The sequence below is a fragment of the Cantharellus anzutake genome (genome assembly GCF_015039405.1).
Source record: "Cantharellus anzutake strain C23 chromosome Unknown EI90scaffold_75, whole genome shotgun sequence".
NCBI classification, from domain to species: domain Eukaryota; kingdom Fungi; phylum Basidiomycota; class Agaricomycetes; order Cantharellales; family Hydnaceae; genus Cantharellus; species Cantharellus anzutake.
Window position 1 is genome coordinate 63287 of NW_024067025.1, and position 69926 is coordinate 133212.

At 47.9% G+C, this 69926-nt stretch overlaps 8 protein-coding genes and 1 pseudogene across 9 annotated transcripts; 6 read left to right on the forward strand and 3 right to left on the reverse strand.

Annotated features, from left to right (window-relative positions):
• Positions 1-22316: 22316 nt before the first annotated feature.
• On the reverse strand, positions 22317-22390 carry EI90DRAFT_t230 (annotated as a pseudogene). Its single transcript has one exon. The product of its transcript is annotated as a tRNA-OTHER (tRNA).
• A 655-nt stretch (positions 22391-23045) lies between these two features.
• EI90DRAFT_3131322 (uncharacterized protein) lies at positions 23046-24634 on the forward strand (the record flags this gene model as incomplete). The annotated part of the gene is made up of 5 exons (XM_039064380.1): positions 23046-23770; positions 23826-24041; positions 24104-24215; positions 24264-24440; positions 24494-24634. 5 exons carry the CDS (start codon positions 23046-23048, stop codon positions 24632-24634), a joined length of 1371 nt encoding a protein of 456 aa, XP_038910732.1.
• A 3630-nt stretch (positions 24635-28264) lies between these two features.
• Positions 28265-29783, forward strand: EI90DRAFT_3157823 (uncharacterized protein). Its single transcript, XM_039066143.1, has 8 exons — positions 28265-28690; positions 28742-28805; positions 28862-28879; positions 28929-28970; positions 29023-29088; positions 29142-29169; positions 29226-29475; positions 29527-29783. The coding sequence occupies exons 1-8, from the start codon at positions 28509-28511 to the stop codon at positions 29690-29692; spliced, it is 816 nt and encodes a 271-aa protein (XP_038910733.1). The 5' UTR covers positions 28265-28508; the 3' UTR covers positions 29693-29783.
• EI90DRAFT_3157824 (uncharacterized protein) lies at positions 29776-30771 on the reverse strand. The gene is made up of 3 exons (XM_039066144.1): positions 30591-30771; positions 30223-30537; positions 29776-30153 (listed from the first exon to the last, which is right to left on the reverse strand). Exons 2-3 carry the CDS (start codon positions 30342-30344, stop codon positions 29835-29837), a joined length of 441 nt encoding a protein of 146 aa, XP_038910734.1. The 5' UTR covers positions 30345-30537; positions 30591-30771; the 3' UTR covers positions 29776-29834.
• On the forward strand, positions 30537-31034 carry EI90DRAFT_3078486 (uncharacterized protein). Its single transcript, XM_039061777.1, has 2 exons — positions 30537-30795; positions 30973-31034. Exons 1-2 carry the CDS (start codon positions 30567-30569, stop codon positions 30993-30995), a joined length of 252 nt encoding a protein of 83 aa, XP_038910735.1. The 5' UTR covers positions 30537-30566; the 3' UTR covers positions 30996-31034.
• On the forward strand, positions 30976-31642 carry EI90DRAFT_3147056 (uncharacterized protein; the record flags this gene model as incomplete). Its single annotated transcript, XM_039065495.1, has 5 exons — positions 30976-31100; positions 31158-31173; positions 31229-31431; positions 31491-31544; positions 31597-31642. 5 exons carry the CDS (start codon positions 30976-30978, stop codon positions 31640-31642), a joined length of 444 nt encoding a protein of 147 aa, XP_038910736.1.
• A 2027-nt stretch (positions 31643-33669) lies between these two features.
• On the forward strand, positions 33670-35553 carry EI90DRAFT_3131328 (phosphatidylinositol-glycan biosynthesis class S protein-domain-containing protein; the record flags this gene model as incomplete). Its single annotated transcript, XM_039064381.1, has 8 exons — positions 33670-33849; positions 33902-34028; positions 34101-34202; positions 34252-34428; positions 34479-34676; positions 34728-34817; positions 34868-35250; positions 35305-35553. The coding sequence occupies 8 exons, from the start codon at positions 33670-33672 to the stop codon at positions 35551-35553; spliced, it is 1506 nt and encodes a 501-aa protein (XP_038910737.1).
• On the reverse strand, positions 35462-37594 carry EI90DRAFT_2491410 (uncharacterized protein). Its single transcript, XM_039053120.1, has 11 exons — positions 37522-37594; positions 37372-37400; positions 37226-37297; positions 37147-37167; positions 36956-37092; positions 36782-36889; positions 36642-36720; positions 36390-36569; positions 36237-36332; positions 36085-36175; positions 35462-36025 (listed from the first exon to the last, which is right to left on the reverse strand). Exons 1-11 carry the CDS (start codon positions 37559-37561, stop codon positions 35619-35621), a joined length of 1260 nt encoding a protein of 419 aa, XP_038910738.1. The 5' UTR covers positions 37562-37594; the 3' UTR covers positions 35462-35618.
• Positions 37595-62225: 24631 nt separating this feature from the next.
• On the forward strand, positions 62226-63281 carry EI90DRAFT_3020184 (uncharacterized protein; the record flags this gene model as incomplete). Its single annotated transcript, XM_039057480.1, has 6 exons — positions 62226-62327; positions 62362-62415; positions 62573-62670; positions 62692-62743; positions 62796-62899; positions 62951-63281. The coding sequence occupies 6 exons, from the start codon at positions 62226-62228 to the stop codon at positions 63279-63281; spliced, it is 741 nt and encodes a 246-aa protein (XP_038910739.1).
• Positions 63282-69926: the final 6645 nt, after the last annotated feature.

Here is a 69926-nt window from a genome sequence, read left to right on the forward strand (position 1 = left end):
ATGCTTTGAAGGTGCATGAGGACATCAGAGATGAGTGGGAGGGGGTATGAGTTGTTGACTGTTATCTTGTTGAGCTTTTGATAGTCCTGGACCAGGCACAGGGACCTGTCCTTCTTCTTGACAAAGAATACAGGGGCGCCCATTGGCAATTTTGACAGGCATATGCGTCCATTCCACAGGTTCTCGTGTAGGAACTTGTCTGGTTCCTTCTGCTCTGGTCAGGACAGGGGGAAAGTCTTGCCCCTGGGGAGCTTGGCATCTGGGGTTAGGTCGATGGCATGGTCCCAAGGCTTTCGGGGGGGCAGCACATCAAAGGCTTCCTTTGAGAACATGTCCTGGAAGTCTCTGTAGTGCTTGGGTACTAGTTCTTCCAGCATCAATGGCTTTGCCTCTGCATCCTGGGCTTCCTCTGCTAGGCATTGGGATGGCGTCGTTGTCGCCCTCAGATTGTGTCCCCATTCTGGCAGGATTATGGCAGTGTAGATCCCATCCCCTGGTTCTACTTCGGGGGTCTGTTCGACAGCTGTCTGCAGCGATCAGCAGGAGGAGGGGCAACGAGACATGGCAACCTTCTGCTGTGCCCAGTCGACCTCTGGGTTATGATGCAGCAACCATGAATGCTCGATGATGAGGGGCTGCTGCCCCAGGTTAGCCACAGTGGAGTGGGCCCGCTCTGTGTGTTGGCTGAAAGTCAGCAAGGCTTCCAGCTCTTCAGTGATGGCCCCATTTTTGTTGGGTGTCCCATCTACATTGTGCACTGGGATGGGTTGGGGGAGCGGGGTCATCTCGAGCCCATGCTTCCGGACGAAGTCTGGACTCATGAAGTTTCCAGTCGTGCTGGAGTCTCACAGTGCTGACATGGCAACCACGATGAGGGATGGTAATGTGGTCACCTTCACTTTCATGTTGAGGGAGCAGGGGGACTGTTTGGTGAGCATGTAGATGGCGGGTGGGGAGACAGCCACCTCAGATGGTGGGCCAGCAGCTCTCACATCTTTCCTGGTTGAGGATGCGGTTTTCCTCTGTTTCTTGGCAATCACCTGGTGGAATTTGGATGATGGTGCAGATTCGCATGTATCTCGGTATTTACACTGGGTACTATTGCTCATAGGTGGCCAGGACGCATCCCTCACCGGTCGCCTTCCTGAAAATCCTCTGGGGGGTCTGCCTCCTCTCCCTCTTCGTCCCTCTCAGGTGTCCCCATTAGCTGGCTTCTCAGCCCTTCTGCAAGTGCTCAAAGGTCCTCTGGATGCATGCAGCATATTTGGCAAACCTTCGTGTGGGGGCAGTCTCATGTGAGTGCCCAGGGCATTGCAGTTATGGCACAGCCCTTGCCACTAGTCTGCCCTTGAGCAGTCAAGGTCCATTGGCTGGGGGGGTGGGACTGGAGGGCATGGGGCTGTGGTCATGGGGGCCACAGGGGCAGCAGCGAGTTGCAGCGGGGGTCCGGGTGATGGGCATGCAAAGGGTTGGGAGGCTGGTGGTGGCGGTCTCGTGGGGGGAAGGGGTGGTTTGAACAGGGGGAGACGGGGTTGTGTTGCCTGGAAGCACTGCCACTGGTTGTCGAGAAGGGTGGCTTCTCGTTTCCATTCTGCCCAAGCCCTTGGCATGGGGTGCAGGTGATAGATGCTCTCGCAGAGCCGCACATTGATCGCTTGCTCAAAGCAGTCTATCAGTCCTATGTCACCTAGCCGTGAGGGGGGGGCCATGGATCTCGAACTCCTGAATGATCCTATCCACAGAGTCATTACCTTGCCACAGGGTGGCGAGCTTCTGTTGGGCGGTGGCTTTGCGATTGGGGTCTTGGAACATGGCATCGAGCTCTGCCATGAACTCATCCATAGTGATCATGGGGGATCCCGCTGTCAGCAACGCGATTGTGCACTGTCACCCATGCTCCCACAGCTCCTCCTTTCATGTACAATAAGATGACGAGGATTTGGGACAGAGTGTCAGGGAACTCTGCCATGTGGATGTGGAAGTAGATCCCACATTCCACCTTAAAGCAGTCAAGGTCCTCACTCATGCCAGTGAAGGCTGTTAGAACGGGCGGATTCAGATGACTCCGGAGTGGAATCGGAGACTTAGCATGGAGGGACCTTGGCCTCAGCGACTCAAGCGGAGCGCTGTGCCATTGCTGTTTGTCCATTTGGTCCTTAATTTCCAGTAGGCGAGCAGGAAGTCTCTAGGGGGCATTTCAGGTCGATTTCGGACTGAGCCTCCACGAGTATGTACAAGCGCCGATATATATAATGGAGGGGGCGAAAGCACAAGGAAAAAAGGGGGACCGAATCAGAACGAAGGTGTCCGAATGGGAACAAAGGGATGACAGAAGCGGAGCAGTACTGAAGGTCATAAGGCAGAACCTATGATACGTCCAAAAGGAGGTAAGGGAGGCGAGGCCCAGAGGGGCAGGAGGATGAGGGGAAGTGGGGATGGTGACTAACTGGCTAGAATGGGAAGAAGCAGTAGTCCAAATAGGGATGAGGGGAAAACGCGAGAGATACATTACAAGCAGCGAAAGTGCCGGAGATGATCCGCAAAGCTCGGAGGTTGCGGAGCTTATGGAGGCGGGGTTGAAAGTCTGAGGAATATTGGCAATGGTGTTTACGTAGTATGAGGTCACCAATGCAATGGACTAAGACCGAGGTGGAGTCAAAGTCCGAGGTAGGGACTATGATGGAGGCTCGGAGCAAGGTATGAGCGGTGCCCAAGTATGAAGTACGGGTCAGCAGCGGAAGGTTGTAACTTGGCAGGAGGTCGGCGGAAGAGGACCAGAGGGAAGAGAGGGGAAGGAAGAGAGGAGAGGTGTCAGGTCCGAAGGTGGGTATTGGAGCGGACGGGAGTAGAGTAGGAGGACGACGGAAGGATGGAGGTGTTGTGAGGAGGGTGCGGAGGAGTGAGCGGATGAGTAGGAGGAGTAGGAGGGTGGCGAGAGGGGTGGTGTCCGGTCCGAGGTGGTTATCGGAGCGGACGGAGATAGGTAAGGAGAGTGACGGAGGAGTGGGGGTGGCATGGGAGGTGAAGGGTGGTGTGGTGCCAGGACCGAAGGTGAATATCGGAACGGACAGCGGTAGGGTAGGATTCTGGAGGTGGGGAAGGAGGAGGTCCGGAAGTCGGGTCGGGATCGGGTATGCATGGATATGACAAAGGCAGTGGAGGGAGCGACCTTGGGTGCTTTGGGTTTGGGTGCGGGTGTGGGTGTGGGTGTGGATGCAGACAGTGGGTTTTGGATTCTGCTCTCGAGGATGGCTTGCAGTTCCTGGAACCTGGTCAGCAGGTCCTGGTACTGCTCTTCGGTCACCATGCTGGAGGAGGTGGGGGAGGCTAGGTTGAAACCTTCTTCTGCTGTCAGGGATGGTGCAGGAGAGGTGGGGGTAGCGGAGTAGCCCATGGCGCTATTGTCAGGGCAATAGCCCCGAACCCCGAGCCACATGTAATTAGATACATATAGTCACGTGGGTAAGCGGGAACCTCCGGGTAACTGCTTACACACTACCGTAAAATACACACATTTGTATCACTTACGGCTCTGTGTGCTGAGCTACCCCAGAGACCTCACACTTTTTTAAGTGTATGAGGTGTGTTTTACAACACAACCCACAAAAAACTATCCATTCTTAACATCTGACTCGGTAGCGCCTATTGTCACGACCCGGCAATTCCCACGGTCATGTGATCACTCCCCACACCTTCTCCCTCCTCTGCCTCGACCCCGTCAACTCCGCTGCCCACCCGACACTGCCTGAACAAGCCCGTCACCCTTCCCCATCACCGCTACCTGTTTCCACGGCCCGTCACGGGCCTACGAGTCTTTCCTTATTGCGCTTGTTTTTCTTGACAGCCGTGCACAGCCGTCCTTCTCCCACACTTTTTGTTTGTTTTCGCTCCTTCTTAACCCCGCCTGCAATCTCCGTGAGATCTGGTGACTTATTTCTATTCATTCCGTTATACTTAAATACCGGTTGTACACTACCTCGTACTTTAGTTCGAAAATCAACTAGGGTTACCCCCTGCAATCTCTGTCCGACGCAGTCACACCTCCTGTCTTCTGAAATATCGGGGCTGCGTCAAGTACGAGGTGCAATGCTCATGAACGAGTCATTGAAGCCGAAACCCCTTTTCGCCGTGATTGTCATCCCCGCCCTTGACGGGCTGTTACGCCGGAGCAGCGGACCTTAACGGTCGCCAACGGCGAGTCACGGTAACGTTTTCCCATGCCCTGACACCTATGGTGCCTAAACACGCCCGCAAGGGCAAGGTCGCATCTGCAGCGACACTAAAAAGAAACAAGCGGTTTATTAAGAAACCACAATCTCCCATCATGGGAGATTCAAACCAAAAGCTGTTGTCAGACGACAACGAGGATCAACACGATCCGGCAGTAGCAACCACCTCAGGGCTGGCCCCTGAAGGTTTTAGAAACTTACGTGGAGTAAGTGCGGGGCCTAATACCCCTAGAACTCCATGACATACCGATCTAACCCAAGCTGGGGAAGATCCCTCACCTCCTGAGGAGGTGATTGACTTGCGCGATAAACATGTAAGCGCCGAACAATCAGCCCAAAAAGCTGATCGGATAGAGTCGCTGGAAACTCCAGGGCCCAACTATCCCCTGGAGTCCCCCCTCATGTCCCCAAGTCAAGCCCCAAAGGCAGACAAAGGGAAACAAAGGGAAGAGCCCCCGCGTCGGCTATCCGAAAAACTACTGGACTTGTTCCAGGTTCCATCCGAATGGAGGACGGAAAGCGAAGACCAACTTCTTCTCAGGCTGAAAGCCCGAGAAGGCACGAAGATAGGCCCTGAGAGCAGGATCTCCCAGAGTGCGGAAGCTCCAAAAGAACTTCCGCTGTTTACACTCCCACACGCTATGCCAGACAAGGCAAGGTCGCCAACCTCGGAGGAGGTCTCCGAGATAACGAAGAGGAGGCGAACTGAAATGAGGGAGTTTGCTGAGGAAGCCTTACGGAAAAGTAAGGAAAAACCAGCAAACAGACCCCTCTATGAAAGGGAAGCACCCTCCGCAATGGCCTCGCCTGAACAAAGCAAGCATGGAGTGTTCACTCCAAGAACCCCTTCTGGAACCCCCAGAAGCGGTAATGTCAACTGGGGAGAGTCACTGCTCGCCCAACCAAACTTCCTCCTGGAAAACCAGGAATCGCGCATAATAAACGCGATAAACTCGATCCAAAAAAAGATCGAGGAAACGAACCACAATAGTACGGCTCGTCTAGAGATAACTCTAGAAAGGATGGCCAATGCAATCGACACGTTGACTGAAAAAATCAGCGAACAGATGGACTTGCTGAAGGAAATAAACTTCTCATAAAAAAGTGAGGAAACAAATAAACACCCCTGGACCACGGTCCAGGACATAAATAGAACTCGTGAAAAATTCACGAAAAGAACCACCAGTGAAAGCACACTGGAGTATCATCAGCGACTCGACAGAGACGCTAAGGAGATCCTTCTCCCAAGGATAGGAGAAGATGATGCCGAAAGAAGGCATCGTTCAGAGATTAGGAGGAGAATTGGCACGTACCAAAGGTTCGGCCAAACGGCCACTTACGACAGACCTCTCGAACAGAGAGGTAACTCAAACACACTCTCTCAAAACAATGAGAGAATCCAAATACAACTTCAGGCGAATTCGCCTGAAACCAAAGAAACGCTGCGAGGAAGATTTCCCCCAGCAAAAACCCCCCAAAGGAGAGATCTCCATTGGATAGCGACCCCGCGAAGGCAGGGGAGCAAGAGGAGTACCTAGAGAAATGGTGCGAAAAGGCCATAAGAATGGCCGAAGTGAGAATACTCACTCCTTACCCAGAAGGAGTGAAGCCTGAAGCCCTAAAAAATGGGCCGGCATTCCCTGACAAGAAATGGTCAGGGGAGAACGACATGGAATCGTTCTGGCAGTGGTTCACAGAACTAGGATTCCTCGCTTCGCAAGGATGCAAAGGTCCCCAATTCAACGAAGTCCATCTGGACTGCTTGATTCGTGGATTAGGGGGGCCCACATTCGACCTCGGAATAAGACTCCGAGACAAAACTCTCCTCAGAGGAGACAAGGGCATGTTCCTCGAAGTTCTCAACATATTGATGAGAACTTTCATTAAAGCCTCTGCCACGTTGAACGCGACAAAGAAGTACCGCAAAGTCAAATACGAAGCAGAAAAAGGCCTAAAACAGTTCTACCTAGAACTGTCCAAAGCAGCATCCCAGATGGTGACGCCGCCAGACCAGGTGTCCTTTAACGCCAGGTTCCTAAACTACATTCCCCTCGAATGGAAGAGGGAAATGATTGCTCATGATAGAATCAGAGCAGACTTCTCCTCAAATGAGGAGATGTTAAAAGCAATATCTCGTGTAGATGAGATAATCGATGGGCTGAAAATGTCTTCAGCCTACAAATCAGGATACGATACCCGAACAACTACCACGGCAACCACGAGCTGCGGTAGAGCCCTCCCATCAGGAAAGAAGGCTGAAGAGCTGAAACCCAGATGGAAAGAGGATACATCCTCGAAAAACTCGAGGAAAACTGACCAAAAGTCAGTTCCAATTTGCGGCAAATGTGGCAAAATAGGGCAAACGAAAGATTGCCCAAGACACAATGTAACAAGCGATGAAAAACCAAGGTGCATAGCCGCCATGGAGATTGCGATCACAACGGAAGAAGAGTCGAAAGACTCATCAGATGAGAAACCAGAGAACAACTCTGGTAACTCCGAAACATCAAGCTTCGAAGTAGAGGACCCATACGAAGGACCTCAATACTCACCTGACTCAGAGGGTGAGGAAGTCAACGTTGGGACCATAAGGATGGGCCCAATGTCAGTCACCAATCATGACGACATAAATTACAAAATCAAACTGGCTGTAGCACGCCAGTTAGAAAACACAGCAGATGAAAAAGTCACCGAAGCCTTGGTGGAAGCACCAAGAAAAGACGCCTTGGGGAAATACACCAAAGTACCCAAGGAAAACAAGGACAAAGGGAAGAAGGACCAAAAGTCCATCAAAACCCAGTCCCCCTTGTTTGATGTGAAATTCCGCATCTCAAAAGACACGGGAAAATACCCCGCAAACAGACTGCTCTCAACAAAGAGAATGCTGACAGCTCACATAAAAATAGCAGGCATAAAAGCCTACACGCTATTCGATAGTGGAGCCGAAACGGATGCTTTATCGCCTGACTTTGTCCGTGCGGTCCACATCCCAATTCTCCAATTGGAGAACCCAGTCGTCCTTCAAATGGGGACGAAAGGAACAAGATCACAGATCCTGTTTGGAACAAATGTGGACGTTGAGATTAACAGCCACATAGAAAAACACTACTTCAATGTAATTAACATCGATAGATATGATGCCATATTCGGCACCCCCTGGTTAAACAAAAACCAGGTAAGCTTAGACTTCCGGTCCCACAAAGTGGGAATGGTGAACAAGGGCAACATAGATACCCTTGGAGTAAGCGAAGATCATGTGACAAGATCACACGGATGGAAAACTCGAGCAAGAGCTCGAGAACAACCAAAAAAGAAGCCCCCCTGACAGGGAGGCAGGATTGAAACACACCTCAGGGTAATCGAAAGAAAGTACCCTGAAGGTTGGCCCAATCCTAGTCTGGAAGGACTAGAACTTCCAGATGTACCACATCTGGAAGGTCTCTCCATGAACAACCCCGAGTTCGAAATACTCAGGGAGTGGTGGAGAGAGAAATTCGAAACCATAATGGCACCAGCGCCATTAGAAATGCCTCCCTTGAGGGAGGTGAACCATCGAATCCCGTTGAAGGATCCGAACAAGAAATTTCGGGAAAACACCCTGAGATGTCCTGCAGCACTGCAGGAAGCACTAGCGACCAAAATAGATCGCTATGTAAAAGCAGGATGGTGGTATCCTGCGAACAGCGAGCGAGCATGCCTGCTACTGTGTATCTGCAAAGCAGATGGATCTTTGTGCATGGTAATAGACACGAGGAATCATAACTCAAACACAATCCTTGATGTCACACCAATGCCAGACACTGCGACTGATCCAAGAATCAGTCGCCAGAGCAACATACCAATCCAAGATCAATATGTCGGACGTGTACAAACAAATACGTGTGGATCCAGATGACATCCATAGAACGACATTCTCTATGCCCCACGGGACGTACAACTCGAAAACGATGCAGCAAGGAGACTGCAATGCTCCCTGCACCTTCCAGCGCGCACTGACCTGGGAACTATGAGGAGAAGTAGGCAGACGCCTACACATCTGGTTCGACAATATATTCACCAGCACAAGCTTGGTGGAGAACCACAATAAAGCATTATTGTGGTTGTTCACTCGCCTCAAGGGGGTGAAGTTCTACATAAGCTGGAAAAAATTCCAGCCATTTGCCCCAATCCTAGACATTCTAGGAAGCCACATGGACGAACAGGGCATCCACGCTCAAGCGGATAAAATGGAAAAAATCCGCAACTGGCGAGAGCCAGTAGACCACACAGGTGTCCTAAGATTCCCGGGAATGGTAGAATATCTATCAATATTCATGCCAAACATCAGTGGCTACACAGGACCACTGCAAACAATCTGCTCAAACAAGCAGACATTCAGGTGGACACCACTCCACCAGAAATGCTTTGATGAGATTAAATGTCTAGCATGCAGGGCTCCGATCCTGAAGCCCGTCCAGTGGAATCCACCGGAAAGCCTCTTGAAAGAAGAGAGGACCAAACTCCACATCTGGGTCATAACAGACACATGCCCAGTGGGCATGGGCGCATTAATTGGACAAGGCGAAAAGTGGCAGACTTGCTGCCCGGCCGCATTCATGTCCAAAAAGTTCACCAACACACAACGTAGGTACTTCACCTACGAGCTCGAGGCACTGGGTGTCCTCAAAGCACTCAAGAGATGGCAAGATGATCTCATGGGAGGCCGTGAATTCACAGTAATCATGGACCACAAAGCTTTGGAATATTTCAAAGCGAAAAACCACAACTCAGGTAGACACCTGAGATGGCAAGCCTTCTTCGCAAGCTTCAATTGCGAAATAAAATACATGGAAGGCCACAAGAACAAAGTGGCAGATGCACTCTCACAGTACTACAACTCGTCAACAGACGAGGATCTGCATTTCGATGACTACATGTCGGCAGACATCCATCTGGACAAAAATGCAGAAGATACTATCCCCGACAGAATCGAGGAATACGAAAAACTGCTACTAAGCAGTACCCTGAGTAAAAACTCAGAGAGAAAGAGACTCGCAGCAATACGCACGAGAAATACCCTAGAGGAAGCTCTAGGGGGGAGCGCCCAAAATCTGGAAGAAATCATTATCTTCCCTCTCCAGAAAATGTGCAGACTATTTCATGATAGATTCCGTGATTTTATCCCGGTTCACAGGATGGGATCTTCAGCCAGAACACGTTGTTGTTTGAGGGGGAAGGGTATAAGATGCTGAGTCACAAAACAGGATTGGTAGTGTGGGAGTGGGAGCCAAAACATCCAATGGTTGTGCAGTAACAGTTTTCAGATTTGGGAAGAATTCCGCTGGTCACATGTCAGGGGACGACTCCTGGGTCCCCATGACCCTCCCCTATGGTCCACAGCCTCTGGTGTAACCAGCCCTATCCAGGGCACAACCTACTGTGGGTCAGAGATGAGAAGGAAGTTAACTTCTCATCTTCCCACAGTGGCCACAATAGATCGAAAACTTCCGGAGATATCCGGAAGTCACATGAGACCCGAGACCCGGGGCCCAGGGCATCTGGCTGCATGGAGCATCCAGCACAGGGCACATGCAGGAAGTGCAACGGCCAGGTGTGGGCATGGGTGCAGGTGCGAGTGCAGGTGTGGATGCAGGAATGGGCTAGGTCAGGGTGTATGCCCTGACATCGCGCAAGTTTTGGGTGCCACTGGTGGAAGCTTTCTAGCATTTCATTGTAATCATCGGGGATGTTGGAGAGCAATATCCACAATGTTTCCAAAGGAGGCTTGTCTAATTGTTCCACTAATTATTTGAATCAACAGCTGATTTTCCTTACATCCAGGATTTTATTGATCTTAAGTGGGTTTTCACCTGACAGGATGAGACCAGGGTCTGATGCAGGGTGGGCAATGTGGAGGCAGTGTAACCAGGCAAGAGAGCTGCCCAGGCAAGAGAGTAGGGACCTGGGGTAGTGTCTGAGTCGGGTCAGAAGGAGGGAAAGGAAGGATGGTGGCAACAGTGCTGATACTGCGCCATGGTCTGGGTGCTAGAAAACAATCAACAAAATCTCACAAAATAAGTACTCACTCCTGGTCACTCTGGACTATCGTCAGGAGTCAGAGATACTGTATAAACTCGTATGTCGCCCTCTGGCATCACTAAACTTATCAAACAACTTGTTACTTGATGGGGGTGTCCCTTCTCATCGGGGGAGTCCTCTGTACCATACATAAAATGTGCGCTATAAGTGAGGAATTGCAGGGCAAAGGGGAAGAATAGAAATACGCCTCTATGGCGACACAGAATAGCAAAGAAAGGAAATACAAATAAAAGCAATGAAAACAACATCAGAAACAATAAAATGAATGATGGAAATAGTATCCCTCCTAATCGAGCATCCAACAACCTTCTCCCGCTCCCCGAATGGACTCTCCTCGCTCGTAGCTTTCCAATGGTACTAATTTCATCCAAATCCATCCAGTGGTTCTTGAGATATGCCTGGAATTGGGTGGCCACTGGATTGACAGGCATGGGAATCTTGACTGTAGGGCTGGAAATGCATCGGAAAAATCGGGAAAATCGGGAAATGGTAGAAAGGGTATCTGGGACCGTGTATAAAGTGCCTTGGGTACGGGGTGTTTGTCAGGGTGTTAGAATCGCGATTTCTGGGCTTGTTTGTATGGTAGCAGAGATTCCTGCCTACAGCGGTCTTGAAACTCTGCCAGGTCAGTGTAGCACTCAAGCAGGTTGACATTGAAGACTGGGTGTAGGCGAGAAAATGAAGGTGGTAACTTTAAACGGTATGCATTCTTCCCCACTTTGCATTCTATCTTGAAAGGTCCAATTTTCTGATAATCCAATTTTGACAAAGGACGATTGCTTTGAATATTCTACTGAAGCACCATAACTGTCAGGGACTGCGTGTCAGTTCACGACAAAGAGGGCGTTCCCGAGAATCCTAGTCGTTGTTAACGCTGAGGTGCCACCCTCAGCAGAGATAGGAGTTATATACATGGGTACCGCTACCCACTAGAGTGCGGCTACAACGAGATAGAAGATAACCGATAGAATGACGACATGAAAAGATAGCTATTCATTCGGATAATCGTAAGCGAGGTGTGGGAAAGGGGTGACATGTGGACGGAAGATAGGAAGCGGGAGCTAAGCGAGAGCTAAGCGAGATTACCTGCGTTCTTCGGATCACTCCGGATCGTCTTACGGCAACTCCCTTCCGGCATAGGGAGTCAGGGTAGCCGGTTAGGCCGTGCCCTGACAATAACCTCCTCCCCTGGCTTAAAGACAGGTGCAGGAGATCGTTTCTGATCATAGTATCTCCTTGCTGATTCCTGCACTAATTCCAGAGCTCCTCTTGAATTGTTTTCATCTGGGATACAAAATCGCTAGCTGCTGGGTTGCAGATCTGAATCAGAATGGAGGTGAAAGTAGGATGGAATCCATAGTTTGCAAAGAAGGGGGATACTTGGGTTGACTCATGACAGGAATTATTATACTGGAATTCTGCAATTCCAAGAAAATCAACTCAATCATCTTGCTGATATGAGCAATATACCCATAAGAATTGTTCCAGTATTTGGTTGACCCGTTCCATCTGTCCATCTGTTTGTGGATGGTAAGCAGTGGACAAGTTCAAGTGTACTTTCAATTGCGATGTAAGCGCTTTCCAAAACTCAGAGATGAAAACTGGGCCCTGATTGGATACGATTGATGATGGGAATCCATGCAGTTTAAAGATGTTGGAAATGAACAATTGGGAGAGACTGGGTGCATCCAGTGACTTGTGAGTTGGGATGAAGTGCACTTGCTTGGTCAATCAGTCAACTACCACCAGTGTTACAGGAATGGGTTCCGGGGAACCCAACCTGAGCCATTCTGCTCATGGATGGAGGTGGCTGCAAAACCATTGGGGGGAGAGTGGGAGAAGATCCAAGGTGAGGCTTGCTACCGGTAACTTGGCACTCGGAGGAGTGTACTGGTAGCGAGTGTGGTGGGGGCTCCTTGGGGGAGCCAACTAGTGTCCTGCTAGTGGTAACTTGGCACTCCATAGAGCATACCGGCAGTGAGTATGATGGGGACTCCATGGGGGAGCCACCTATGGGTCTGCTATCAGTGAATTGGCACTCACGGGAGCATACTGGTAGCGAGTATGATGGGGGTTCCTTGGGGGAGCCACCTATGGGTCTGCTATTGGTGACTTGGCACTCATGGGAGCGTACCGGTAGCGTGGTTGGTTGGGACTTGACAGTTGTCAGACCAGTACATGTGTTAGAAAAGGCGGATACAGACGACTCCGGAGTGGAATCGGAGACTTAGCTTGGAGGGACCTTGGCCTCAGCGACTCAAGCGGAGCGCTGTGCCATTGCTGTTTGTCCATTTGGTCCTTAATTTCACAGTAGGTGAGCAGGAAGTCTCTAGGGGGCATTTCAGGTCGATTTCAGACTGAACCAAAACGAGTATGTACAAGCGCCGATATATATAATGGAGGGGCAAAAGCACAAGGAAAACAAAGGGTACCGAATCGGAACGAAGACGTCCAAATGGGAACAAAGGGTAGAAGAAGCGGAGTGGTACCGAAGGTCATAAGGTAGGACCTGTGATACGTCCGAAAGGAGGTAGGGAGGGCGAGGCCCAGAGGGGCAGGAGGATGAGGAGAAGTGGGGATGATGACTAACTGGCTAGAATGGGAGGAAGCAGTAGTCCAAATAGGGATGGTGTCATGACCGACAAATCCCGGGGCTCCGTCAGCAGCGAACCAATGCCGATAGGCGAATCCGCCGACCCGAAACCCATCCTAACCAGCCCCCAACCCCATGTCTGGCCCCCTGCCTTACTGCGTGAGACTTGGCCAAGAATCAGAACCTAGACCCTGCCGGTATTCCGACCTTACCTCCAGTTCCTGAGCCCTTGGCACTCCCGGCATTCAGTCACGCCTGCCTTGTCTCCATCTGAACCACACTCATCGCTTCCTGCTATGTGGTCACAGCCATGCCCCGCTTCCGTCCACTCCGCACCCTCTGCCCACTTCGCACCCTCTGCCCATCTCTGCACCTTCTGGCCACTTCTGGTTGCCCTTGACACCTCTGGTCAGGTCAACACTCCCACTCCCCTCTGTACCTCTGTTGGCCTTCATGCTGTCCTTGTGTGACAGTGCTGGCAGATCAACTTCTGTTCGCGGACTTGTGTCGGCACCGCACCGACCCCGCTTATTTGCGGACTTGTATCGGCGCCGCGCGCTGACCTCCACTTTTCCTCTGGCCATTTGTCACTTGGCAGCTTATCATTCATTCCTTGCCGAGTGCCATTTATTGTTTGCTTCCCTGCCAATATCGGCATTTGATCCCCTCTTTATTGGCACTAGGTTATTGATCTCATTCAGTTATTCATCAATAACCCTTGCCACTTATTGTTTAGTGATCTGTTCCTCCTTTCCAGTTCCCGGGCTCTTGTCCTTATTTAGTTTGACAATTCCCGCTTATCTCCGCGCCGGACCGTGCCGGACTGACCGGCCTTTCTATATTCCCTCTTGCCTATTTATATACCTTGTAAATACTTTCGGGGACCCCAGTCTGAAATCAACTAGAGTACCCCCCCTGTCTGGTCTGAGTCCCTCCTTCTGCAAAGGGGGCTTCCCCCCCTCTGAGTCCGTGCTCGCGGAGTCCGCGCTCCTCCTATAGGTCCGCTCCGCCCGCAAGTCTTGTTTGAAGTCCGCTGTAAGTGTCAGTTTGTAAATACGGGATCTCCCCCAAACGTCAAGCTCAGGGCACAGCGCTCCACCTGAGTCGCTGAGGCCGCGATCCCACTCTGCTAACCTTGGACAGCGCTTCCGGACGCGCCGCATATTTCCGCCCGCATATCCGTGCGCGCGCTCCAACAGACCTCTGCCACAATCTCCGACTCCGACAATAATCCAGCCTCTGACACTCCCTTTGTCTCCTTTCAGAGTACCCTTGCTCCTTTTGATTCCGGACCCCTCCTTATATACAATGTACACAGTAACTTGTAACCTCAGTCCGAAATCGACCTGAAATGCCCCCAAGAGACTTTCCCTCTGCTAGATCCGAAATTAGGGACCCCCAGGACAACCAGCAATGGCACAGCACTCCACCTGAGTCGCTGAGGCCGAGGTCCTTCCATGCTAAGTCTCCGATTCCCCTCCGGAGTCATCCGAATCCACCTGTTCTAACACCTGGGATGGTATTGAAAGCTGGGATAGGAGGCTGTTATGGGTATAGAGTCTCCAATGACCATATCCGTCACATTGTCGAAGACCTCCCCTTTCTACCACTCTCTCTCTCTCTCTTTCCCGATACCCTACTATCCTCTCCCATTCCCCCCCCTCATGCAAAGCTTTCCCCATCAGGGTTTTGGTGCTGGCTGAGGTTGTTTGCATTTCACAGGATTTCCCATGACCATTCCATTTGTAGATAGTCATGCTGTCATATCCATCCATGGCCATCGACTTCCACTGCCTCCGATCCTTCTGGACCACCTCCACTCCTTCTTCACTAACCTCAGAGCTCCTATATTCCACAATCACCTCTGCTCCCCTCGATGGTCACCACCCCCTCTTTTCAATATATTACCTATGCCTCCCTAAGTATGGAGCCCCAAAGGCTTCCAGACAGCCCCGGCGTCCACTAGCGCACTCCCGCCTCCGCTGGGCAATTCACTTGCTTGCCCTGCAAGCCCACCTTCGGGTCTATCCCTCCTTTCCGTTTCTGGGTTATTGCCTGCCATTCCACTAACCCTGTAACCCAACTTGCCAGTAATATTCAGTCGGCTTGTCAGAGACCAGATTGAGATGAAGGAATGTCTCCATGGCAGAGGGCTTCAGCCTCAGCGACTTATGCCAGGAGCGCTGTGCCAAGTTACATGTCCATGCCCTAATTTCACTTACTGGCAACGAGAACTAAAGGGGGTCAACTCTAGTCGATTTTATTACTGAGGTGTAACCTATGTACAAGTTGAGTATATATAGTTACAATGAGGGTGGGCCTGTAAATGGTGGGGCCGAGCAAAGCAGAGCTAATGGAGTTAAAACATTAGCCGATTGAATATTACCGACAAGTTGGGTTACGGGGTTAGCAGAATGGTAGGCGATAACCCAGAAACGGAAAGGAGGGATAGGCCCGAAGGTGGGCTTGCAGGGCAAGCGAGTGAATTGCCCAGCGGAGGCGGGAGTGCGCTAGCAGACATCGGAGCTGTCCAGAAGCCTTCGGGGCTCCATACTTAGGGAGGTGTAAGTAATATATTGAAAAGAGGGGGTGGTGACCATCGAGGGAAGCGGAGGTGATTGCAGAATATGGGAGCTCCGAGGTTAGTGAAGAAGGAGCGGAGGTAGTCCGGAGAGTTCGGAGGTAGTGGAAGTCGATGGCTGTGGATGGATATGACATGGCTAATGTTTAACTCCGTTGGCTCCACTCTGCTCAGCTGGGCCATTCACGGGCCCACTCTCGCTGTAATTATATATACTTAACTTGTACATAGGTTACACCTCAGTGATAAAATCGACTAGAGTTGATCCCCCCTTTAGTTCTCGTTGCCAGTAAGTAAATTAGGGCATGGATGTGTAACTTGGCACAGCGCTGAAGGAGAGAATGAAGGAAGGTCAGTTGGGAGGTGCAAACGAGACCACCACCAAACTGTTCCCTGGTTCTTTAGTTAGGATGGGGAAGTGTACTAGTGTTATTTATTGTAAATATAGTACCAATCCGAGTGTTTTGGCTAATTCTATTTTTATGGGTTAGTTTTAAAGTTCCTGGGAATTGACTTACAGATAAACCGAGCCCTGTGGAGCTGTTTCTTTATTGAAATTTCTTAATTTGTCTAGGTGTAATTCTGTGTAGCATTGTTTAATTTGGATTTAATCTTCTACTTGGTGAAGTTTCAAAGATTCTAATCAGTTAATGGATTTGGATTGTGTCTGGAGTGTCCCTTGAGTTTGTTTTATTTTTGTCTTATTTTATTGCTTGTTTTAACAGTAGCAAAATAACTGTTTTGTGTTTACACTTTGAAATCTGGAGTGTTAACCAGCTCTCCTCTTGAAATATCTACTTAATATTTCTCTCCTTTATTGCTGCCTTTTCCTACAGTGGCAATCTTAACTGTATATCACTTTTTCACACTGGAGTGACAACCAGAAATGCTTGAGAAAAATAATACTCTATTTTCTTACTTCTCTAAGGGGGGCGAAAAGTCGCAGAAAGGGTCTCCCTTTTATACTCCTTGGGTCGCCTTCCTTTTTCACGCTCTACCTTCTATTTACAGGATTTATTTACAGTGTATTTTTCTCAAACTGAATAAAAAATGAAATTTTCACGCTATAGTTCTACTGCGCTTTTGCTGCGCTGAACTGCGGTTCTACTGCAGTCAGACTGCGCCTAGAATCCTTATTGTCCTCCCTCGCCTAAGCTATTTTAATGGTTAATTAGAACTTGGCTGCACTGCATTTGCCGCAGTTATGTCAGGGACAGCTCCGAAAGCGGCGAGGTCCCGGCGTGCGGGACTCGGTGGGACGGATGACGGCTATGCGTAGCGGCGATCCCGTCGTGGGGTGAGCATCCCCGACCACTTAGTCTGAAGTGGAAATGTGAGAAGAAGGCTACTTCTTCGGTTCCCACTCCAGCTGTTATTATATACATGCGGGAACGATCACGTGGGGTGCGCCACGTCACCCTTGCACACAGCCATGGCTCTCCGGGTGCTTCCACGGAAGATCCCGAGAGGGCTCGCTGAGGGTGCAAGGCGGGCGCGGCGGCGGTGGCGGGGCGTGTCGGGGCATGCCCTGACAAGTTACCTATTTCAAATTCCCTATATATACCATTAAATTTGCTATGACTCGATGATTCTGAATTCAAACTTCGCATTACTATGCGTACGGCTGTGCTGAGACCTTCAGCTGATTTATTCCATTTTTATTTAGTGACATTTAGTTAAAATGAGACTGAAATGGTAAATGAGTGAATTATTCAGGTTTAAAACTGAAAGAAAAAGTTGCTAGTAATCAAGAATTACTCAAACGAATGTGTTATAGCTCTCCACCTCATTAGAATATCGTTCCCTAAAATTCCCGCCATGGTCCGTCATAGTTTAGTGGTTTTCGTGAATTTCGTTCATATTCCCTGATTCCCCTTTGTATTATCACATCCTAATCCTCCATATGTATTGTTCGTTGTTATAGTAGGTCGTCCTTGAAGATATCATATTTTTATGTATTTTATTTAGGACTCTGGACCTCTTGAAGCTGTTTTCCCGCGCATTTTCAGGTTTCTAACTTCATGTCCCTATATCTCATTCATTTCTGGATGTTTTCTCACGTTCTTGGTATCATAAATTTTCATTTATTCCCACCTTTCCAATGGTACTAAGGTTGTGTCCTATTTCCTGGTATTCGTTGAGTTAGCAAAAGTTCGCGCGCACATTTGGTAATCACGTGCGTCATTCCCATAGTCGTTCGTTATGCGGGCGCCGTTTCCGTTTAATTGTTCGGGATTTATGATATGCACGGGTTTTTATTTCTTTCATATGGGCTTCTGTGATTTATTTCAGATTTTTCCCTCATGATCTAAGGTTGTTTTGCACTTTCTGTGCTTTGTTTTGACCGGGCTCTTCCTTATTTGGACGGAAATTGGTCTTCGCGATCTGCCGAAGTGCGGATCTCGGTTCCGACGGCCAGTTCCCTGCGCATCGCCACCCTCACGTGTCATTACACATGATGCGGATTTCTATATTCCCGTCATGGGTATAACTTCACAATGGCTGGACCGTTTGGGCTGAAAATTTGCATAACTATAGTTCCCCATTTTTAATAATTTCCGTGTAAATTTCGTTGTATGTTTTAATTATGGATCCTACGCAAACATCGTCTTTTCCCTGAGCTCGGACTTTTGATGTCACTATTCCCGTTATTGGATATCTCATTAACGCATGATCCTTTTATTATGAAAATTTGGGAGGATTAAGATTAGATCCCTTCCTTTCTAATGGCCTATCAAGCTTGTCTCGGTCGTTACTGGTTAATTTTCGCGCTTGCCTTTTAGATATTGTCCTCATTTTGCAGGAGTTTTAGTCATATCTCCGTCGTTTATGGGTAGTTTCCCCTGTAATTACTCTCATTGGGTCCGTTTGGGGGACATCTACATTTCCTATTATAAACACGACTTTGAATTTTGCATTAGTTCCTGAGGAATCCTTGTTCTGTGGTACTTCCATCCTTGGCTACGTGTGCGGACGTGGGAAAGTAGTTTCCATGGAGGTTCTCTGATTGTTTTTATAGTCAAATCTTGGTCGATTGTCCTAATTCTTGTTTTAATATTTGCTATAAATTCCCCCGGGAATTCCGTCTTGTTGATGGTAAGCTTGAAGTATTTTTGCTATTTTTCTTTCTTTCGATTTATCGCGTATAGTCATAATAATTCGTAAAAATTCGTAAAAATTCGTAAAAATTCGTGTCCTTCAGTTTTCTTATATCTACTTGTCGTATGAGGTTTTGTGATCTATCTGGCATATTTCCATAATGGGTTTCCATAGTGTGACCGTTATTTCTCCTACAGCGCTCCTGGCTTGAGTCGCTGAGGCCGAAGCCCTCCACCATGGAGACAAATCCTTTGTCTCAATCTGGTCTCTGACACATGCATCATGTACAGAAACCACCAGAGGCAGTTCCTGCTAACTACCACGACTTGCTACAAACTACCTTGTGCATTGTCTCTTGTAACAACCCCTTCTGTGACTCAGTTGAACACGTGTGTGTGTGTGTACAACCTTCAATATGCCCTATATGCCTGGTTATGTCGAGTCTTCTGGTGGTTCTCACCACATGGACTTGAAGTTGTGAGTCGAAGCCTCACAACTTGTATATCATTCACTGGAACCCGTATCCTACAGGACATCATCACCTAGCTCTCGCTCCAGCATTCAACGGACAACATCACATTATGGTATTCGGGATCGTGACTGCTCTGAGACTCATATTCCCATGATGCCGGCATGCTTGTTGCATGAGTGCCAAGTAGCTGCCCATCAACCATCTGGTCCCTCCCCTGTCAGTCATCGTACCTCACCGCCAACGGTACGTTCCCTTTGGGAACACCAAGTCACTGAAGGCCCCACTAGCCATTCCTTACTGGGCTCTCATGATTATAACCCACTACTGGTACGTTCGTACTACAAACACCAAGTAACCGATAGCAACAATATGGGATCTTCACACAACATACAAGTTGCAACTGTGCAGGTACGCTCCCCTGAGGAGTGCCAAGTACCCATGGCCAACCTATCTATCCTGGCATCCCCAACTACTTGTAATCAAACCCTTAATACCTCATTCCATTGTGAACCATGATCAATGCGGATTCGATCATCTACTCTCATACATGACTGGGACCTCCCATTGATTACACATCCCATTAAGGTACAAACAAGATCTTGCGATCGTCTTCCAGCTACAAGAATGGTTTGAGAAGGGAGAAATTCTCCCCATCCTCATAACAGAGGCATTCTAAGATTCGTCCTCAATTTCCATAGGAGCTGGCCCAGAGTTGGGGTTGCTTTTGGGTTCAGATGTGATGGTTGCTTCATGATCTGGCCAATTCAACGCATTGGGTGTCTTCTTTCAGGCAATCATCTTGAAGAGCCACATGTTGATCTCCATTGATTTAGCTATGAGAGCCTCCAGCATATTAGGAACATCCACTATAAGGCATCCTTGAATTGTGCTTGGAGCCCATCAAAGTAGATCGACCTGATATCATAATCTGAGTGTTGGCAGTCAACCAGGATGCATTTTCAGTGGCCTTCTTGATAACCATGTGACAGAGAGAATGAAGCTTTCAATGGGCTGTTTCAACATAGTCAACATTGCTGAAGTGCTTCTCAAATGTGGCCTTGAGATTCACATAAGACTGCAACAGAGCCGGATTGGAGCGAGTGACCCCCATAAACCACTTAGACATGGTCTCACTCTTCAGCCAGGCCCCAAAAAATGTGGTTCTCATGAAATCACTGTTGAATTGGTTTGGGAAAAGCATGAATCAGGACTCAATCTCAGCAATATAAGCTCGGACACCAGAGGGTTTGCCTGTGAAGGCCATAGGGTCGGGAAACTTTGCAGTAGGATTAGCTGTCACTGTGATTATGGAAGCAGGGGCCAGAGCAGGAGCGGGATTGGGAGCAGCAGCAACATTCTGAAGATGGATCTGAAATGTTTCCATTAGAACTTGTTGGTGTTGCTGTTGAGCTTGAATTGCAGTCATCAGGTCCTGGTGCTGAATCACCTGTTGCTGCAGGAGATTCAATAGAACTCCTGGATTGAATGTGGCCAGGTCCTCAGGAGGGGCACTAGGGCCAGGGGTTGACATTGACACATCAGAAAAAGACATGGAGTATCCAGGAGTTGCGTGTTAGTGGAGCTGATCAAACTGTTATGTGCCTTGCAGAGTTTAAGACTAGGATGGAAGGGAAAGACAAGGTCACGAGATCATGAGGAAACAAGACAAGGGAGGCAAGGGCTAGACACTGAGATCGATTGAGGTGAGTAACCAGTGTTGATCAGCTGAAGGGACCACCTTCAGTGATCAACTATCTATATACACACATGGACAACAACTTGGACTAGACCGATGACAATCTGGACTGGTTCTCTGGACTGTTCCGAGACTGGATGGGTGCTAACTAAGTTGAGCCCACAATGAGTCCATAATTCTGTTGGTGTTACATCTTAACTGTAACACTAAGGACAGGGTCTGGCACTGAACATCACACACACCCAGTCCTGAGGCTGGGTGTCAGAGCACAGCCCCTGACCCCACACACCCTCAGGTACCCTTCCCCTATGTTCTCCTATTTTTCCCTTCACTATTCCACAATCCCGCATGCATGCAGACCCGTGGGAACATTCTGGGCAAGTTACTCACCCAGAAACCATCACAGCCACAACCGTGGGGTGCCAATTATGGAAAGTTGGCAAAGAGCCGAAAACTGTATAGTGTCAGGGATGCATCTGGGGTAGAGGAGGCCTGGGTGAGATGCCCGACACTAGAAGTCTCACAGGGTGTGGAGCGGGCATGCATACTGGCAGGCCTGGCTCAGGAGACAGTCCCTGGCCACTCAGACTGAAATGGAAAAGGGTGAGAAGAAGGCTACTTCTTCGGTTCCCACTTCAGGTATGTTTATATACATGCGGCTTGGGTCACATGATGGGTGCCATGTCATCCTCGCATACAGCTGCAGTCACCCAGGTGTCCCTGTGGGGCATCCCAAGGGCATCCACTGTGAATGTGCGAGCTGGACATAGTGGGGGGTCGCCCAAAGCACCCAGGCTGGGCGTGTCGTGAGCACGCTGCGGGTGGGTCAATGGTACATTGATACAGAGAAAGGTCATCCATGTAGAATAAAGAGAAAATAAAGAGAAAGTGAAATAAATGAAGAGGAAGTGAAATGGGGAAAGAAAGAAAGAGGAAGGGGGGAGGAGGTAGGAGAGGACTGGGTGGTGGGGTACCAGGTGAAGTGGGGCCGGGTGGGGCCGGGTCAGGCAGGTGTGCCCTGACATATAGTTCCCAGCTCCCATTTGTAGCGGCTTCACAGGAGGTTGAGAAGGTTACCCTTCTTCTCAACTCATTTCCTGTGAAGGCTGGGGCTAGCCCCCTCAGTGAGTTTGAGGATCTCGGACTGGGACTAGATACCCCAGCGACTAGGAGGATCCCCCTGGGCTCATCGTGGAATGAGGGCTGGGCCCTGACACCGGGCTGTCCCTGAGTGAGGACCGAGCCCTGACAACTTGCTGAAACACAATGTGGCCGGAAGCAGAAGGTTGTTCAAGTGGACTTTCTGTGTACTTGCACTTGTAGCAGCATACCAAGCAAGGAGGAGGCTGCTAATGGTGGTGCAATCAATTGTGATTATGCAGATTGTGAAACAGGCTGGGTACATGTAAGGAAGGGGTCCTACTATTTTATTCATTTGTTATTTTCTTGTTGTAACCATGTATTTACATATGTGTGGCCCAGAGTCGAGTGAAGTCCCCACTCTTCTCCTCACCCACATCAAAATACCAAGTTGTTGGAAGTTTGGGTGGTCACGAGACCTAAAAGTTTGGACATTCTGGGAATCAAACCACAGAACTCTGCATTGGTCCAAGCTGGTGTGTTGCCATTACACCAAACACCCCTTCTAGGCCAAGGTGGTTTCCAACACAAGTTCTGTATAACTTAGTTCTCGACTGCCTGGGGATTGAAGAGGCACCAAGGCTGGAACTACACCAGCCTTTCAGTACACAATGATCCATGTCTATTCCCACAATTAGCTAATATAAGTGTCACCATTACAGTATCATCTTGACTGTGTTAACCTCAGACAAACACAGATGAAGTGGACTTGTGAGATTTGCCAGAAGCGGAAGCGAGACAAGAATAACCAACTGAAATGTCATTATAAAATATATCTCATGCTTGTATTTAGGGGTGCTGAAGTTCACAGAGAACCGGTTCTGAACCAGTTCGAACTGGGAACCAAACCGCAGCAGAACCGAACCACGGTTTGGTTCTGATTTGGTTCTATGATGGTTCGGTTCTGGTTCTGAATGTTGGGGGATATTGTGAACCAGTTCTGAACCAAACTGAACCACAGAACCATCAAAGGATTTAGCTATTGAAATGTAATGTTAAGCATGCATTCATACAATTTTTTCATGGAAATTTTACAAAATCAATGCATTCAGGGTTGGCTGAGAAATTGAAAAACAAAAATCTATACACCCTCCCTTCAGCAAATGGAAACTCTCTGTGGCAACGAAAGTGAGTGGCATACAGACCCTGAAAATCCTATGCTGGGTAAAGATGGTAAACTGTGTGATGCTGCTGATAAACCGGACCAGTTTGTCTACAGTCCTTCAGTCCTCCTGCCGAACCATATCTCCAATTCTGAGGGCTATGACCCAGATGATGACTTGCCTGCTTCTTTTCGGATGGCTGAGAGACCCAAACGGATTATCAAGCATATCACTCGGGAAAATCCAATTGAAGTGTTCGAACAGCAAAAACTTGCTGCAAAGGGAAAAAATCAGCTTGGTGAAGCATGGAGCAGAGACCTGGCCATCAATGCTTCTCTGCAAACCCTGCCAAAGAATAGGGCTCAGGTGAACAAGCCTAGCAACCTGAAACGGCATGTGAAGATGGCTGGGATCATCAATGTTCCAACATCCTCCCAGGAATCTTCAGCATCAGACAGAGAGTCAGCTGGGAATAATTTGGGGAAGCGGGGCAGGTCTGGCCAGGGGAAGAAAGCGTTGAAGCGAACTCAAACTAGTATTGCAGTGCCTGAGGCTCCGACACTTGTATCTGGGTCCAAAAATGAGACAGGTGGAGACGGGGATGAGGAGTCTGTACCTGGGGCTAATGAGGATCCAGAAGCATTTGTGTGTGAAGATGCATGCACTGCTGAAGTGGTTAAGCTGTCTCAGAAAGCACGAGGGATGCAAGATCTTGAAACAGTATTCACGGAAGTTATTCACAATGGGCAGAAAAGCTATCGCGTGTGCCAAGTGTGCAAGTAAGTTTCAATATATTCATTATTCTGTTAAACAATGAACATACATGTGCTATAGATCTGCTTATGACAAAGGGAACCAGTCAAAACTGTTGATGCCACACTTTGCTGCCAGTTCTGGCTCAAGTACACTTCGCAAGCACATCAGCCGTAGTGGGGGAGAGCACTGGGAGCTCTACCTGAAGCAATGTAATGCCCTTGGAATCCCACCTGATGATAGAGCTATGCCTGGCACTGTACAAGAAGAGCAAAAAGCAGCTTTCACGGCAAACAAGTATGCCACACAGATTGAATTGAATTCATTTCAGGTTCAACCTTCATGTATTGCCTTCACAGGAACAACCAAAAACGAATCACCCATTTCTATCATCTAGCTGAGGATGAAGAATCATGGTCTGTGGAAGGTCTATTGTGTAGAATTGAAAATCTAACCATTGAACATGACCTTGTGGGTTACTCTTTGATCACTCTGCCTCAGCTAACTTTCACCATGCAGGGCTTTGATTTTGTCAACTCAAACTCATTCTGTGACCTAATGAAGTTTCAATCCTGCACAGGCCTTGGTGGTTCCCCACGCTACAAGGAAAAGGACCTTCCTCACTGCACAAAATTGACCGAACTCATCATTGCATGGTCAGAAATGGTCATGGAGAACTTGAAAAAACAACTTGAGGTATTTCTCACCCCACTTTGGCCACTAGAAAATACTACATGATTTGATCATAGGAGGCACCTGGCCTTGTTCACTTTTCCTTTGATGCTGTAGGAGTGCATAATGGGTGTGCTCAAATTCATGGAACCTTACACAGCAAATACATCAAAATTGGGCTCCCACCCTTGTACATTATTAGGAAAAAGAAAGAATGATAGAGGGGAGTAATAAGAAAGAAGAAAGAGGGTTTTCGTACGAACCGAAAGAGCCTTTCCGCGAAGGAATTGGTTGAGATTTGGTGGAGAAATTCAACCTGAGATGTCCTCATGAACAAAGTCCGTGCACTTGACCACAACCATGAGAACAAGGTCAAAAGCTGACGGAAGAGGACGATCTTGGGGTCATTTAATCGAGAAAAATGCCCAAATACCCAGCGTTGAATTTCACCCTAATCGGTTCAGTGGTTGTGGAGATATTCTGATTATCAGGCATGATGGGAGTCACGGGACAATATGGACTATGTGGATGCTCACATGCGAGCTAGTCTCAGTGAAATTCCAGAAGAATATGGGCTAGTTAAATGATACAAATGCTAAAGAAGACATTGGAGGAGTCTTGGAATTATGGCATATTATTTGGCCCAAGTTTCCCTGTGCACAGATAATCAAGATATATATTCTGTTTCTGAGAATTCCTGTTCTCAGTCAAATCCCCACTAAATTTCACAAAATTGGTATCGTTAGAAAGCTATGGATGAGGAGAGTCGAGTGGGATAAAGGGACGGAGGTTTGACGCAGTGTTTGGAGTGGTATGAGGAAGTTTGTGTTTTTCTTTTCAATTTTCATTGTTGTTTGGAATTTTATTCTAAGCCAACAGCACCCAAACCTTACTGCTGTTGATTGGTGGAGGCTTAGCTCAGCCAAACCCATATATTTCGGACTCTTTTCACAGATTGTATGTTTGCTGAATGGGTATATGTACATAGCGATTGAAACAGACTAAAGATTTCCCCCCCTCCTGCTACTTTTGAAGTCCATGTACTTGAGTGCTGTGAGTGTCCACACGATTGGTAAAGGCCTATTGTGACCTTTAGGGAAATCCACCATGGAAAGAAGATAAACAGGAGTTACCAGAGTTATATTATTCCCGAAATCCCCTCCCCCCCCTCCCTCTGTTGATATATGGACCTGTTCTAACTGCAACACCCCTTTCAGCCCCCTTTCTCTTTCTTCCCTAGCCTTTGGGGAGTGAGTTGGAGTGCTACCTTCTGTTTCCTGGAGAGTGTAGCAGATTCTCGCTTGCAATGCATGGACCTCCGCAACAATGAGAGGTTTCCTCAGGGTAACATGCCACTTCTTGGACAACAAATGGCACATTCACTCTGAGCTCATGTCTTTTTGTGAACTTGATGGGCCTCACACAGGCGATAATATTGCCAAGACATTATTATGAGAGACCACTGAAATGATCCCAACAATGAAGGTGAGTTTTGACTGACTGTTCCCACATCAATAATTCAATCTCATTCCTCCACAGATCAGGTACATCGCTTCTGACAATGCATCAACAAACGATGCAGCAATGTGTGTGATGAGTGAAATCCTCAGCGAGGAACATAACACAAGATGGGATGCTTCCTGTTACCGTGTTAGGTTTTCAATTTCCAGTGGTGCGCAAAGTTTCTTCACTTAGGTCACATATTTTCCAGATGCATGGGTCATATTGTCAACCTTGCACAACAGGCATTTATTTGTGCTCTTATGGGCAATGCTAACAATCCTATAGAACCTCAGGAGGCCGATGCTGGGAACAATGATGAAACCGACCTTTCTGGCCTCGAGATGCTATCTACCAAAGGCACCATAATTGGGCCATTGTTAGTCTGTGTTCGAACTCTAATTGTCTGTGTGAGTTATGTTCTCACTTCACTAATAAAATCTTTATTCTGAACTGGATCATGACATAGATCCGAAAGCCCCCTGGTGCGAAGCATTATCTAAGAGAATGTTGTGTCAAAGTATCTATCAAACCACTAGAACTTGTGATGTATGGAAACACACGCTGGGGTTCATGGCTATTGCTTCTGAAACGATTTATTGGATTGCACTGGTATGATGATACTACTATGTGATTTTGTCTCATATCTCACTTTCCAATGCATAGGCTATTATGCATTTTCTCAAGCATGCCGATCACAAAGACTCTGTTCCAAAAGCAAAGGGTCACACACCCAAGTATAGCACATGGACATTTAGCGACAATGACTGGGTTACTATGGAACTTGTTGTAGATGCACCCGAGGTAAGCTTTATTTCCTATCATTTCACAGCATACTGGTAACAATCTTCACATGCAAGGTTGCAGCTCATGCACAGCAGTCGTTCTCTGGAACCATGCCTGCTCTCAGTGTATGAGGGAATTATACAAGTTGGGAGGGAATGCGAAAAGGGCCTAGATACACGAATATCTATGATGCCCTTGATGCTGGTATTGCCCTTCTGGGGAAGTATTACGATGAGATGGATGCATCACCTCTTGCAGTTCTCAGCACAGGTATCTTTCCAAACTCTTGAATAGGATTGTATCGATGACTCATTCATCTAGTTCTTGATCCAATGACAAAGGATTCATATATCAAGCATTATTTTGTGCGTCAATACCAGGAGGCTGCAATACGGACTGTGCGCAACATTGTATGTTCCACTAAGATCCCCTAAATTTGATTGTTGCTGACTGCTACAAGTTTCTTGAGTACCATTCAGCACATGCAACCCGGTCTTAGGCTGCTACCTCAATTGCAACTGGAACAAATGGAGGCGATACTATTCAGATGATAGTGCCAATTGCTTCCTCAACTGATGAAGTATATGGCCTTTCACACCATCTTGCAGCCAGTCAAGCTCGATGTGCCCAAGAAATCTCAAGTGATGATCCTTGTGCGGAACTCGAACGTTATCTTATCAAACCACTTGCATTTCCAGGAACCGACATTCTCAACTTCAGGATGGTAAGCCACATTGCCAGCACTCATTTTGATCTCAACTGCAACCTGGACTTATCCTTTCCAACTTCCAGAAAAAAGGCGCCGCATATCTGGTTTTAATGTCAATTGCTCAGGACTTACTTTCGGTTCCAGCCTCATCCATTCCGTGTGAAAGGGCATTTTCTGCTGCGAAACACACTGACAACGACAATCGGAATCACCTCACTCCTGAGCACCTTGGTGCTATCCAAATTGCCAAGGCTGATATACAGTGTCGTTATTGTGAGGAAAGGGAAGCAAAGAAGACCTCAGAGGCAGTGAAGACCCAAGAGTGGTGTGAATATGGCCGCATGTCTGCAGAGAGATTGAGAGTGGGAATCAACCTAGATTCTTAATGTTTGGTTGAAATTTCGTGTTCCAAGTATTATTAGTGCACTTCGTAGTGTAATTACAATAATTAACTTGGACAGTAATACAAGGCTTGCTTGAACCGTTCCAAAACCGAACCAAACCGTTCCAGAACCGAGTTGTGGTTCAGTTTGGTTCATATACTGGTTCGGTTCTGGTTTGACATCATCGCCCAAACACAGAACCGGTTCAGTTCTGGTTCTCAAAAAATTGCCCCAGAACCGAACCAAACCAAACCACAGCACCCCTACTTTTATTTACGTTCTGGTGATCTGGGAGACCCAGAAACGGCGTTAAACATGCAGGCAGAATCCAATTAATCAAGGTGACATGCAGGTTGACACCGAATGTGCGGACCCCTACCTTCTGCTCCGGGAATTGCCGACCACCCCTTCTTCCCATTGCGACTTTGTCGCCTAGCCCACGTGATTTTTCCCGCGGGTTCGCGCACATAGGGAAATGTGAGTGATGGCAGGGAAGGTAGAGGGGACAGGGACAGGGTTGGGTGGTCCACGTGCTATGCCCTGACAACCAGCCCCGGAACTTGGCCCGAATCTTGAAAATTCTCATCACGTGTATTCATCACCTCACAAGCCAAATATCGCGAGGTTCAGATTTTATCTTTTAACGTTCTCGGGCCTCTATCTAGCTTCGCATAGCGCGTTTTTCTCAGCATCACAGATAGCCACTGCGCGGTTATGCATAATTCAAGGAGACGACCTGCAGCCCGACAAACCGTCATTCCTCATGGGCCTCGGTCGACAATACCACCATCATGGAGAGATCAGCAACGAGAAAAAGAGACTATGAAACGCCGAGATGCCGCTAACCAAGCTCGTCAGGAGGCCAAAGATAATGCACTAAAAGTACACTTGCAACCGTAAGTTCACCATGCATGGGGCGCTGCATCGAATCCAACTTCTTTTCTCAGTGTTCCAGGTTCCGCGATACTCATTGAAGGACTTCCGTTTGATGCATTACCTGGAGAACTTGAGGTTTGTCGTCGACGTCAGAATACAGGTTCTACTAGCTAAGCGGCGAACTTTTGTAGGAGCTTTTTGCAACGACGGCAAGCAACCTTCTTTCGAGCACTTGGGAGGTATCTGATTCAACTACAGGTTGGATATGTAGTGGACGCGTATCTTCTGTATAATGACAAAGTATGCTTTTCCATATCCCGATCCAAGAATTGGCGCCAACCAATTGCGACAGGGCTATCCCAAGGGGAAGGGATATGTCCAGTTCAGTCATCCTTCTGACGCAGCTTTAGCACGAAGGGTGAGGATTGCTCTCGCCAATGTTGCATCACTGATCAATCCCCTATCCCTTAGAAATACCATGGTCGAGTCATTGATGGACGTGAGTGCCAATGTTGGTGTGATTTCAATGCTGGACGCGTAGCGAGTTCACTCCAGGCTCTCCGATTCGCGTGAGACTCGTTATCGACACTGAAGAGCCAGAGTTTCCTCGCGGTGGCCTGAATGGAGCCACCCAGCCGCGTAGCTTAGCCGGCCGTATCCATCCTCAACCAACACAAAATGTCAACGCCCCTCCGCCTCTTCGCCTCTCCCAACGTTTGGGCCCCCCTGTGGCCTCGCCTCTCCCAATTCAACGCCTTCCCCCAACGCCTTCGGCCGTGGCTTTAACACTTCGATCCAACACTACGTGAGTTACAACACTCGATATTAAATGTTTGCTCATGCATGGTCCCACCAGCTACATCAACCAACCACTTCGAGCCCGCGTGAAGAAAGGTCCCAGACGTACGGCAAAACGGGCCCAGAGACTCGCATTGGCGCGTGACCGTCCAGCGGTTGCTGCCGATCTTGATGCCGATTTGGATAAATACATGAGTATGACTCAGACTGGACTTCTGCGATGATGATCGGACAACGGATCTCAATCTTTTTGTGCATATCTTTATCATTTCTTGTTGCAACATAGCTTTGTCAATGCATTAGATGTCGCTGAGGTCCATTGTGTCGAGCATCGATGCGGATTAATACTGCAACCTTTGGTTCAAATTACAATAAGTGAGGGAGTGAATATTCTTCTGCTTGTCCATGAGCCACCGAAATCCCAATGCCTCTTGAGCCAAGGGTCTCGCCATATGGACCCAACCCAACACCAAGACGAGCACCAACTTCATCTATTTCCTTCATCTCAAACTCTTTGTTGAACTTCTGCTGTAAGTCAGTGATGATGGCAATGACTTGCCGGCATGCCTCCTGAAGCTTGAGAGGGGGGTATGCAGCCATTAGTTTGGATTCGGAGGACGAAGCGAGGTTCCAGCAGGTGGGGGACTTTGTAGCCTGCGAAGAGAACGCTGGGTCCTCTGAGACACTGTCTGTATCAAAAGACGTGGAAAGCAGAACATGCGCCAGAAGGAAGGGATGCAGGCGAGCGGGTTACGAGCGTATCATATTCGCCATCGTGTGATCTTGTTTGTTGATTCTGAACGTCGCCGCATGGGAAATTTTCGTGTCCTCCTGAATTTCTGATCTTGCCCATAGCAGCGGGGTACGTCCACTCATCAAAATCGTAATGATCTCCACAACTTCCCATCCCCTAACGCATCAAGTTGGAATATTCATACCTACAGTCAAATATGTCAGATGCAACGTAGATCAAGAATACTCAATTGCCCGTTGAGCTCGGAGGATTGACAGATTACTCTTTCCTCTACACACAGAGTCACTAACCACTCCCAATACGCAATTGGCGACTCTGAAAATTTATCATCATTTTCCCTTTACATGCTTTCTTTTACGTCAGCTCACCTGTCCCTTCTCTTTTATTTTCCTTCCACCATTTTCCGCTCCCACTCGGCAACTGCGGAAGCTTACCAAGCACTTGACCCGTTCCTGAAAAATAATCGGGGACCACCAAAACTGAGGCGGTTAAATACTTCAGGGGAAGGAAAGGTCAACTTACTCGGAAGCAAAAGTATCAATTCAGTTTTGAACCTTCACCCAGGTCTACAAGGTACTGAAATCTCGTTGGATCACTAGGCCATTCTGCCTTCCTGCTGCACTTCCATGCTCTGTGATGCTCCTCAAGGGGGTGGTGTTTGAAATTCGCATGGTCTCAGCCTTGATTTTGATGGATGCACACAAGTACATTTGGATGTATTTGGGCTGACTGCTTTTCCCTGAAGAACAGACAATGCCGACCCGGTTCTCTAAGACCCGTAAGCACCGCGGACATGTTTCCGCTGGTTATGGACGTGTAGGGAAGCACCGTAAGCACCCGGGTGGTCGCGGTCTTGCTGGTGGTCAACACCACCACCGGTGAGTGCTCCCGTTGCACACCAACTCCTTGTTCAGTTTCCTCACCCTCGACTCTAGGACAAACATGGATAAGGTGCGGTTGGGGGATTTGGCGAATGAGAATTCCACTCCTCATTTCACAAACTTAGTACCATCCGGGTTATTTTGGTAAAGTCGGTATGCGCTATTTCCACTTGAAGCGCAACCCGTATTGGTCCCCGACTATCAATGTGGACAAGCTATGGTCCCTCGTTCCTGAAGAGGAGAAGGCAGGGCTCAGCTCAGAAAGCGAGGTTGTGCCTGTCATCGATATTCTCGCCCATGGGTATAGTAAACTTTTGGGTAAAGGATTGTGCGTACATTTATCCATAGTTGCATTGATATTGATCACTAATGTCATTATTCTTTCAGTCTGCCAAAAATGCCTCTGATCGTAAAGACTCGGTCGGTTTCTTCCAAAGCAGAGTGCGTCCGATCCCATCTTTTGAACTGCCGTCATCGTCTAATTCCCCAATAGGAGAAAGATAAGAAGAGCTGGTGGTGTTGTCAAGCTTATAGCATAATCTCGAAGGCAACCTGAGGTATCACAGGTGACCCAGGAAAGTAGGCGAACTGGATGGTGCTAAGCGGGAGGGTACATTCGCAGTATTCAAACGTACGCCGCACGGCACCTGTAGTGAGGTCATTAAACCACTGTAGAGAAGCCAAGATACCAACGTGCTTGAGGATGTGATCGTCATGAGTGAATGGAACCGGAGGTACGTGTTGCAACGAGAGCATAGCGACGCTGTCGGTGCGCACAGGCATCCATTTTCATCAAACGACGTCTCACCAGGGGTGTCAAGAGATATGCGTCCCAACCTTCGCCTCCAAATCTAAGTAGATTCCTACTGCTTTATATATCACGTCCTCGCGCTAATGAAGCCAAACTGCCCGCTTTTGTGGATTCCGCAATGCTCCCTTGTTTCATTTTTTGGAAGCTGATGGCAATGACGGAGGGTGTCTGAGCCTGGGATAGCGGCTTCTGTGACATTTTCCAACCAAGAGTGAGGAGATTTTTCGACTCCGTTTTTGGAGCCTGCGGTAAGGGGAGTCGAGATGTTGTCGGTGCAACGCCAGCATCGCACTCCGCACATATGTCGCTATCACCTGTCGTGATGGCTGGAGTCCGGTGGTGTCACGAGCTGAGATGGCATTGAGAATTCAGGATAACGTACAGGCTGGGGGTTAAGGAGATTGCCATTTTATTATAATTATATGAGTGATATCTTTTTACAGGTGAAGTAGAAACGGGAGGCTTTACAGGTTTGTATCTCCTCGGCATGGTGTAGTTGCTTTGGAAAGCCAAGAACAGGGCAGGCCCCTCAACAAGGGTGCGCGGGTCGCGCTGCTGATCTGTAAATGAAATGCGCGCTCAGCTGAATAGCCATGTGGATGGTGGCGGGGGTACACGTCGGGTCAAATTCTGTCCGATTGCACCGTCTGGGATTGACCAGCACCGACTGAGGAGTTCGCGGTTACTCAGACCCAATGTGAATGTGATCCCACTAATCCGAGGGGGTAGCGTGGAAATCGGGGTGCAGAGGGTTGCGACAACTGCCAACAATCCCGCCGGCTGAGGCCATTCGATGGAAGTAGACGAACACAGAGTTTTGATTACTATTCTGGGGATGTCCCACAACAGAGAGCAAGATCTAAGTCTCCGTGCGCGAGTGAGGAGCAGGGTAGGTAGGTATGTGTTCGCCGTTCAGAGGAAATGTGGGGATGAAGTGGCTCGTACTGGTTATGCCTGTGAAAGGTGCCATACGGAATCGGAGTGGGAGATCGGCCTTTGTAGCGCGTTGCCTGGACGAAGGAAACGACAACGAGACGCCAGCGGTGCAAGGGTACAGCCTCCAGCCTCCTTAGTCGGATATCTCTACGAAAAGGCTATGGAACTGCATGGGACGTCGAAAGCAATCACCGTTCCACACAGATGACGTATTTCCCGGAGGCTCGATTGGCTGAAGAGTGTCCTTTAACCGCGACGCACTAAGCGCCTCCGGTCGTGTTCAGTTAGCTGCGACGAGGGGATTCTTCAGCAATATCTGTCGAATACAGGGTGTGATGTGAGAGGTGTCGATACAGGCAGAAGGTTCGACGAGAGTGCCCTTACCAGCGAGAGGCCTGTCAAGAACCCCAACGATAACCGACAGGGATGAATGAGTTTGTGCGTGATGGCCTTGAGGTGGGATCAGATGCGATTTTCACATGACGTGAACCACGGATTTTGTGCCCCCCCCGGATATGGCCCCTATTGAAATGGATAGGACGCCGAGCCCAAACCAGTGATCAAAGCCTATCTACAGTGCAACATACGGTCAGATCGGGGGTTGGACGATGTTTTTGTATTACAATTCAGTTTCGAAGTTGAGTTTATATACGTAACATGTGACTTTTGTATTGGACTGTGCCTCTGAAACTGAATTGTAATACAAAAACAACTTGGTCGAGATTGTGCGTCCACGTAGCGGTGAGTCGTACTGTTACGGACGGTTGAATCACGTGGTGCCCGTGCCCACCTCTCACGTTACCTTGCCTCGTTCGCCAGATGGATGAAGATGAGGCTGCCAACAAGCTCCTAGAAGAGCAGCAAACACCTACGCGTCGAATTGTAATTCTTTCCTACTGGATCATCATCTTTGTCAGCGTACCTTTATGGTGGTATACGACTCGCATTGAGCGCTTACCGCTTGCGGAGAGCCAGGTGCACGACGAAACGGCAAGGAAGGTAGGCATTTTCAATTCTTTCAACCTGTTGTGTGCTAAATATCCTTTGTCAGATTGTGTTCCCAGTTTCTGCTTGCTCCAAAGGGCCGCCTCAAGCGCGCCCCGTAATGGCCCAATTGGCCGATTTGCTTGAGAGAGAACCATTCCCAGACAGCGTCAACTTCACGTGGCTCACCGAATGTCCCAAACACCTGCCTCTAGGGGAGAAAGCTTTTTCTGTCACTTGATGGTGTGACTCACGCTGCGATGTAGATGATGCTACCCATTATACTCTCTCCATTCTTCCCTCGCATGCGGGGGGACCAGAAATATTTGTGCGTGGACGTGAACTGACTTCGAAAGTTCCCTTAGACGGTAATCTACTTCGCACTGCGGGGTTACATGGATTAATGACTATTTAAAGTGCCATCACAATCAACCGACGCCGTTATTCGTGCACTTAAGTCCCTCATCAATCCTCTTTCACCGCCAGTCAAGGCACAATATTCGCCAACATATCGCCTCGCATTCTCGCTTTTAAATGAGGACTCGTCCCTCGGAGGTTTTGCTATGGCATGGGACATTGAGGCTGCGATTACCCGTGAGTCCCTCCAGAACGGATTTTGATTTTGAGTCAATTGGTATTCCTAGGGCACCTGCGCCGCTCATTAAGGGAGCTTTCTATGATTTACAAGTTCACCATCGAGAGTCAAGTTCAGTATCACGCTCCATTGGCCTTCGAGCCCCATATTGTGACCACCATGATGGATGATAACGCGTCTGCTCCAAGTTATCATCTGGATCAGGACCATATCAAGACATTTGTGAACTCCGAAGAATGGACACTCGGTAGGATGCTTCAAAGGGGTTGTTCATCACTGACACATGCTGTTGTTGCAGCCTCGACCATCAACAATGACGTTGTTCTGCATTTCCTACTCTTCATACCCTCTGTAGGGCACAGACCAATGAAGGTCATCAAAACCAACGGTAAGTGTACTAGTATCCCAGAATTCAGATGCGACAACGGACGAAAACAGGCACACCGTCCAGCGCGAACGCTTTCGTGATCCCACAGTGGGGCGGGATTGTCATAATGAACCCCCCCGCCACTCTCCAAAACTCGACGGGTTACATTTTATCCGTTGAGGATTTATTGCAGCCATTTACGCTCTTCAGGTCTCAGCTTTATGCGCTTCTTGGCGTCCCTGAACTCCCTCCTGTGTTGAACTCTGCGGATGATCCCTTCACCCTAAGTCAATGGCAGATTGATTATTTGGTTCGGACCCGGGCACTCGAGAATGTCAAGCACAGCCAAGAGGCTTTGGAAAGTATCGTAAAGCTTGTTCACCAAATACAGGGTATGCCAGTGAAAGCAGACGTTCAGAAATATGTCATGAATTCCTTAGATTACCTCGAAAAGGTAAGGTGCAGGTGCAGCATCCAGCGGTTGTTCAATATTGATAGCCTCGCATAGGCGCACTCATCATCGTCGGCCCTGTCGATATTGCAAAACTCTATTCAAGCACTTACCCTCTCTTCTCGTGCATTCTTCAACCCAGGAATGCTTGCCATGCTCTATTTTCCTCCCGAGCACAAGTACGCCGTGTACACACCACTCTTCGCCCCAATATCTGCCCCGATTCTGGTGGCGACGATCAAAGAACTGATATCTGTGTCGAGAGCTCCCAGGGGCATCGAACCAGGAAGGAAGGCTCTAAAGTGAAGGGGAAGTCGGTGGGCGGCAGTTATTCATTATTAATTATATACATGCAATACCAAGAAATTTGTTTAATTCACATCAAGCCTGTCGTTTGCACTGTTTCTAAGATCGGATGAGGCAGACATCGATCTTGTCCTTTGGTTCATTGGCGATGAGCGTCCAAGGCTGCCAGCATAAACTCCAGTGGAATTCAGAGAGCTCGTTCGCATATGTTTCCTCTGCCCGCGGATCGCATTAGGATCGATGTTGACTAGTCCTGCAATGCGTGCGATAACTAAAAGTATGTCCACTACCGACACGACCCCGTACAACGGTGAAGCCGGACCCGTAGTAGGCGAAAATCCAGATGGAGTCGGAGGTGATGATTCAACGGAATATGGCGAGGGAAGCATGAAAGATCCTGAGCGAGGCTGCACGGGGTTGAGAGTAGGTGAGGAGGACGGTGTAGCCGTAATAAATGCTCGATGGGCGTTAGCTGCGGAGAAACGGATTCAGTCATTCGAAATATCAAAAGGATACCAAGAGCACACGAACTAGCCAAGAGCAAATCAATGGTATGTTTGAAGGAGCTCAGAGGAGTCACGCTATACACTGGATATAGATCCTCGCCGTCAGTGAAGCCGTGCTGAAACTTTGACCTCAAAATGATTATCACCAGATTATCTAGAGGGGAGATCATAGCTGACCTTGATCATTGAAATAAACTGATTAAGAGGAAGCGTTAGAACAGCACGGTCTTCAGAAGTAGCCACTAGCTTTCCGATATCGGTGACGGACACGGCCTGAAATTCCATATCAGTTGGCTTTAATGGCTTTATCGGTGTAGGATAACGGTGTACCGAGAGTAAGTTTTGGGTGTCAACGACGGCGACACTGCTGACATTCTCTTCACACATAAGTCGCATTGCATCCAAGACGGAAGCTTCACTCGACAGTGATACAACGTGTTTGTTAACACCTATCTCAAGCTCGCATAGAGGCAATGCCAGTGTAGATTCTACGTCCGAAAACTTGTTTTCCTGTGGTGTCATGTATGGTGGGAATTGGAATCCAGGATGAAGAACGAACAGGCGGGCAAGATGGGTGCTCACATCATCTGCAAGCCATCGAACGAATCGTCGATCGGACAAGACACCCTTGACGGTGCCATCCATCTTTCTAATCACAATGCTAAAGTAGTGATCAAAATCGGTTGTTAACAGCGAAATCGCGGAGGGTCCCAGGTATTCACCAATGTCTCCCTTGGGAGAAAGCCTGGAGCAGAGAAATAACAGTTGATTGGTCCTCCTGGAGCAATAGTAGGTCATTCTTCTCAGAAAGGTTGAAAGCATCTTTAACGCTGTAGATCCGAAAGGTCACGAAAATACCAGAAAGTTTTCAGGGCATAGAGCAAGGCAAGACTCACAAAACATCGGATCCTTCTTTAACAGCAGTTATAATCGTTCGCAGCTGGCCTGCATGTTGGGAGTCTTGCGCTAATTCTTCATTTGAGGGTACATACGCTCCTATAGCCAGAAGAAGGAACACGTTCACATCGGCGAACTAGAGCGAAATGTAAAATCGATTGGTGGGAGTTCATCCTGGACCATCACTCACATCGAATAGTCCAAGGTACTCCTGTTCATGTTTACAGCAAAAGGATGTCCGAATATGAATTGCTGTGAGTCTTACTCACTTCATGAGGCTTGCCATCGGGGGTGGTCTTGGTGACAAGCAAACATGAGACTTCGTCACTGGAAACTAGCCTCTGTCGAATATTTTCCGGGGAGCGATTCTCATGAGTCCGTCACGTAGGTTCGTTGGGAAAAGCGCATATCTCACTTCACAAGCAGTCTCGACCCTTTCATCACCTGATATCCTCACTATCGTTTCATCAAGTGCGCCTAAAAACCCGATATCGCCACATTTGAGTGGGCAAGAAAACAATACCAGGTGGCGACAAACCATCAGGAATCAGTCTTTCCCACTCACTTCCAATCTTGTCTCCTCTCCCATTGCCCGGGGAGGACATCTTAAGACTGTTGGAGTAACAACGACCCGTGACTTACCAACCAACACCACATGATCCCTCTTACATCCGTATTCACCTCGTGACACAATGTATATAATTGTATATACTGTTTTTGCTCTACTTTCCTTTTCCCCTCAGTTCTTCATTTACGGAGACTGAGGTTAGTATCATTGGTTTTAGTTAGTTGTTACATTACTTACTCTGTACTCTTCTGTACTATAGCTCCCGCATTAGGTTAGTACTCAACGTAGTAATTCAGTTCTTCATTTACAGAGACTGAGTTCCCACATTAGCCCTCCTATTAAAGACTTGGGCTGTTGGTAGTGACTGTTCTGTTTTATTCTGGATATCTAACCTGCAAACTTCAGGGGCTGTTCGTGAGAGTGCCAATGGCGGGGGATCTCAGGGAAAATAAATGCAAATAAAGCAGAAAATAACAAAACAAGTCAGATCTGGAAGTACTTGTCCTCCTTCGTCCGAATGAAACCCACTTTGTACTATGGGGCTGGCATGCCCACTGTAAATGGGGGTCGGCAATTCAGGTTGATGACTATTTGCCCACCCTTGGCTGTGCTGTCTATTGTGAATAAAGCTGGGAACGGCGGGACATTTGACTCTTATAGAACTCAAGTGATTGCAAAATAGTGTTCTTGGTGACCCATACCAGTGCACCTTGAGTGTTTTTTCATTTTGAATATGCTTCTTTGTTGAGATATGGTGAGAAATCACAGGGAAAAACATGAAAGATGCCATTAATTTTAAAAACGAAACCTATGAATACCTAGATATATCCAATACAATAAATATTCAATTCATCTGTAAAGTCAAGACACTATGAGATGAAGGAGAAATTTGGGCAGTGGGATTTGTGGTTATTGAGTGCATGCAGCAGTTGTGTCAGGGCACACCCGCCTGACCCGCCTCCACCCGGGCCCACCTCACCTGGTTCCCCTTCTCCCACCCTGCACCCCTCCTTCATACCCCTTCCCCCTCTATCCCTCTCCCACTTCCCCTTCTATTTCCATTTCCATTTCTATTTCTATTTCTACTTCACACGGACGACCTTTCCCTTATATCCATGTATTATTGACCCGCCTGCGACGCACACACGACGTGCCTAGCCCCGGACGACCCCGGACGGCTCTAGGGAGCAACCTAGTGCGCGCGCGTGCAGCATACACCCTCGGGATCCCCCACGGGGACACCCGGGTGACTGCGGCTGTATGCGGGGTGACGTGGCGGACCTCATGTGACCCAAGCCGCATGTATATAAACACACCTGGGGTGGGAACCGAAGAAGTAACCTTCTTCTCAACATTCCCACTTCAGGTAAGTAGCATAGTTCCCCTTTTAATAATAACTCAACATTCCCACTTCAGTCTAAGTGGCCAGGGATCGCCGTCCCGCATCGGGGCTGCCAGTACGCACACCCGATCCATCCCCCGTGAGGTCCTCAGCACCGGACGCTACGCCCGGACCGCCTCGACCGCGGACGCGACCCTGACAAGTTGCCGAAGCCCAAATTCATGTGACTGATGAGGGATCCTATTGTAGCATGGCTTCACAGTGGAACTGGGTCAAAAGGAATGGCCATTCTTGTAATCAAAAAGTTGCATCAATTCCCACTACTCTGTAGCAGGTCTTGTAAATTTTTCGACCTTGATTGATGACAAGGTCCTCTATTATTGCTAATTCAGGATAACTGTCATATCCCGGAATCCCGACCCCACACCCTCCCACCCACACACCTTCCTACATCAGCAAACCACCAAAGTTGATAGAAATGATAGGAATCATTTTTATCGTGATATCATTCTAGAATGCCCCCTGATTACAAGAGGCCATATGGAGTCAATTTCAACTTAAAATTCAGGGGTGATTGCAGTGATATTTCGGATTTCACGATCTCTATGTACTGTGCATAAATACATAATACAAAATGTAAACAAAGTTGAAGGGGCAAGGCCCCAGTTCATTGAAGGATTCCGGGTGTGTACTGTTAGAACTGGGCAAGGGCGGACGATTCCGGAGGGGAACCGGAGACTTAGCAAGGAGGGACCTTGGCCTCAGCGACTCAAGCGGAGCGCTGTGCCATTGCTGTTTGTCCATTTGGTCCTTAATTTCATAGGAGGTGAGCAGGAAGTCTCTAGGGGGCATTTCAGGTCGATTTTAGACTAAGGTCTAAAACGAGTATGTACAGGCGCCGATATATATAATGGGAGGGCGAAAGCACAAGGAAACAAAGGGGGTCCAAATCGGAACGAAGGCGTCCGAACGGGAACAAAGGGAAGACCAAAGCGGAGCAGTACCAAAGGTCATAAGGCAGAACCTGTGGTACGTCCGAAAGGAGGTAAGGAGGGTGAGGCCCAGAGGGGCAGGAGGATGAGGGGAAGTGGGGATGATGACTAACTGGCTAGAATGGGAAGAAGCAGCAGTCCAAATAGGGATGAGGGGAAAACGTGAGGGATACATTACAAGCAGCGAAAGTGCCGAAGGTGATCCATGGAGCTCGGAGGTGCAGAGCTTATGGAGGTTACAGAGGTGGGGTTGAAAGTCCGAGGGATATTGGCAATGGTGTTTACGTAGTATGAGGTCACCAATGCAATGGACTAAGGCTGAGGTGGAGTCAAAGTCCGAGGTAGGAGCTATGATGGAGGCTTGGAGCAAAGGTATGAGCGGTGTCCGAGTACGAAGTATGGGACAGCGGCGGAAGGTCATAACTTGGTGGGGGGTCGATGGAAGAGGGCCAGAGGGGAGAGAGAGGAAGGAGGAAGGAGGAAAGGTGTAGAGGAGAGGAAAGGTGTAGAAGAGAGGAAAGGTGTGGAGGAGAGGAAAGGTGTGGAGGAGAGGAAAGGTGTGGAGGAGAGGAAAGGTGTCAGGTCCGAGGGTGAGTATCGGAGCGGACGGGAGAAGAGTAGGAGGGTGACGGAAGGGTGGAGGTGTTGTGGGAGGTGAGAGGAGGTGTGGTGCTGTCAGAGACCAGATTCGAGACGAAGGAATGTCTCTGTAGCGGAGGGCTTCGGCCTCAGCGACTTCTGCCAAGAGCGCTGTGCCTAGTGACACGTCCATGCCCTAACTTACTGACTGGCAATTAGAACCTAGGGGGGGTAACTCTAGTTGATTTTTCTACTGGGGTGTAACCTATGTACAAGTGGGATATATATATGGTTACAGCGGAGACGGGCCCGCAATTGGCGGAGCCGAATGGAGCGGAGCTAACAGGGTTTAAACCTTAGCCAACTGAATATTACTGACGAGTCGGGTCGCGGGGTTAGCGGAAAGGCAGGCGATAACCCAGAAACGGAAAGGAGGGATAGGCCCGAAGGTGGGCTCTGCAGGGCAGGCGAGTGTATTGCCCAGCGGAGGCGGGGGTGCGCTAGCGGACGTCGGAGCTGTCCAGAAGTCTTCGGGGCTCCGTACTTAGGGAGGCGTAGGTAATAAATTGAAATGAGGGGGTGGTGACCATCGAGGGGTACCGGGAGGATTGCGGAATACGGGAGCTCCGAGGTTAGTGAGGGAGGAGCGGAGTTAGACTGGAGGGATCGGAGGAACCGGAAGTCGATGGCCGGGGATGGATATGACAGGTGCCAGGACCAAAGGTGAATATTGGAACGGACAGCGATAGGGTAGGACTCTGGAGGTGGTGAAGAAGGAGGTCCGGGAGTCGGGTCGGGATCAGATATGCATGGATATGACAGTGTGTGTCAGACATGGGGGGCTTGGGGAATGGTTGGATTCAGGAGTTGTGGGATGGGTGATTCTGCAAGTTATCAGGTCCCTTAGGTGATGAGGGATTAGTGCGTGAACATGTACTAATGGGTAGTGTCATATCCATCCACGGCCATCGACTTCCACTACCTCCGAACTCTCCAGACTACCTCTACTCCTTCACTAACCTCAGAGCTCCCATATTCTGCAATCACCTCCACTTCCCTTGATGGTCACCACCCCCTCTTTTCAATATATTACCTATGTGTTAGATACTGATCTGGGGTCGGGCACCGAAGGTTGCCGATGCGGACCGCTAAGGGCCGCGATGGCCGCGATGCCTCAGACAAGGCCCGAGGGTAGGGCATTTGGCCTCAGCAACTCTAAAGGGAGTGCTGTGCCCCCTAGTTGTCTCTTGGCCCTCATTTCGAACTTACTGGGGCTGCCTTGTTGGGGTCAGGGCTTGGGGTCGTGGTCAAGTTGATATTAGAGCTAAGGTACTTTAATGTAGTATACAGGATATATATATGAAGGTAGAATGAATAGAAGCGGACCCGGGCCGAAGGCCGAAGGGTCCGGAAGCAAATAGGAACAAAGAGCGGGGTTGGCCACACCACGGCCGGCAATGACCGAGGGTCAAAACAAACAATAACAGATAAATAAACGAAGGGGTGTAGGGCCGCGATAGCGGCGATGGTATCATAGCGGAGTAGGCGATGTCGCGGAGTCACGCTAGGTCGGTACCAGAGGCGGACTCGGGGCAGGGAGGTCGGTGTGGCTGTGGGGGAGTCGGCCAAGTGTAGGGGAGCCTAGGGGCAAGTGGGGGAGTGAGCAGGGAGGCCCTCAGGGAGGATAGGGCTGAGGTCGGGGCTCGCGCTCGCGCTTGCACAGCGGGAATAGGCTCGGGCAGCATCGGGACGGGCGGCTAACGGGCCGGGATGCATGGTCGTGACACTATGCCTCCCTAAGTACGGAGCCCCAAAGGCTTCCGGACAGCTCTGACATCCACTAGCACACTCCTGCCTCCACTGGGCAATTCACTTGCTTGCCCTGCAAGCCCACCTTTGGGCCTATCCCTCCTTTCTGTTTCTGGGTTATCATCTACCATTCTGCTAACCCCGTAACCCGACTTGTCAGTAATATTCAATCGGCTAATGTTTAACTCCATTAGCTCTGCTCCGCTCGGCCCTGCCATTTACGGGCCCACCCTCGTTGTAACTATATATACTCAACTTGTACATAGGTTACACCTCAGTAATAAAATCGACTAGAGTTGACCCCCTTTAGTTCTCGTTGCCAGTAAGTGAAATTAGGGCATGGACATGTAACTTGGCACAGCGCTCCTGGCATAAGTCACTGAGGCCGAAGCCCTCCGCCACGGAGACATTCCCTCATCTTGATCTGGTCTCTGACAGGTAGCACTCACCAGACATGGCTGAGCAGCTTGTACAACCTGTAATTATGCATAGAGTGCTATGAGTAACTTTGAAAATATGTACTATGAAAGAAATATAAGTGTTAGATACTGATCCGGGGTCGGGCACCGAAGGTCGCCGATGCGGACCGCTAAGGGCCGCGATGGCCGCGATGCCTCAGCAACTCTAAAGGGAGTGCTGTGCCCCCTAGTTGTCTCTTGGCCCTCATTTCGAACTTACTGGGGCTGCCTTGTTGGGGTCAGGGCTTGGGGTCGTGGTCAAGTCGATATTAGAGCTAAGGTACTATAATGTAGTATACAGGATATATATATGAAGGTGAAATGAATAGAAGCGGACCCGGGCCGAAGGCCGAAGGGTCCGGAAGCAAATAGGAACAAAGAGCGGGGTTGGCCGCACCGCGGCTGGCAATGACCGAGGGTCAAAACAAACAATAACAGATAAATAAACGAAGGGGTGTAGGGCCGCGATAGCGGCGATGGTATCATAGCGGAGTAGGCGATGTCGCGGAGTCACGCTAGGTCGGTACCAGAGGCGGACTCGGGGCAGGGAGGTCGGTGTGGCTGTGGGGGAGTCGGCCAGGTGCAGGGGAGCCTAGGGGCAAGTGGGGAAGTGAGCAGGGGGTCCTCAGGGAGGATAGGGCTGAGGTCGGGGCTTGCGCTCACGCTCGCATAGCGGTAACGGGCTCGGGCGGCATCGGGACGGGCGGCTAACGGGCCGGAATGCACGGCCGTGACAATAAGGGACCTACCTGGAAAACTACAAGTGATGCATAAGAGCCACATCACTGTCACCGAGTGAAAAAAATGTTAAGTCCACAAAGCTATTCATTTGGAGCCAACCTGTGAAGTTGATCGGATGCAAATAGGCATATTTCCTAACCTAGTTGAAGCCATGGTTTCACATATCATGCGTGGGAAGGAAAGTACATAATTGTACATTGAGATTGTTGTGATTGAGCTGCTTGAGTCTCAATCAACACATAGATTACATTGGTATGACAAATAGAAGTGATTAAAGTGCTTCTTATCACTTTTATCAACTTCGGGGGCACAAATTAGTCACCTTCCATTTATAGTACGACTGTTGTCTTCTTCCATTCAGTCGGCTAACCTCCTCTTACCTATTTCTTGTTCCCATTCATCCTCCAGCCTTCTACTCTGCCCTCCTCGACCTGACACCCCAGTTCCCCATTAAGGATATCGTTCGGGACCTTTCGGTATCATTCGGCATTTGTCAGTATCACTCGGACTTTGACTAAAGTCCTTCCCTTCCTCCTTCTATATATACCTGTAGATTAGAACTCTTTGTACCTCAGTTCTAATCTCGACCAAAAGTTACCCCAAGTCCCTCTATGAGTGAATCCTGACCTCTTCCTACAAGATACCTCAGACACATGAAATATAAGGACTAACTGAGACGTAATGGAGGCACAGTGCTCCCTCCGAGTCGCTGAGGCCACATCCTTCTTAGAGCCTCTTGTACCACCTGTTAGAACGGGCAGATTCGGACGACTCCGGAGTGGAATCGGAGACTTAGCGTGGAAGGACCTTGGCCTCAGCGACTCATGCGGAGCGCTGTGCCATTGCTGGTTGTCCTAGTCCCTAATTTCGGATCTAGCAGAGGGGAAGTCTCTTGGGGGAATTCAAGTCGATTTCGGACTGAGGTTACAAGTTACTAGGTACATTGTATATAAGGAGGGGTCCGGAATCAAAAGGAACAAGGGTAGGATGAAAGGAGACAAAGGGAGATGGAAAGAGGAACAACACCGAGGGTCAAGTGGAGGTCGGGATTGCATGGATATGACACCACCCAGCAGACCTGGGCTTCCTGGAGAAGCTTCAGTTCACTACCAGAGCTCTCGGATCCCCTCTAGTTGAGCCCCACCTGCATTCGGACTCACGCACTTTCCCCTTGTTCGTGGTTTTTGACAATAACCCAGGATCCTCCCAACAATTTGTTGGAATATCAACACTCATTGACAACAGCTGAGCTGCAGAGTTTTTACTTTAACTTAATATCGTCATGGCTAACAACAACTATATCCTTTTTGTTTCAGAGTCGCAATACCATGCACTCCCAATTTTTCTTTGTCTATCACCAGTTGTCACTGGCAATTGTGTTAAGAAATATTGGTGCCAGTCATATAAGTTACACTGGATGCCATAATTTCTCTCCCTCCCTCAGTTCTCCATTACGAGACTGAGGTGATACTATTTACATCCTATCTGTGTTTGCACATAACTGTCACGACCCGGCGTTCCCCGGGGCCAGACGACCTCCTCCCTAACCCTCTCCCACGCCCGAACACTCCCCGCACACTCCGCTCGCCGCCCGTCGCCATCTAACCACTTCCCACCACCTCCCCACACCCCCTCTCTTGATTGTCGTTGAACGACCTAGCGGCGCAGAGCGCCGCGACCTGTTGTCCCATGTTACGCCGCACCTTGTTACCTCGCGGCGAAGGTCACGCTTGACCTTCGTTGTCTTGAACACGTGCTCTTTGTTTGTTTTCCTCCTTCTTTTCTCCGCCCGCAATCTCCGCGAGATCTGGCGACTTATTTCCTATTCAGTTTCCTAGCACTTATATACAGCTTGTAACTAGTGCTTGTACTGTAGTTCGAAATCAACTAGAATTACCCTCTAGAGCTTACCTCTGTCCCCGCGAGACCTCTGACCTTCTAAGTATCGGGACCGCGTCGAGAACGAGGCGCAACGCTCCTCCTAGAGTCGTTGAAGCCGAAATCCCGGCTCACTCGCCTAAGTAGCCTCGGCCTCGAGATCGGTGGGGTTTATCCCTCGCTAAAGCTCGGTCGGGTGTAGGACGCCTTTACCACTAGCGGGCAACGCTCGGTCGCCTACGGCTACCCTCGGCGAACCTTCGCACGGTTCTGACAATAACTCATTGTACTTTTATGTTACAGTTATGTGCGATAGGTGAAATATCTTAATACATTAGTTCTCCATTACGAGACTGAGTTACACGCAATAGCTCCTATTTCATTACAATTTCACTTATACTGCACCACTCTCATGCCGCTTCCCCCCTTCCTCTTTGTACTATTGTTCCACTTCACTGCTTCTCTCATGCTTTCTGGACCTTCCAGTTCCTCCACTGACATCACCAGTGAGTACCCACCTATGTTTACTATCCTGAAGCAAATGAACTCTTTGAGTTTTTTTACTAAGTAAAATTTATATTACAAGGAGGGGCCACCAACAGTGGGATAGTAAACACAAACAGAATAGTAAAAGCAAGTGACCTTTTTGGGGGCACCCAACCTCAGAGCTGGGTGTGTAATCAATTCAATCCAAAATCTTCATGCCACATGCAACGAACTTATGGTGGTTATAGTCACCTTGGACAACCACTATGTGGGCCTTTATAGGGGGACTGTAAGGGATTAACCTTACTTCACTATAAGATTATAGTGATATTTATATTCATTATGTTGTGTCACTATAATTCCCATTATAGTGATGCTGTTATTTCTTTATTTATTTGTGCCAAGATATGTAATTTACATATATATATACCTTGGAGTAGTTGTAAAGGCCTGGCAGCCTTTTACCTCTACCCCATTGAATATACAGCCCATCAAAGCTTATATTGAGATGGACCTACTGAGGCCTGATGTTATAGAGTGCATAATTGTCTGGAAGTGGAGAAGGGACTCAGTAAGGAGGGACCTTGGCCTCAGTGACTCAAGTGGAGTGCTGTGCCACTGGCTTGTTGTCTAAGGTGGTCCTTAATTTCAGGTTGGCAGGGGGAGTCTCTTGGGGGGACAATCCAGTCGATTCTGGTTCTCTAGTTGTCAATTTCAGACTAGGGGTACAGGAAGCTATGTACAGAGTGTGTATATAATAATACAGGAGTGGAGTCAGAGGACGAATAGAACCCAAAGGGAACAAAGGGAACTGGAAGGAGACAAAGGGGGACTGGATGAGGGAACAACCCCAAGGGTCAAGGGTTGGAACTCTATGGTGCTTCCCAAAAGGGCAAGGCCAAGAGGGGAAGGAGTGGAGTGGGTTGTGGGGAATGACAGCTGACTAATATGGAAAGGAAGCAGCCATCTAAATAAGGAAGAGGCAACAAGAGGATTAAATGACACCATACAGTAGAGACTGCAGGGTCCGGAGTTGGAAGTCAAAGTCTGGAATATTGGCTAGACATAATAAATGAAATGCAATAAGGAATACAAGGAGATAAGATGGAGGAGGAGGTCAAAGTCTGGGGGCAGAGATGTGACTGGAGTTCCAGAGGTGGAGGTGTGATGGGGTTCCGGTACAGGAGTCTGGAGCCGGAGGTGTGGAGCATCACAAACTCTGGTCTGGAAGGTACAAGGTTGGGATTGGACCTGGAGTAAACTGGAGTCAGACCAGAGGTAGTGTTGGACGTTGTGTTGGAGCCAGAGGTAGAGTGGGCTCTCCACAACCAACAGGGGGAGGAGGTGGTGGAGGATGTGGAGTTCTGGAGGAGGAGGAGGAGGTCCAGAATCAGGAGCAGAGGTCCGGAGTTGTATGGATATGACACCTGAGGCAAACAGGGGAATGGAACGTTACCGTCCCCAAACAAGTAAGCAAACCCTACACTTTTTTAAGCTAGTTTCCTTTTTACAATTTCAGCACTGCAACACTGGTGCCAAAACCCCATTTGGCAACCCACATGTTGTTGTGCACATTCAATCAAGGTTCACACTGGAACCTTTGATCCTACTTTGACACCACTCCATCTGGAAGTGGTGATCTGGGCCTGCAAGGGCCCAGCGATGTGCCTCACATGCATCATACTGTCTCAGGAGAGGCCCAACCCATTGCAGCATCTCAACCCCACTTGGCATCTGTCCTACTGCCACCCTCGCATTCACCATCATGGACCCACTCTCTCTCTTCCAAGAGTGCACAACCATTATGTGAATGTGTCAACTGGAACCCTACTGTGTCCCACATGCATTGTCTACCCTGACAATGCACATCAGTGATCATGCACATGTTGTCTAGCCTGACAATGCATGTTGGCAATGTTTGCACTTAGTTCTCATGCACAAATTGTGTGTGCACCATTGCAAGAGGGCTAGTGGCTCTCTATGCTGACTAAGCTCGCGGGGCCAAACTCTCCAAAACTCCTTCTCTCTTGACTTGACTTTGCTATGCTCTCGATCCTTGAACTCCATGTGGGTACTCCAGGATTTCTGCAAGGTCCGGGCTCAGCATCCACTACTCACTTGTTGTGAGCTAGACAGCTGCCCTTATTCCTGCTGTTGGAATTCCACTCACTCACTCCAACTCTAGTGCATCCTAGCACCTTAGAGAATTTTGGGGAGGGGAGAACTTTCCAGAATCCAGTATGTACAGGATATAAGGAACAATTATTTTTAGAACTAATAGATGGGAAATATTGGTGCCATATGGCACCTGCATACCTTATTAGGTGAAATAATAAGAAAGGGTAACAGTAACAATAAAAGAAAATCAATCAATATCTGGAATGATGGAAAAAATATAAAATATAAGAAAATAAGCGATATCTCAACAGATTTATGGAATTAAGAGCCTAAATTGGAAATTCAGCCGGAGATAACTCTCATGCAGCCGATAAACATTTTTACCAATTTATTAGACGTTGTGGGAACGAGTGAGGCTGGAATTCTGGGTTGCTGCTTGAGATTCCCACACCTGCACATACTCGTGACCTGCCATGCCTAACTTCTCCAACACGGAACTCTGTCAATTCTCCACCGATTAGGACGTTCTTGATATCGTCGGAATCGTACGAATTAGCCCTATTTCTAGGTACCAAATTCGTATCGAGTTGTCGCATGAATGACAGGGGTTTTCTAAATGGTGGAAGCTGTCAGAGACCAGATACGGGATGAAGGAGACGTCCCCATGGCGGAGGGCTTTGGCCTCAGCGACTAGACCAGGAGCACTGTGCCTAGTTACATGTCTGTGCCCTAATTTACTAACTGGCAACGAGAACTAGAAGAGGGAAACTCTAGTCGATTTTATCACTAGGGTGTAACCTATCTACAAGTTATGTATATATAGTTACATAGGGGGTGGACCTGTGGATGGTGGGACCAAGCGGAGTGGAGCTAACAGAGTTACATGTTAGCCAACTGAATATTACTGACAAGTCAGGTTATGGGTTTAGCAGAATGATGGGCTATAACCCAGAAATGGAAAGGAGGGATTGGCCCAAAGGTAGACTTGCAGGGCAAGCACCTAAATTGCCCAGCAGAGGCGGGGGTGTGCTAGCAGATGTCAGAGCTGTCCAGAGGCCTTCGGGGCTCTCTACTTAGGTAATATATTGGATTGAGGGGGTGGTGACCATCGAGGGAGTCAGAGGTGGTTGCGGAATTTGGAGGCTCCAAGGTTAGTGACGAAGGACCAGAGGTAGTGGAGGGTGATGGCCATGGATGGATATGACATATATCCACAGTGGATGAGGCTGGAGATGAGAGCTTCTCAAAATCATGGGCTAGTTTGCTTGCACTGACAGTTGAATTTGAGATCAATTCGACTGAATGCTTTGGAAGAGTGTGCCACATTCCATCCAAATCATCAAACCAAGGGAACTTTGCATGCATATCTTCTAATATTTAGTAATGTTAGTACTTGAATATGCAAGCAGCAGGTCTGCTTACCCATTGTATTTGCACAGATTTCTTCAAGTTCTTCATCAGTCTTAATACCTTGGCCTGTTTCCTTCAGCAACTTAAGGAACTTGTTATACTGTGTTGCAAGCCTGTTTGTTGAACAGAGGAGAGGATGGGCAGTTGTATCTATGGCATGAAAAAAAAAAAACACGACACACCAACTGATCTGCCCTTGAATAGCGGTGGTGTAGTGGGCTAAGTCCTTGAAGTAAAAAAGACGCTCAGGCTCATCCTCCTGGTCCAAAATAGACCTTGCAATCATGGCCCAGTAATCCTGCTTATCTCCTGTGGAGACCTAAGATACAAACTAAGTGAGAATACGCATGTTGGAGTGGAAGAAAAAGTCAAACTCTTAACCGGCCCTCTGCCTTGGCTGTCTGAGATGAATCACCACATAATTTGAGATGCACAGATGGATTTTCAAGCAGGAAGGACACCAGTCGGTCCATCCATGCAGGGTTGGCAAGCCACTGGGTGTGGCATGTAGTCATAGTCTCTTGAAGCAGGTGTACTGCGATTAGTGCACTTATTGGGTGCAGGTGCTAATGAAGGGGCTGCATGCTTGCATTGCATAGCAGCTACCAAATTAAGGAGCAGGGACAAAAATCCTGTTGGACTAGGTAGTGGAAGATAGTGAAGCAGAGAGAATTGAATTCAAGGAACTGTATAGTTACATGGAATATAGACAGCTTGACATGGGGTCACTCAACTTAAGGCCCAGTTATGAAAGAGAGGGACTCGTGGTTTTGGCACTGTTGCAGCCTTGGATCCGCAAGACAAAAGTCACACTTGTGACTGACTTTTGGTCGACTTTTCGTACTGTGAGTGTCCCTATTGTTATTTTCTGCTGTTCTAATTTTTCCTGATTCTTCTTGGTCTCACTCCCAGCTGCTCCTGGATACTCCTGGATACTCCTGGAAGCTCCTGGGAGGGTCCAGGAGCAGCTAATGGAAAATACTTTCTGAGACCCAAGAAATAATGAGAACTGAATTGATGGGAAAGTCTGAAAATTGAATAGGAAAGTGAGGGGAAGCCTTTATTTTCTGCTGTTCTGATTTTTCCTGATTCTTCTTGGTCTCATTCCCAGCTGCTTCTCAATACTCCTGGAAGCCCCTGAAAGCTCCTGGGAGGGTCCAGGAGCAGCTGGGAGTGAGACCAAGAACAATCAGGAAAAATCAGAACAGCAGAAAATAACAATGCTACAAGGTTTCCCCTCACTTTCCTATTCAATTTTCAGACTTTCCCATCAATTCAGTTCTCATTATTTCGTAGGTCTCAGAAAGTATTTTCCATCATTTCTTCCTCAATTTTGCAAATAATTATATGTCCTGAAAGTACTTCAAAGGCACTACAGTTCCTGATTTTTTTTTTGATTTTTTCCCTAATTTTTTTCTTCAGCTTTTTAGGAACCAAAATTTTCCTCCCACTGCTCCTGTCACATTGCATACTCCTGACCCCTCCCAAGAGAACACTATTGGCTCCACAAGTGCCCAATCTGCTGTTTTGTCTCCCACATGCTCCAGCCACTCTTGACGCTCCAGAGCATAACTGTCATATCCATACAATCCTGACCTCCACTCCGGGCTCCTGGAACTCTGAAACTGACTCCAGAGCACCACTTCCCTTTGATCACCTCCTCCTTGCTGACTCCCAAGAGGTTATCTCACCTCCAGCTCTGACACCACCTTCGGTCCGACTCCAGACCATTCTGGGTCCCACCTCAACCTTGACACCTTCCAGACAAGTATGCAACCATGCTCCCAACTCCAGACCTCCACTCTGGAATCCCATTTGCATCTCCATCTTGGAACTCTGGTCTTAGCTCCGACCTCCAACTTTGACCCCACCTCCACTTATACCAATTGTATTGGTTAGCCAATTCCCTGTACCAATATTCCAGAGTTTTACTTCTGAGTTCAGACTTTCCAGACTTACTTCAGACCTTACAACTATTGCATTGTCCCATTCAATTCCGCTATTCTCCCTCATTCTTATTTGGGCTGCTGCTTCCTTCTATTCAGTCAGCTAGCCATTCCCAACTCCCATCCTCCTTCCTTCCCCCTTGGGCCTTGGCCCTTCACTCCTCCTTTGGGAAACACCATTGAGTCAAACCCTTGACCCTTGGTGTTGTTCCTCCTTCCAGCTCCCTTTGGCTCCTTTCAGACTACCCTTGCTCCTTTTGATTCCGGACCCCTCCTTTATATACAATGTACCTAGTAACTTGTAACCTCAGTCCAAAATCAACTTGATTTCACCCTAGGAGACTTCCCCCCTGCTAGATCTGAAATTAGGGACCCCCAGGACAACCAGCAATGGCACAGCGCTCCACCTGAGTTGCTGAGGCCAAGGTGTTGTAGTCCATCTACCTCTTGTTCTCATTTTATATGTCACATGACTGCAGAGATGAACTTTATCTGTTTCTACTATTGTATAAACATTATAGTTCATCTCAGAGGTGCCTGTCAGGGCACACCCACCTGACCCAGCCCCACCTGACCTGGTCCCCTGCTACCCACTCCTCCCCTACCTCCTCCTTCTTTTCTCTTTCTCTCTTTCCCCCTTTCCCTCTTTCTTTCTTTCTTCTCTTTTCTCTCTTCTTTCTTCTTTCCTTATTACATGGACAACTTCCCTTCTATCAGTGTACTATTGACCTGGCTGCAGTACGACATGCCTGGACCCAGACATGCCAGGCAACCTCCCACACACTGGGTGCTCCTGGGATCTCTTGTGGAGATACCTGGATGGATATGGCTGTGTGCGTTGTAGGAGAAATAACGGTCACACTATGGAAACCCATTATGGAAATATGCCAGATAAATCACAAAACCCCATACAACAAAAAATAGAAGAACCTGAATTTTAACTAAATTTTACGAATTATTACGACTACATATGATAAAATGGAAGAAAGAAAATTAGCAAAAATACTTCAAGCTTAGCATCAACAAGACGGAACTCTCGGTTGAATTTATAGCAAATATTAAACCAAGAATTAGGACAATCGACCAAGATTTGACTATAAAAACACCCAGAGAACCTCCATGGAAACTACTTTCCCACGTCTGTACATGTAGCTGAGGATGGAAGTACCGCGGGATGAGGATTCCTTAGGAACTAATGCAAAATTCAAAGTCGTGTTTATAATAGGAAATGTAGATGTCCCCCAAATGGACCCAATGAAAGTAATTACAGGGAAAACTACCCATAAATGACAGAGATATGACTAGAACTCCCGGAAAACAAGGACAACGTTAAAAGGCAAGCAGGAAGAACAACCAGTAACGACTGAGATGAGCTTGATGGCCCATTAGAAAGGAAGGGATCTAATCTTGATCCACCCAAATTTTCATAATAAAAGGATCACTCATTAATGAGATATCCAATAACGGGAATAGCGACATCAAAAGTCCGGGCTCAGGGAAAAGACGATGTTTACATAGGATCCATAATTAAAACATACAACGAAATTTACACGGAAATTATGAAAAATAGGGAACTATAGTTATGCAAATTTTCAGCCCAAACGGTCCTGTCAGAGACCAGGTTGAGACGAGGGAGTGTCTCTGTGACAGAGGGCTTCGGCCTCAGTGACTTGTGCCAGGAGCGCTGTGCCAAGTAACATGTCCGTGCCCTAACTTACTAAACTGGCAACCAGAACTGAAAGGGGTAAACTCTAGTCGATTTTATTACTGAGGTGTACCTATGTACAAGTGGAGTATATATATGGTTACAATGAGAGCGGTGTAGGAATATAAAAGTTACAACACTAAAACAACCAGAAACCATCACAAAAAATTGGATAAAAATCATACAACCTCCACGGACCAGAAATAAAAATAGGAATAAAATCATAACTCAACAAAATGAATTGAGAAGAACAGAGTCGATGGATTGAGTATCTACGTGAACTTTCAAGTCTAGGGATTAAAAGATGGTTCAGAAAATGAAGAAAAACAGCAAATAAACTTACATGAAAACAAAAACAAGGTTTCCTGTATCAAATAAAATATTAGAAATTCGTGGTAACGTGGGAAAATAGTTTTACGAACGTACGAAACGAATGACAAAGAGAAATCGGAAGAAAATTAAGGAATTCACATAATGAAAAATGGTCGGGTACAAGGAAAAGATGAAAGAATTGGAAATATCTATACGAGGAAAATAGGAGAAAATATGAATCTTTGTCGGTCTTAAAGAGTTGAAGTATAGGTCTGTGTTCGAAAAGATTTCATGTTAAAATCTGAAGAATTGAGGGAGAAATGGATTTAACAAGATTAAAACACACTTTCAGAGAAGACTGGCTCAAACATCCTGAGTTTGTGGTTAAAACGGACGAGCTAGAAATGCGAAACTAAAGAGTTCGAGTCCAGGAACGAGGCATAATTTATCCAGAATTAATTGTAAGTAAATGGATGAGCTAATGCCAAAGCAATCTGGAGAACCTCAAAATTAAATCTTGAAAAATTCATATCTTCATAAATAATCCTCGTAGTTTACTGTTGTTTATACCGACGGAAAGCTACACCCTTAAGCTAACAAATAACCCCATGACATGTGACTTAGAATAAAGTGAGTAAACAAGGGTAAACAAGGTCATGATGGGTGTTAGGCAATGCAATTGGCTAATTCCCACACCAAAACTTCCAGAAAGTTCTAGAAGCAGAATGGGATGCTGATCGCTTACATAAGAGGATTGCTAAGCTCAATATAAGATTACTCAGCAATGTAAATAGTAAAGTGACATGTGAAAACAGAGCCCTTAGGAAAGGTATAAAAGACCGCATTTTCTGGTCTGACCCCTCTTCCTTCTTTACTCCTCTCCCCTACGTGCTCTGGCTCATAGGTCATAAGGCGTCCTAATAAAAATTAAGTTTTATTAGTATAAGTGTGCAGTTCAGATCACATCTGAGTAAAAGTGATCAACCCTCAGTAAAAAGTTAAGAAGAAGTTAAGAAATAGTGACGTTGAGTCAAGTCGGTTGGAGTCGCTCCGAGTTAAAAGTGACAAGACAGAGGTGAAACGACTAAAAATAGTAGGTCTATAGCGTGATTTTCGTGTGGAACAATCAGGTAGACAAGTGAATTGAACCCTGAGAGTTACATACACACACAAACAATTAGTAACACATACAAATATCAATACACAAAGCAACCAAAACGCTACAGTGGTTGAGTTAAAGTACCAATACTAACATATAAGTATCAGAAGAAAGAACAGCCTTTTATAGGATTTCTGTTCTCCTCCTTCAGCGGGCCCGCAAATGGCGGAGCCGAGCAGAGCGGAGCTAACAGGGTTAGACATTAGCCGATTGAATATTACTGACAAGTCGGGTTATGGGGTTAATGGAATGGTAGGTGATAACCCAGAAACTGTCAGGGCCTGGCCTCAGACTCGGAGGCTCCCTGACCTCAACCCCCATCTGGCCTGTCCTCACACTATGCGGGGCATGAGATGAGAAGAAGGGTAAAGGTCTCATCTCCCCGCATGGTTGCTATATAAAGGAATGGGTCACATGCCCACAACTATACAGCTCCTAGAGTTGTGTAGTGTGACCCGGAGGGAACATCCAGGTGGCAGTGCCCAGTAAGCGTGGGAACGTTCTGGGCGAGCTGCTCACCCAGAACTGTGGCTGTGACCCGTGGGAACATTCTGGGCGAGCTGCTTGCTCAGAAAGTTCCCACGCTATCCCGTGCGCACGTGTACACAACACACAAAGGCAACAACAAGGCAACAGTCAAAGAATAAAAGGGGGTAAAGTAGGTGGGGAGTCCGGGGCACCCTAAGGCAGGGTGCTGAACCCTGACAGAAACAGAAAGGAGGGATGGGCCCGAAGGTGAGCTTGCAGGGCAAGCGAGTGTATTGCCCAGCAGAGGCGGGAGTGTGCTAGCAGACATCGGAGCTGTCCGGAAGCCTTCGGGGCTCCGTACTTAGGGAGGCGTAGGTAATAAATTGAAAAGAGGGGGTGGTGACCATCGAGAGGTACCGAGGTGATTACGGAATACGGGAGCTCCAAGGTTAGTGAAGAAGGAGTGGAGGTAGACCGGAGGGATCGGAGGGAGTGGAAGTCGATGGCTGGGGATGGATATGACAGGTCCAGCCGTTGTGAAGTTATACCAATGACAGGAATAAAGAAATCCGCATCATGTTTAATGACATGTGAGGGTGGCAATGCAAAGGGAACCGGCCATCGGAACCGAGATCTGCACTTCGGCAGATCGTGAAGACCAATTTCCATCCAAATAAGGAAGAGCCTGGTCAAAACAACGCATGGAAAGTGCAAAACAACCTTAGATCATGAGGGAAAAATCTGAAATAAATCACGGAAGCCTGTATTAAGGATACAAACACCCGCGCATACCATAAATCCTGAACAATTAAACAGAAACGGCGCCTGCATACAAACGACTACAGGAATGATGCATGTGATTACTGAATGTGCATGCGAACTTTTGCTAACTCGACGAATACCAAGAAATAGAACACAACTTTAGTACCATTGGAAAGGTGGGAATAAATGAAAATTTATGATACCAAGAACGTGAAAAACCATCCAGAAATGAATGAGATATAGGGACATGAAGTTAGAAACCTGAAAACACGTGGGAAGACAGCTTCAAGAGGTCCAGAGCCCCAAATAAAATACATAAAAATATGATATCTTCGAGGACGACCTACTATAACAACGAACAATACATTTGAAGGACTAGGATGCAATAATACAAAGGGGAATCAGGGGAGAAGGATGAAATCCACGAAAACCACTAAACTACGACGGACCATGGCAGGAATTTTAGGGAACGATATACCAATGAAGTGGAGAGCTATAATACATTCGTTTGAGCAATTTTTGACTACTAGCAACTTTTTCTTTTGGTTCTAAACCTGAATAATTCACTCATTTATCATTTCAAGTCTCATTTCAACTAAATGTTACTGGATAAAAATAGAATAAATCAGCTGAAGGTCTCAGCGCAGCCGTACGCATAGTAATGCGAAGTTTGAATTCAGAATGACCGAGTCATAGCGAACTTAATGGTAAATATGAGGAATTTGAAATAGAAAACTGCGACAAATGCAGTGCAGTCAAGCTCTAATTAACCATTAAAATAGCTTAGGCGAGGAAGGACAATAAGGATTCTAGGTGCAGTCTGACCGCAGTAGAGCTGCAGTTCAGCGCAGCTGAGCGCAGTAGAACTATAGCGTGAAATTTTCATTTTTTTATTCAGTTTGAGGAAAATACACTGTAAATAAATCCTGTAAATATGAGGTAGAGCGTGAAAAAGGAAGGCAACCCAAGGAGTATAAAAGGGAGACTCTTTCTGCGACTTTTTGCCCCCCTCAGAGAAGTAAGAAAATAGAGTATTATTTTTCTCAAGCATTTCTGGTTGTCACTCCAGCGCAAAAAAGTGATATACAGTTAAGATTGCCACTGTAGTAAAAGGCAGCAATTAAGGAGAGAAATATTAAGTAGATATTTCAAGAGGAGAGCTGGTTAACACTCCAGATTTCAAAGTGTAAACACAAAACAGTTATTTTGCTACTGTTAAAACAAGCAATAAAATAAGACAAAAATAAAACAAACTCAAGGGACACTCCAGACACAATCTAAATCATTAACTGAGTAGGATATTTGAAACTTCACCAAGTAGAAGATTTAATTCAAGTTAAAATCCAAATTAAACAATTCTACAAAGAATTACACCCAGACAAATTGAGAAATTACAATAGAGGAACAGCTCTGCAGGGCTTGGTTTATCTGTAAGTCAATTCTCAGAAACTTTTAGACTAACCCATAAAATAGAATTAGCCAAAACACTCAGATTGGTACTATAATTACAACAAATATCACTAGTACACTTCCCCATCCTAAAGGGAACAGCTTGGTGGTGGTCTTGTTTGAACCTCCCAACTGACCTTCCTTCGTTCTCTCCTTCAGCGTAGATGACATGGCCTTAACCACATGTATATAAACACAGGTGGGAACTGAGAAGCAACCTTCTTCTCACACTTCCCACTTTAGCCTAAGTGGCCAGGGACACCTGTTTGCACCGGGCCCATTGTTATGCATGCCTGCATCACACCCTACCAGGCCCTCAGCCCTGGGAGACATACCTGGATGCTCTTGACCCTGGGTCGGTCCCTGACAGCAGAAGAAGGTTTCAACCCCATTTCCCCCACCTCCCCTGCCATGGTGATGCAAGAACAGTATGATGACCTGCTGGCCCGGTTCCAGGAACTACAGGCCAGCCCACGCACACACCTGCACACATGCCCAGACCACCCAAGGTCGCCCCCCCCCCCCCCCCACCCCCTTCTTGGGAGTCAGTGAGGACCTCGACCACTTCAAGGCTGAATGTGGGATCTACCTCTATGTCCACCCAGCTGAGTTCCCCAGCACTGTCATATCCGTACAATCCTGACCTCCGCTCCAGGCTCCCGGAACTCCGAACCTGACTTCCAGAGTCCTACTTCCCTCCTCCTTGCTGACTTCCAAGAGGTTATCCCACCTCCGGCTCCAACACCACCTTCGGTCCGACTCCGGAACATTCCGGGTTCGACTTCAACCTTGACACCTTCCAGACGAGCATGCAACACCTATGTTCCCAACTCCGGACCTCCACTCTGGAACCCCATTGGTGTCTCCATCTCCGGAACCTCTGGTCTTAGCTCCGACCTCGGACTTTGACCCCACCTCCGCTTATACCCATTGTATTGGTTAGCTCATTCTATTTAAATTACGTTTGCCAATATTCCGGAGTTTAACTTCCGAGTTCGGACTTTCCGGACTTACCTTGGACCTTGCAACTATTGCATTGTCCTATTCAATTCCACTATTCTCCCTCATTCCTATTTGGGCTGCTGCTTCCTTTCTATTCAGTCAGCTGGCCATTCCCCACTCCCATCCTCCTTCCTTCCTCCTTGGGCCTTGGCCCTTCATTCCTCCTTTGGGAAACACCATTGAGTCAAACACTTGACCCTCAGTGTTGTTCCTCTTTCCATCTCCCTTTGTCTCCTTTTGTCCTACCCTTGTTCCTTTTGATTCCGGACCCCTCCTTATATACAATGTACCTAGTAACTTGTAACCTCAGTCCGAAATCGACCTGAAATGCCCCCAAGAGACTTTCCCTCTGCTAGATCTGAAATTAGGGACCCCCAGGACAACCAGCAATGGCACAGCACTCCGCCTGAGTCACTGAGGCCGAGGTCCTTCCACGCTAAGTCTCCGATTCCACTCCGGAGTCGTCCGAATCCACCCGTTCTAATAAAGTCCTTCCATGCTCTGAGCATGACTTAGCCTTCATGTGATGAACAAAAGTCTGATAAACAAAATTTGGACTTGTTTTTGAGGGCATGAAGACTAGAGTGTCCTTTGCAGTGCACTCAAGATGTTTCCCCATGCTGTCTAGAGGGGGGAGAAATGAATGCAAGTGCACGCAAACACACAAGGTTTTTTAGAGGGAATTCCACAGTACCATTGGGTTTGCCACCTTGCACTCAAAAGTTGCCGTTTCTGGCAGAGAATGAGTGCTTTTAGATCACTTTCAATGAAATCAAATGGCTGATTTTTTTGGAATCAGCTGTTGGATGGCAGCACATATAGTGCCAAAAGGCACTAGCATGTGACCCCTTCTGGGAATTGCCGGAAGGTTTGGTCTGACTGAGTCATGTGACTTGTTCCCATAAGTCACACTTTCTTCTTTCTTCAGACTTACATATCTGCAAAGGCCACAAACTATATTTATTAGTTTCCCCTTTCCCTCAGTTCTTGCACATATAGTGAGACTGAGGTTAGTTATTTTCCTTTATTTCCTTATATCTTCTTACTCATTTTACCTTACAGTTAGTTGCTTTAGGTAATATCATCAGTTCTCCCACATATTGTGAGACTGGTTTAGTTATCTGGTGGTTATTCTGTTAATATCCAGAATTCACACACTAGAGTGTCATTGTTATATTTCTGGAGAAGACTAGCAATGTCATCTGAGCCACTTAGTGCCAACTATTCGGCCAGTCATTGGGTGATGGGAGCATATAGCGGACAGCCCTCACTTAGGCTAGCATCCCTGTTCTGGCTTCTTAGACTGAAGCAGGAATGAGAAGAAGGTTCTTCTTCAGTTCTGCTCCGGCTCAGCTTATATAGTGGGAACAGGTCATGTGAAGGTGCCACATCAGCTTTGGATAGGGCCATGCTATCATGGGTGGCTCCATGGGTGATCCCAAGTGCTGAGGGAAAGAGGTACAAGTAGAGATGTGCAGCGCATCTGGCGGCACCGCACCATGTGGGGTACTTGGCATCGGATGTGTCCATGCTACAAGTGTAAGAAAGGAAGTCGTCTGTATAAGGAGAGAGAAGAAGAAGGAAGAGAAAAGAGTAAGGAAGAGAAGAAGGAAAGGAGGAAGGAGGGAAAACGGGAGGGAGCAGTGCAGAGTGGAGCAGCATGCCCTGACAGTCATGCAACCTGCTCTTCCTGCCCTGCTGTCATGAACGTCTTTCCTTAGAGGATAGGTCGATTGCTATCCAGGCGACGCTGTCGGGTGGAGCTCGGTGTTCCAGGTCATCCGATGGTGGGTCGGAGACAGACTGGAGGTGGGGCAGAGCTCCGAGGGTGACAGGGTGTTGAAGGGACTCAGCTTCAGCGACTCGGAATGGAGCACTGTGCCCGGTACGTTCTCATTGTCCCCATTTGTCAGGGGAGCTGGCGATGGAGGAACCGAGGCTGCAGCAGAAGGGGGCCAGAGGCCCCCCCTCACTACTTAATGGAGGAGGCGCCAGCAAGGGTCAATCATTCGTCATGCGATTCATTGGGTGTTATACCAAGGTGTCTCTGGGAGCGCCTGTTACTCAGTTCTTAGGAGCAGCAGACAAGTGGGATGCAATAGACATCCTGGAAGAGGTTTTGGAGGGCTGAAGACTGTTTATATTATAACTGGGGGAACTATTTACTAGAGGGGTACGCGTGTACATATAGTAGAAATAATTGGATCCAAAGGTAAACAAAGGTTACCAAGGGGAAGGGGAAGTAAATAGAAAAGGAATCCACAAGACAAATAGGGAATAGGTGAAAAGCCCGAATTATGTCTGAGGTTTGTGGAGTGAGAGAATTAAAAGCCAACTGAATGGCAAGGTCTGGAGGCATCTATGAACAAGCAGGGAACACAGAGAAAGATGTCCAGAAAGGTCCGGAGCCCGGAAGTTGTAGTCCGGAAGATTGGGGTTGTAGAAAATATCAAATGATAAAACAATAGGATTATCAAGACTGGAGATAATATTGGAATGCGGAGGTACCGGAGGTGAGGAGGTACCGGAGGTACTGGAGGTGCAGAGACTGGAGGTTGGAAGGAGGGTGGATCGGCAAGTTGAGATTCACCAACAACAAGCAAGCCCAACTCCTTTGAACAAGGTGTCCGAGGAGGTGGAGGTATGGTGGTGGAGGTCTGGAGGTGATGCAGATGTAGGTGGGTGGCAGAGCGGGAGAGAGTCAGAGGAGGAGGTAGTCCTAGGGTCGTTGGCATCGACTGGAGGCAGCGGAGAGAGATTGGGAGGGCTGGTGGAGGTCATAGGAGTCATGTATGGATAGAGCGGAGGGAGGTGGAAGATCCAGGATATGACACCTGCAGTGGGAGAGTGTGTGGATTGCCCAACTTGCAATGTGAAACAGTGCATTGGAGCCATCCAGATAAATGTCGATGGCAAGCCCCACTGCACCAGATGCATGGCCAAGCACAGTCTAGACCAGCTAGCAATGCCATATTATTGCCAACGCTGCCAGAAAATGAGAGGCCAGCAGCCCCTGGTGGGTTATGTATGTTTTGCTTTAGATCACATGTGCTAATGAACTTGACGAGGTCAAGTATTTTGGACCGTGCCCCTTATCATACCACAGAGCACAGCGCTCATGGTTTTTGTCATGTCCATCCATGGCCATCGTCTTCCACTACCTCCGATCCTCCCAGACTACCTCCACTCCTTCTTCACTAACCTCGGACCCCCATATTCTGCATTCACCTCCGACTCCCTCGATGGTCACCACCCCCTCTTTTCAATATATTACCTATGCCTCCCTAAGTATGGAGCCCCGAAGGCCTCTGGACAGCTCCAACATCTGCTGGCACACTCCCGCCCCCGCTGGGCAATTCACTTGCTTGCCCTGCAAGTCTACCTTCAGGCCTATCCCTCCTTTCCATTTCTGGGTTATAGCCTGCCACTCCGCTAACCCCATAACCCGACTTGTTGGTAATATTCAGTCAGCTAATGTTTAACTCCATTAGCTCCGCTCCGCTTGGCCCTGCCATTCATGGGCCTGCCCTCGCTGTAACTATATATACTTAACTTGTACATAGGTTACACCCTAGTGATAAAATCGACTAGAGTTGATCCCCCTTTTTAGTTCTTGTTGCCAGTAAGTAAATTAGGGCACGGACGTGTAACTTGGCACAGCGCTCCTGGTTTGAGTCGCTGAGGCCGAAGCCCTCCGCCATGGAGACAACTCCTTCGTCTCGTTCTGGTCTTTAACAGTTTCCCTTTACTCTTGCCAACTGGGAAACTGTCAGGATCCAGACCCCAGCTGGGAGTGGCCAGAGGACAAGGCCAGGTGTGGAAGCTGGGGTGCTCTCCCCAGCTGCTAACTCCTCAAAGTCGCTGAGGGGACTAGCCTCAGCCTTCACAGGGAATGAGCTGCTATTCATTGAAAAGTGGGTAAGTACACTTGCCTTCACAAGGAATGAGCTGAGAAGAAGGGTGAGCTTCTCAGCCCCCTGTGAGGCCAACACAAAAGGAGCCTAGGAACTATAGTTCCCACTTGCTGCCACTTCCCACAACGGGTGTGACCTGTGGGAAAGTTCTGGGCAAGCTGCTTGCCCAGAATGTTCCCACAGGTCACGTGTCCTGGGCGAGTTACTCTCCCAGAAAGTTCCTGCAGCTGTGGCTGTGCATTTCTGGGCGAGTCGCCCAGAACATTCCCATGGGTCTGTGTGCATGCATCATTGTGTGAAACAGTAGGGGGAAGAATGGGGGGAATGGGGAAATGTTGGGAGAGGGGAAGGGTGTCTGAGGGTGAGTGGGGTTGAGGGCTGTGCCCTGACAGAAACTGGGATCCACTCCTCAATTATATACTCTCTGCCCTCATGCACCTTTTCCACAGTTGTCCCAACAGTCTCTTGGTGCATACCCAGTCTAATACGTTGCATCCATGCTTGACTCAAGATCCCAGATCAAAAACTTGAACGAATCAGATGGTCCTGAGACTCTGAAGCAGATTAAAGAGATCATTGGCAACCACCAGACAAGAGATGGTGGTGATGCCATCTTGTGTGTCGCCATATTTCACAGATACAAGATCTTGGCAGCCCTCCAGGCAGTCTATAAGCTGAACTCTCTCCTGGTGAGCAGGTGATTAATTCTTTGTACTGTTCCATGATGAAGAGATTATGTAGCTATCACCTGATGCCCTCAAAACATCTGTCATGGGTGTCTTTCTAGAATCAGCGGAATCACTATGCTGGTGTCACATACAGCCAGACACACAGCCAGTAAAAATGTATGTCCTTCAAAAGCATGGATATTTTGCACCCAATTTGATTCCCAACAGCTCTCATTTCAATTCCATCCTTCACATCGCCTCTCAGAGCATCCCCCCCTATCTTCTTGCCACATCAATCGTGTCACCCGCTATGGAGTCCTTTGAGAGTGGAGATCCTGTTGCAGCAAGACTGATAGCATTCAGGGGCCAAGAAGCGATCAAGGGGAGGCATTCCATCGTCCTGACAATTCTGAAGGAGACCAAATTGCATGTCACCTCCCTTATTTGGCTCCCGTGGGAAAGTCCAGACATGGAGTGTGATACTGTGATGTCAAGGCTCCTCCCAGGCTACCTGACTGGTTTTCTTGATCCATGCTGTGGGGATAGCCAGTGGATGTGAGAGAGATGGGGGAGGGTGACCAGCAAACCAACCGGTTTTAGGCACCACATGTACTGTGACATCATATGTGAAGCCTGCAGGCAGAAAGTAAGGCTTACTCTTTGCCCTGACGAGACATCACCTATCCCTCCCATCTTCTTGTACCCTAACACTATGCCTCCCAAGCCACAGAACTGGGTCCAGGACCATTTTGAGATGTCCCTTCTACCCAGTCGATTGGATAAGAACAGGCTCCCAAGGCAGAGAGGGATGTAATTTGATATGGGATATTTATTCATCATCATCATGTGTACTTTTGTTGTATTGATGTTTAATACAGGCCTACCTTCATACTTGCAGAGAGCCTGTTGTTGATTCAGAAGGGAAAAGGGAAGGATGTTGGAGTTTTTGTACACCATGGACTGCCCATTGAGTCCTATGGACTAATACTTCTTGCAAATGGACATATATTTCTGCCCGATGCTTCCACTTTTGGTACATGTCAGAGACAGGCAGATACTGTCAGAAGATGGACTGAAGATGGATTGGGTTTCTGTCTGAGTTGGGATTGGAGGTTGTGGCAGAGGTCTGTTGGAGTGCACACGTGCGGATGTGCAGGTGGAAATATGCAGCATGTCTGGAACTGCTGTTCAAGGTCAGCAGAGTGGAATTGTGGCCTCAGCGACTCAAGTGAAGCGGTGTGCCCTGAGCTTGATGTTTGGGGGAGATCCCATGTTTACAGATTGACACTTACAGTGGTCTTCAAACAAGACTTGCAGGCAGAGCGGACCTGTAGGTGGAGTGCAGACTCAGAGGGGGGGAAGCCCCCTTTGCAGAAGGAGGGACTCAGACCAGGACAGGGGGGGTACTCTAGTTGATTTCAGACTGAGGTCCCTGAAAGTATTTACAGGATATAAATAGGCAGGAGGAAAACAAAGAAGGGCCAGTCGGTCTGGCGCAGTCCAGCGCAGAAATGAGCAGGGATTGTCAAACTGAATAAAGACAAGAGCCCAGGAAATGGGAGGCAATGAACTAAAGCAAAAGCAGATCAAGTACCAATATTGGTAATAAGAAGTGCATCAGCACATGGATCAAGAACCAATATTGGCAAGTTAAGCAAATGAATAGATGAACAATATAGGCACTCAGCAAGGAATGAATGGTATGCTGCCAAGTGACAAAAATGGCCAGAGGGGAAAGGCAGAGGTCAGCGTGCGGTGCTGATACAAGTCTGCAAATAAGCGGGGTCAGTGCGGCACCGACACAAGTCTGTGAAATGGGATATGGGAATCAGCATGGTGCTGATAAGTCTGCAACAGAGGGTGGTCAGAGGTCCAGATGTGGAAGATGCGCAGAATATGGAAGATGCAAAATATGCTGAGGATGCAGAGGCAGTGATGTGAGACTGAGTTATGCTATAAGCCTAGGAGGAACCAGAGGGACTGGATGCCAGGAGCACCAAAGGCTCGGGAACTGGAAGTGAAGTTGGAATGCTGGCAGGGTGTAAGCACATGGTTATAAGCGCCTTACACTCACAGTCTGTCACACAAGTACGCTTTGGTGAGCTGTATTGTTAACGGGGGAGTAAAGGCTGAGGGGCCTTTCCCCCTACCTGCACACCTTATATACATGTACCTACATGATGTAATGTGGCTTTATATTATACATGTTATCTATGTTACTGAAGCGCAACTGCAGTTGTGCTTGATGTGAAGTATGCAAACGACAGACAATGTGTGGGTACACATTGTAAGTCCTTACACAGGGTCCAGGGTCTGATTGTTGGCAAGTCTCACTTGATCGGGCAGGGGGCCAGACATTGGACAGGTTCCAGGTCGGCAGATTCGCCTATCAGCATTGATTCACTGCTGACGGAGCCCTGGGGTTTGTTGGTCATGACAGTACAGATGTTGATGAACACAGTCAAGAATGGCTTAAAAAGCCACCTCACACAATTTTTTTCTTTCTCAGTTCACAAACTTGGACCTGAGCACTTATACGCTACTAGTTACTCTAATACAGGACACCCCAGAACATCTTTACTGGTTACCTGAAGAAGATTCTGAAAACTTCACTGAGGTTTACCATGGCTGGCTAGCACAGTGCATGTTTCTCCATTGGCATGGGTTCGTCTGTTCTCATCCAGTTACATGTAGTACATCACAAATCTGAGCCAGGGTACGAAACCATTGACCAACAGATTATGCTGAATGAATTTGGTCATCAGTTTAATCAAAGCATCTTGCATTGCATGGGAAATGCAGATGACAACATCACCCAGATGACAGGCATTGTAGGGATGTTGCACCTGACACAATCCATGTCTCCTCACTCACCACTTTGAATGTTCATATTCATGTCCTTGAACTCGTCGGCCAGCCTTCTATTTTAATTTCCAAACCCCTTTGTGAAGGCCCAACCATCATGATGGGATGGATTACTTGGCGTAATGGAAGCTGGGAAGTATTTTGCCAAGAAATCCTAGCTAAAAATCTCAGATCCAAAGATGGATAGTTGCGATGTCGTACAATGTGCCTGTCAGGGACAGCTCCAAAAGTGGCGAAGTCCCGGCATGAGGGACCCGATGGGACAGATGTCGGCTGTGCATAGCGGCGATCCCGTCATGGGGGAGTGTCCCCAACCACTTAGTCTGAAGTGGGAAGTTGAGAAGGCTGCTTCTTCTGTTCCCACCCCAGGCGCTATATACATGCAGCTAGGGTCATGTGGAGGAAGCCATGTCATCTCTGCACACAGCCGCACCTCCCTGGGTGTCTCTGCAGGAGATCCCAGAGGTGGCCACTCAGTAGGTGGGAGTGTGCACAGCACGTGCAGTGATCAGGGGGGGGCAGGGTTAGGTATGTAGTGGTACATGGAGAAAGGGAAATCGACCATAGAATAGAAATAGAGAGAAAGGGGGAAAATGGGGAAGGAGAGATGGGGAGTGATAGTGGGGGAAGCGGAGTAGTGCAGTACGGTGTGGGGTGTGGCACGGGGTCAGGCAGGTGTGCCCTGACAGTGCCCCACTGTCAGCCCCATTGCCTCCTCAGCCACAAGTGGTCCCTCATGTTGCCGAACTCCGTTGCCTGCATCATTCTCACAGGCTTCATCCTTCTCTTGGTGCTGAACCCTCCACTCCTATGAGGTCCATGAGGTCAGATAATGCATGCTCATATTCCCATCTCACTCACAGGATTATTAGCTTGGCAAGTGTCCTTGTGAATCAAGATGATGATCTTGTCAATTCAATGAATAGCATGACTCTAGCACTCACCTCGAGCATGACTGGGAGCTGAACCTGTGTCATATCCATACAATCCTGACCTCTGCTCCAGGCTCCCAGAACTCCGAAACTGACTCTGGAGCCCTACTTCCTTCCTGTCACCTTCTCCTTGCTGACTCCCAGGAGGTTATCCCACCTCTGGCTCCGACACCACCTTCAGTCCAACTCTGGAACATTCCGGGTCCAACCTCAACCTTGACACCTTCCAGATGAGCATGCAACATCTATGCTCCTGACTCCAGACCTCCACTCTGGAATCCCATTTGTGTCTCCATCTCCAGAACCTCCAGTCTTAGCTCCGACCTTGGACTTTGACCCCACCTCCACTTATACCCATTGTATTGGTTAGCTCATTCCATTTAATTACCTTTGCCAATATTCCGGAGTTTAACTTCCAAGTTCAGACTTTCCAGACTTACTTCGGACCTTGCAACTATTGCATTGCTCCATTCAATTCCATTATTCTCACTCATTCCTATTTGGGCTGCTGCTTCCTTTCTATTCAGTCAGCTGGCCATTCCCCACTCCCATCCTCCTTCCATCCTCCTTTGGGAAACACCATTGAGTCAAACCTTGACCCTCGGTGTTGTTCCTCCTTCCAGCTCCCTTTGTCTCCTTTTGGAGTACCCTTGCTCCTTTTGATTCCAGACCCCTCCTTATATACAATGTACTTAGTAACTTGTAACCTCAGTCTGAAATCGACTTGATTTCCCCCCAACAAGACTTTCCCTCTGCTAGATCTGAAATTAGGGACCCCCAGGACAACCAGCAATGGCACAGCACTCCACATGAGTCGCTGAGGCCAAGGTCCTTCCACACTAAGTCTCCAATTCCATTCTGGAGTCGTCCGAATCCGCTTGATCTAACAACCTGCTTGCATCAAGCAGTAGGTGTGCTCTATGTTTGTTCCCATCCAGCTGGTTCCGGACCTCAGAAAGTGGCATGTCATTTGCAGGTGTTTGGGGTTTCACAAGCTGTGGTATCTGTGCCCATCTCCCTTTTCTCTCATCCAGAGTTTATGCAGTACTTGCAAAAAGTGTAATGGCAGTTCATGAACCATCATGGAAGTCATGACATTTCATGACAAACCATCATGGAATTTCATGAGATGTCATGAACCTGCATGGGGGGTCATGATTGCTCATGACTTAAGTGGTTCTTCCAGGCAGGTTTTGAGTGGTTACATGCCTGTCTATGAAGTGTCATGAAGTGTCATGAGCCTTCATGGGGCTTCATAAAGGATCATGGACCCTCATGGACCTTAATCATTGTGATTGATCATAAATTAGGCTTCTTGATACAACAATGACAATTGGGGGCATAATGGTTAATTACATGTTACCCATAAGTTGAAAGTGATATGAAAGCATCACACAAGAAAGTCATGAATACCATCTGTCAGAGTGTGCATGTGCAGAGGTATGGGTGGAAGCAAGTGGTGTGTCTGGAAGCACTGTTCAGTGTTGGCAGAATGGGATTGTGGCCTCAGCAACTCAAGGGGAGTGCTGTGCCCTGAGCTTGACATCTGGGGTAGATCCCTTATTTGTGGAGCAGGGACTTACTTGTGGATGGAGCAGGCCTGTTGGAGATAGGGCAAAACTCAGTGGGGACAGACTTGGAGGGGGGGGCCCTTTTTGCAGAAGTTGAGACTCTGTCCAGACAGGAGGGGTTGCTCTAGTTGATTTCAGACTAAGGTCCCTGAAAGTATTTACAAGGTATAAATAAGGGAGAGAAATCATGGGAAGGGCCAGTTAAATTGAATCAAGGACAAGAACCCAGGTAAGGGGAAGTGAAGAATGAATAAGTAAACAAATGAGTGGTGAGGGTATTGGTGTGGGAAGAACAACTGAATGGGACTGACAACCTAGGTGCTAATATAAAGTGGATCAAGTGCCAATATTGGTGAGTTAAGTGAATGAATAGATAAATGTATTAGGTACTTAGCAAGAAATGAATAGTGTGCTGCCAAGTGTCATGGCCCTGCCAAAGGTGCCCAACTGTTACCACTCTCCCACTTCCCCACCACCTATCTTGCCCTGTCAGTCTCCATAATTCCATCAGCAAACTTGGTAGGGAGCTCTTGGAGCTCTCAGAGCTCTCAGAGCTCTGTGAGCAAATTGAGTCTTTTTGCTGTGCACCCTCTACACATTGGGTGGAGAAAATTAAATGTTTGAATGATTTTATTCTCCTAAGGATGCAGAAGTGCAAAGATAATATGTATATACATTTTTGGAAATGCATATTCCATGGCCAGCATCATTACTTGAAACACTCTATGAGCTCATAGAGCTCATAGAGCTTTTTGTTTTTAAATCATGGATGGTCTTCATATCTCCATGAAATCTGCTTAGTTATTTTGGCACCAGTAGTGCAAAGATAATATGGATATATATGTGTGTAAAATGGCCATTGTCATTGCTCTGAAAGCTCTATGAGCTCTATGAACTCTATGAACTCAGTGGGCTCATAGAGCTCATATACCTTTTGTGTTTACTAAAATCAGCACCTTATTTTTTATTGCTATTTACAAAATTTGAGGAAAACTCTGAAATTCAAAAATTTGCACTTTATCTTTCATCTCATTTCTTGCTCAAAACTCAACCAATTTTGATGATTCTATGTGAATTGGAAAGCACCAAAGTGTGGCAATGTAACCATGCATGTTATGTAGGGTATAAATCAGTTTTAACAAAGTGTTCCAAATGAAGTAAATTGAAAATAAAGCAAACAAAAAGCTGATGTATTCTTCAGATATCATCCAAGCCTTTGACACCAAATTTCCCATGGTCAAAAAGCCATGGTTATTTGGCTCACTGTCAGGGCCCAGCCCTTGTTCTGTGATGGGCCCAGGGGGATCCTCCTAGTCGCTGGGGTATCTAGTCCCAGTCCGAGATCCTCAAACTCACTGAGGGGGCTAAACCTTCTCAACCTCCTCTACAAATGGGAGCCAGGGCCTATACAGTTTTCAGCTCTTTGTTGACTCCCCATAAATGGCACCCCCCGTGGGAACGAGCTGCTCACCCAGAAAGTTCCCACAGTTGTGGCTGTGATGGTTTCTGGGTGAGTAACTTATCCAGAACTTTCCCATGGGTCTGCATGCATGCGGGATTGTGGAATAGTGAGGGGCTGTGCCCTGACACTCACCAAAACATGGTGGGAGACTTTTCTAACACTGAAACATACATTGCTACATTGCCCCACTTTGGCACTTTCCAATGCACATTGAATTATCAAAAAAGTGAATTAATTTTTTTTCCAATTATTCCTAATTTCCTGAAATATCTCTCCCTAACTTATCCCAAAATTTCTGATTTTCCCCCTGATTTTTTGGACATTCTCCTTTTTTAGAAAGTCCCCCATTTTCTGAATTTTCCTTAATTTTCCCT

Excerpts from the sequence above, each read along its gene's own strand:
- EI90DRAFT_3157823 (XM_039066143.1), top strand. The coding sequence starts at position 28,509 with ATGCATAATTCAAGGAGACGACCTGCAGCCCGACAAACCGTCATTCCT. Across the intron at positions 28,971-29,022 it reads ATCTTCTGTATAATGACAAA|GGCTATCCCAAGGGGAAGGG; the intron begins GTATGCTTTTCC and ends CAATTGCGACAG. Across the intron at positions 29,476-29,526 it reads ACACTTCGATCCAACACTAC|CTACATCAACCAACCACTTC; the intron begins GTGAGTTACAAC and ends TGGTCCCACCAG.
- EI90DRAFT_3157824 (XM_039066144.1), bottom strand. The coding sequence starts at position 30,344 with ATGAGTGGACGTACCCCGCTGCTATGGGCAAGATCAGAAATTCAGGAG. Across the intron at positions 30,154-30,222 it reads ATGGCGAATATGATACGCTC|TGTCTCAGAGGACCCAGCGT; the intron begins GTAACCCGCTCG and ends TGATACAGACAG.
- EI90DRAFT_2491410 (XM_039053120.1), bottom strand. The coding sequence starts at position 37,561 with ATGTCCTCCCCGGGCAATGGGAGAGGAGACAAGATTGGAA. Across the intron at positions 36,570-36,641 it reads TTCGATGGCTTGCAGATGAT|GAAAACAAGTTTTCGGACGT; the intron begins GTGAGCACCCAT and ends ATGACACCACAG. Across the intron at positions 36,176-36,236 it reads AGTTTATTTCAATGATCAAG|CACGGCTTCACTGACGGCGA; the intron begins GTCAGCTATGAT and ends TCAAAGTTTCAG.
- EI90DRAFT_3078486 (XM_039061777.1), top strand. The coding sequence starts at position 30,567 with ATGCTTTCTTTTACGTCAGCTCACCTGTCCCTTCTCTTTTATTTTCCT. Across the intron at positions 30,796-30,972 it reads CCTTCACCCAGGTCTACAAG|ACAATGCCGACCCGGTTCTC; the intron begins GTACTGAAATCT and ends CCTGAAGAACAG.